Source organism: Sciurus carolinensis, chromosome 16, assembly GCF_902686445.1.
Source record: "Sciurus carolinensis chromosome 16, mSciCar1.2, whole genome shotgun sequence".
NCBI classification, from domain to species: Eukaryota; Metazoa; Chordata; class Mammalia; order Rodentia; family Sciuridae; genus Sciurus; species Sciurus carolinensis.
In genome coordinates this window covers 58,194,996-58,261,512 of record NC_062228.1, presented here as the reverse complement: position 1 = coordinate 58,261,512, position 66,517 = coordinate 58,194,996, and the positions used below count along the sequence as shown (strand labels likewise).

The 66,517-nt window shown below is 51.7% G+C and overlaps 6 protein-coding genes across 12 annotated transcripts in view; 3 read left to right on the top strand and 3 right to left on the bottom strand.

Moving 5' to 3' along the window:
- Positions 1-7,120, bottom strand: part of Aldh16a1 (aldehyde dehydrogenase 16 family member A1) — an 11,537-nt gene extending 4,417 nt beyond the window's left edge. Inside the window, exons 1-11 of one of the 2 annotated variants that reach the window (XR_007105404.1) lie at positions 6,921-7,120; positions 3,538-3,640; positions 3,101-3,227; positions 2,367-2,545; positions 2,192-2,269; positions 1,848-2,029; positions 1,611-1,763; positions 847-1,032; positions 597-692; positions 270-406; positions 17-122 (exon numbers count right to left, since the gene is read on the bottom strand). Coding sequence is in view for 1 of the 2 variants with exons in the window: in XM_047528439.1 (XP_047384395.1) it covers positions 17-122; positions 270-406; positions 597-692; positions 847-1,032; positions 1,611-1,763; positions 1,848-2,029; positions 2,192-2,269; positions 2,367-2,545; positions 3,101-3,227; positions 3,538-3,640; positions 6,921-7,010 (1,437 nt within the window). In the remaining variant the exon portion in view is untranslated. The remainder of the gene's footprint in view (positions 1-16; positions 123-269; positions 407-596; positions 693-846; positions 1,033-1,610; positions 1,764-1,847; positions 2,030-2,191; positions 2,270-2,366; positions 2,546-3,100; positions 3,228-3,537; positions 3,641-6,920) is intronic. The other variant, XM_047528439.1, reaches the window with a different exon arrangement.
- Positions 6,857-11,946, top strand: Pih1d1 (PIH1 domain containing 1). 5 transcript variants are annotated; one of them, XM_047528448.1, is made up of 10 exons: positions 6,857-7,075; positions 7,884-7,977; positions 8,506-8,572; positions 9,072-9,251; positions 10,261-10,322; positions 10,411-10,492; positions 10,828-10,957; positions 11,171-11,246; positions 11,563-11,706; positions 11,824-11,946. In XM_047528448.1, exons 2-10 carry the CDS (start codon positions 7,888-7,890, stop codon positions 11,863-11,865), a joined length of 873 nt encoding a protein of 290 aa, XP_047384404.1. In that variant the 5' UTR covers positions 6,857-7,075; positions 7,884-7,887; the 3' UTR covers positions 11,866-11,946. The 5 variants fall into 5 exon arrangements, with proteins under 5 accessions (XP_047384404.1, XP_047384408.1, XP_047384407.1 ...); XM_047528452.1 differs by lacking the exon at positions 6,857-7,075 and adding an exon at positions 7,089-7,307 and having other exon boundaries at positions 10,828-10,924; XM_047528451.1 differs by lacking the exon at positions 6,857-7,075 and adding an exon at positions 7,092-7,268.
- Positions 11,947-14,913: 2,967 nt separating this feature from the next.
- Slc17a7 (solute carrier family 17 member 7) lies at positions 14,914-25,697 on the top strand. Its single transcript, XM_047528696.1, has 12 exons — positions 14,914-15,084; positions 19,513-19,765; positions 20,745-20,863; positions 21,103-21,217; positions 21,307-21,394; positions 21,548-21,634; positions 21,726-21,868; positions 22,472-22,621; positions 22,765-22,897; positions 23,477-23,587; positions 23,981-24,108; positions 24,321-25,697. The coding sequence occupies exons 1-12, from the start codon at positions 15,023-15,025 to the stop codon at positions 24,612-24,614; spliced, it is 1,683 nt and encodes a 560-aa protein (XP_047384652.1). The 5' UTR covers positions 14,914-15,022; the 3' UTR covers positions 24,615-25,697.
- A 294-nt stretch (positions 25,698-25,991) lies between these two features.
- On the bottom strand, positions 25,992-31,929 carry Gfy (golgi associated olfactory signaling regulator). Its single transcript, XM_047529381.1, has 4 exons — positions 29,821-31,929; positions 27,496-28,687; positions 26,750-26,923; positions 25,992-26,312 (listed from the first exon to the last, which is right to left on the bottom strand). Exons 2-4 carry the CDS (start codon positions 28,664-28,666, stop codon positions 26,113-26,115), a joined length of 1,545 nt encoding a protein of 514 aa, XP_047385337.1. The 5' UTR covers positions 28,667-28,687; positions 29,821-31,929; the 3' UTR covers positions 25,992-26,112.
- Pth2 (parathyroid hormone 2) lies at positions 31,097-31,886 on the top strand. The gene is made up of 2 exons (XM_047529383.1): positions 31,097-31,221; positions 31,712-31,886. The coding sequence occupies exons 1-2, from the start codon at positions 31,100-31,102 to the stop codon at positions 31,884-31,886; spliced, it is 297 nt and encodes a 98-aa protein (XP_047385339.1). The 5' UTR covers positions 31,097-31,099.
- Positions 31,930-33,732: 1,803 nt separating the features above from the next.
- On the bottom strand, positions 33,733-58,612 carry Kash5 (KASH domain containing 5). 2 transcript variants are annotated; one of them, XM_047530124.1, is made up of 20 exons: positions 58,523-58,612; positions 56,167-56,304; positions 53,062-53,166; positions 52,409-52,595; positions 51,885-51,949; positions 50,713-50,779; positions 50,292-50,453; positions 49,599-49,716; positions 49,244-49,294; positions 43,960-44,037; positions 43,611-43,667; positions 43,257-43,316; positions 42,544-42,608; positions 42,295-42,382; positions 41,712-41,834; positions 40,029-40,087; positions 38,291-38,336; positions 36,784-36,848; positions 36,583-36,699; positions 33,733-36,481 (listed from the first exon to the last, which is right to left on the bottom strand). In XM_047530124.1, exons 1-20 carry the CDS (start codon positions 58,590-58,592, stop codon positions 36,340-36,342), a joined length of 1,863 nt encoding a protein of 620 aa, XP_047386080.1. In that variant the 5' UTR covers positions 58,593-58,612; the 3' UTR covers positions 33,733-36,339. The 2 variants fall into 2 exon arrangements, with proteins under 2 accessions (XP_047386080.1, XP_047386081.1); XM_047530125.1 differs by lacking the exon at positions 58,523-58,612 and adding an exon at positions 58,306-58,437 and having other exon boundaries at positions 36,583-36,726.
- Positions 58,613-66,517: the final 7,905 nt, after the last annotated feature.

Sequence of the window (66,517 nt, the reverse complement as noted above, 5' to 3'; positions counted from 1 at the left end):
GAGGACAGACACTCACATCCAGGCCCCCGTGCCAGGAGTGCCCACTCTCCTTGCAGCCACCTGTGGGCACTGCAGGGTCTCGAAGGCCATGGGCATTGATCCACACTGTGCCCACATGCAGCCTGCAGCAGAGATGGAGAGATCAGAAAAACAGGAAGTGGGGGTGGGAGGAAGAGGCCCAGATGGAAGGGAGATGGGAGATGAAGGAAAAGAGGAGCTGGGGCCACGCTCACAGGCTGCCCTTTGTGCCTCAGTGCACACTGACTGACCCGTAGCCCAGCTCCAGTGCTGGCCCCAGCCTCTCACTCCACACGCTGGCGCTGCCTCCCCGGGGCGTCCCATTGGCCATGGCCAGGGCCTCCTTGGTTGTGCGGAAAGCGGAGGCCATGACTAGAGGCCATGGCACCTGGAAGGGGTGTCAGGAAGCTCAGTGGCTAGGCGAGCACCTCCTTTTAATACCCCATCCATTAAGGGACAAGCCTAAGCAGCAGCCCTCAGACCTAGGTCACAGGTCACCACCCCAGGGTAGGGTGCTGCTGCCCATGACTGGCTGAGGACAGTGAATGGAATAGGACCTGTGGGACCCAGGGACTCACCTCTGCCTGGGCGCATGGGGATGCAGGGGGCAGGCCAGAGACCAAGGTTGGGGGACAAAATGGGCTATCTGAGGGCATATCACCAGCCTGGAACACCTAGGAGGGAAGAGAAATAGATCTTGAAGTTACCATAGGCCCTCCTCCCTCAGATGCAGGGGTCCAGGCCCCACATCTTTCTCCCTCAGACCCAGAAGTTGAACCTCCAGGCTCCTCCACCCTCAGCACCCACAGTCTATGTCACAGAGCTTACCTGGGCACCCTGCTTCTGGGCCTCACGCACATAGTGCTGGGCCAGGACATGTGCACTAGGCCCTTTGAGCCCCATGTCCACAGCCCCATCCAACCCGTGGCCACTCCGAAGCCGGCCCATGCGTACTTGGAGCCTCTTCATGGTTTCATCCCACACAGACTCCTGGACAAGGAGCCTGAGGCCCCCCTGTTAGGAAAAGGGCATCAGATGGGCAAAGTAGGGGCCAAGTGGGGAAAACAGGACCCCACAGAGGGCTGGGCCTGAGGGAGGAGGAAGGTCATGGAAAAGTGGCAAGGACCAAACTCAGAGCAAGAGTTATAGAAAATTGGTGAATTGAAGGGTGAAGTCAAGGATGGAAAAGTAGGAACATGGACACTCAGAAAATGAAGACAGTCCTAAAGAATGAGGGACACAGAGCCTCAGACTGTCCAAGACAAGGAAAGCTGGCTGTGGAGATTCGAAAATGATGTGAGGAGCCCTGGACCCACAATGCTACAGACAGCATTTAAAAAAAAAAATTTTTTTTTTTTTTAGATGTTGATAGACCTTTATTTTATTCATTTATTTCTATGTGGTGCTGAGAATCAAACCCAGTGCCTCACACAAGCTAGGCAGGCGCTCTACCACTGAGTCCCAGCCCCAGCCCCAGAGACAGCATTTTAAGACCCAAAGAACCAACCAAGTGAAGACAGACTGAAATCCCAAGGTCTACAGAGACACAGTGGTCCCCAAGGACGTTGGGGACATCAGTGTAGAGATCTCACCGGGCTGCGGTCAGACCAGGCTGCATCCACAACACCTTCCACAGCTGAGTCCACGTCTGCCGAGTCCGTCAGGAGCAGCAGTGACTCTGTGCCCAATGCCAGGCCTAGTTCAGCCCCCTCACCAGCCAGCATCCGCCGAAGGGCACGTCCTTCCTGAGGGACCCCTGCAGGCTTCAGCGAGGGCAGGACACTCCAGGCCCCAGTCCTGTCCCACCCCACTTCCAACCCTGAAGATACCTCAATAGCTCCACAGAAGGCTACCTTCTGGACTCCAGGCCAGGAGGCCAGAGCAGGCCCCAGGGACGCAGGGCCACTGATCACGTTGAGTATCCCTGGGAAAGGTCCTAGCTCCCCTGCCAGCTGGGCCAGGAGGAGGGGCGTTGGGGAAGCCAGGGGCACAAGGGCCACCACAGTGCAGCCTGAGGAAAGGGGATAACTCAAGGACACTGGCATCTAGCCCTCAGCCCTCCTCTCTCAATCCCAGGAGTCCAGGCCCCAGCCCTCCTTCCTCAGATCCAGGGGTCCAGACCCCCAATCTCCTCTCTCAGATCTAAGAGCCGAGACCCCGGCCCATCATTTACCCACAGCCAGGGCAGGGCAAATCCTCCACATCATCTCAAGGAAAGAGAACCTGGGTGGCAAGATGAGGCCAACAACGCCTGCAAGGAAAAAAAATAATAAGGGGACACTTATTACATGGTCTGGCACACTGTGTCATGTAGGAGAAGGGGACTGGCGCAGGGACCGGGTTCTCACCCACGGGCTCCCAGCCTGCCAGTGCCTCCTCCTGGGTGTACGCCTGGACTGCATGGAACTGCAGCAGCTGCTGGGCCAACGCCACATCCCCATCTCGAACCTCGCGAATGGCCCGCCCAGTCGCCAGGGACTCCAGGGTCCACAGCAGCCGTTGGTGCTTCTGCATCATCTTAGCCAGCCTATGGAGAAAGTAAGGGGAGGGTCCTTCCCCAGACAACATGGACTACCATCCCCATGAGTCTCTGGGGCATCCTCACAATTTACCAGAGGCAGAAGGCACCAAAGATTTGTGAGAAATGCAGTTGGGGAAATTCTCAAACCCTGAGAGTGCTGTGGAAGGGTCTTGGCCACCAGTGACCCCCCAAAACATATTGGGAAGTTGACAGTTTTTAATTTCAACTCTATTTTGGGAAATGGAATATTTGTCCTTAGTTGCCCCCAAAGCATGCTGGAAAATGGGGTTTGGAGTTACACTAACCCCAATGAACTGCTAAGAAATGGGGGCCTGATGAACCTGAAGTACTTCCTGTGAAATAGAGGCTTTCTGGCTACCAGTGAATGGTAGGAAAAAGATACTGTGGTCACTAAAGACCCAAATGCATGCTGGGAATATGAGACTTAGCTGCCAGTCAATTCAGTGGGAGACTGGGAAATGGAGTCGCCATTTTGTCTCCAGTGGATGCCGGAGGATGCAGTTTCTCCCCACCTGCGGGGCCACACCTCAACTGCATCACCTGGTTAGGTGCTGGGCACGTCCGGAACCAGGGAGTTTGCTCCAGCTCAGGAAGGAGTTCCTAGCTGCTTCCACTGCTGCAGCCACATCCTCTGTCTGGGCCTGGAGGCAAGTGGCCAAATTCTCTCCTGGGGAGAAAAGTGGGGGAACAGAGATAGGAGAGATGTGCAGAGCCCGTGTGAGAACTGGCAGGAGTTAAGGTTCCTGGAGCCTGTGAAGGTTTAGGGCAGTACAGCTAGTCCCCAGCCATCTGGGCTGTTCTGTCACTGGTCTTTGCTCTGATCACCTCCCATAGGCAAGGAAAGGATTTTAGTAGACAGCAACTTCAAAGAGTCTTTGTAGGGACTTGGAACCACCATTAGGAGGATTACCCTCAGGAAGAATCAGACACCAGCCCCTCCCTGCTCCTTCCCCTAATGACCAGGGGACACCTCATACCTGTGTTGGGATCCTGACATGGCACAGAATCCCTGTGCACAGGTTTTAACCACTTCCCATTTACATAGTGGCCCAAGCATCGATCCTGAGTGTCCAGCCAGGCCTGGGGGAAGAGAGTTTGGAAAAGGGCCTGTGAGGCTGCTGGGGCAGCTCAATCCCTACCAAGAGTCCTCAGGGAAGAGACACTTGTACCCCTGACCCCAACCATGCATCAGTTTCTTCTTGGGTTTTTTTTGGGGGGGTGCTGGGGACTGAACCCAGGGTCCCATGCTCTTCTACTGAGCTACACTCCCAGCCACACCCCACCCCTGTAATCTTTTTTTGTTTGCTTGTTTCCATGCTTAACTTAGTGCTGTTTTCCAAGCAAGTGCACCATTTTATATTCCCATCAGTGACACAGGATGGATGTCCTATGAAATTTATTGACATGGAGAATTTGAACAAAAAATAAAAATTCTCTCTTTTCCATGAAGAAATGACCTCAGGTTAACTTTGTTTCCCTAAAAACCTGACATAATTCAGCTGTGTTGCTAGGAAACATTGACTCCAGATTGGCCCACCACACCTGATCTAGGAAGACTAGAAATGTACCAAAAATATCTAGCAGGAAGCCAGAGCTCTGGGGCTTCCTGGAGTGATCTTGCAACTGGGCATATTCCTGCCCAGTACTCTAGAAGCAATGCTCATGAAACTATATCAATATTTCTCTTTGGGATGTGGGGTTTCTAAGCCAGGGGGCTCCTGCAGCCATCCATGCGATCTTATTCCTTCCCATCTCAGCTGTTCTCACCCAGAGGAGCAGTGAGGATTCCCACTGAAGACAGGTCTGACACTGACCTGCCATGGGCAGCCTATGTGGTTGTGAAGCATCTACCTGAGCACCAGGTGTGACACATATGTGTTGCCCAGGGGTAGCCTGTGGGGGAGCTCCTGGAGTTTGAATGCTTGCTCTGGTACTTCCTGATGTGTAACCTTAGCCAGGGGGTTATAACAATACTCTCTCCTCTGCTGAGCCCTGTGGAGGAGGGTGGATCGCCATCCCTTCCTCACAGGGCTGTGGTGAGGATCAAAGGAACCATGCAGGATTCATGTCCAGCAACAGTACTTTCACTGAATCTCACCCTCTACACGTTCCATGATGCTGATCCAACATACATTTCCTTTCTCCTACAAACTCTTTTTTTAGCATCCTCTTAGCACATTACCCTGCACCCAGAGTTCCAAACACTTGCCCACAGGGGAAAGAGGATTTTTGAAAGTCAGGGATATGTGAGCACGAACTAGGTATTAGATATTAAAGAATGTTAATGTTGTGAAATAGAACAATGACATGACAGTTATACAACAAAACCAGTCCTTATCTGTTAGAAATAAAGATTCAAAAATGTATGGTACCCAGGTTGGGTGGTGCACGCCTGTAATCCCAGCAGCTCGGGAGGCTGAGGCAGGAAGATCGTGAGTTCAAAGCCAGCCTCAGCAATGTGGAGGTGCTAAGCAACTCAGTGAGATCCTGTCTCTAAATAAAATACAAAAAGAGGTTGGGGATGTGCTCAGTGGTCAAGTGCCCTGGGTTCAACCCCTGGTACCCAAAAAGAAAAAAAAAAAAAAAAAAAAAGAAAGAAAGAAAGAAAAAGAAAAAAGAAAAGGAAAGAAAAGAAAAACGTATGGGAAAATAACATGACATCTGGGATTTGTTTAAAAAAAATAAATAAAGAGATAAAGGGAATCAACATTGGATGAAGTGTGGGTGACTGCTGAAGTGGAGTGAGGGGCCAGTGGAGTTCATAAGTACCAATTACTCTGTGGAAAATGGAAAATTTCCCCCCAAAAGAAAAAAAATCCAGAAGAATATCCACAAGGTCCTAACAGGTCAAGTACACAGAAGAGGGCCTGCTGCAGACTAACAGCTTACAACCTGTTTAATTTATGACAATGGCAATTGGTTCCAGATGACTTTTGTCAGGCAACTGGAGTCAAAGGTTGCAAATTTTGGAATTTTATTTTGAAGACAAGCTGGAATCCCGGATGTTTACATGGAATTAATTGTCCAGTAATGGACATTTTCAAAAAACAAAGCTCAGGCCAAAGAAAAAACATTTGTTGAGTCTGGCCCACAGCAAATGCTGCTGGGAGAGAAACCATGGGTTCAGAATCCAAGGGTTCAAGTTCAGATCTTCACTTCTTTTAAGCAAAATTTGTTATCTTTTCAACTCTCTGTGTGCTGTTACAAAAATTATGACAAGAATCTCTCAGTTGTTCTGGGGATTAAATGAGATCACGTTTTGCATAGAGGCTAGCACTTCAGAAAGCATCCAATAAATATCAGTTATTATCTCATTTTTGCTGCTTCAGGACATTCTATTTCTAACCAGCCTCCAAGTGGGGATTCTCTGTACTTTGTCCCAGATCTTGTTGAGTCTACATAGTGACACTTCTACTCATTCCTACAGTTCAATTATCTTTCTGTTCTGAAGTACCGGCCCAAGTAGCACTGGACTCCCGCACACTGCTTTGGAGGACTCCAGAGCTCTCACATGGCCTTTCCTTCAGTTCCGCTCCTTCTGGATTCACCACGCAGGGACAGTCACCCAGACATAGGGTTAGATGCCAAGACCAGCCCCTAATCTCTCAATCCTCCAAACCGTGTACCCCCAGGACCTGTCTCACCCATTCTCTCCCAGATTCAGAGCTGGCGCCAGACTCCTGCCCTCCTCCTTAAAGTCCGGCCTCCTCATGCCGTGGAGGACCCTGCGGGATCACGAGGACTCCATGAAGGAATTCTGCGGGACCCTCGGGATTACAGAAAATTCCAGGCGCTCTACCTATCCATGGGGAGCCCAAGAGGATCCCTGAGGGATCACGAGAGTCCTGGGAAGTTCTGAGGAAACCCAGGGGCTCACTGGCGCCTCAAGAGGAACTTAAGGGGCCCTGAAGAATTATGGGAACTTCTGGGGCATTTTGAGAGTCAGAGAGATCATGGGAGCCCCACGGAAGTCTGGGGCTGCAGGCAATTACAGGAAGTTCTAATTGTATCCTGAGGTCCCGAGTTCCCCCGAGCCCCATAAGCATTAAGGGGCCCCTGAGGAAGCCCAGAGGTGCCCCGCAGGTCCTGAAGGTCTCCGGGTGATCAAGCGAGTCTCACGGGGAGAATAAGGAAGGGCCCTGAGCAATCACCACAAGGCATTCAGGACCGTGGAGCACGAGAAACCCTAGGGACTCTACAGGGATAAAACAGCAGCCGGGTCCTAGCCAGTGGCGGGAATCCCGGGAGCCCAAAGGGGCGGAGCTGCGTGGCGGCCGCGGTGGATCACGGGAGTCCGCGCGGAAGAAGCGGCCGCGAGGCCTGTGGAAGGCAGTGGGCAGCGACGGCCAGAGGCCCTCACCAGTGCGCATGCGTAGCTCTCGGGCACCGGTCCGTATTCCAGCGTGGTGAAGATCTCTCGCGCGCGGAAATCTGCGCGCGTCGCAGCCATCTCCTGCCCGCACGGTTTTCCGCGAAGAACTGCGGGGCGCCCTGGCCAAAGGAAGGAATCTGGAGGTCCGAAGGGCGGTACCGCCCGCTCCAAGACCAACAGGGCGGGACTAAGGAGAAGGGGCGGGGCTACTGAAAGGGGCGTGTCCCCGCCCACTGCCTCCCTCCTTGGGGCCGGGTGACCCCGCCTACAGGCCGGCTCTGGGAAATGTAGTTTGGAACATGTGAGCTCACGCCAGGAGGCATGGAGACCGGAATTGTGGGTACACTGCTAACACAAGGGCTCCGCGTTTAGAAGGTTGGCTCGCAGTGATGTGTCTTCCCGCCCCTCTTTTGCATTGGAGATAGGAAGTGCAGCTTTTAGTTCGAAATACATTGTTAGGGATTCAGATCTAGTGTGTGGCAAGCTTTAAAGGCGCTGTAATCTGGTCAACAGAGGTTAAGATGGAAGGGTGGCATTTGGACATCCACCTGAGGACTTATTTTTGATTGGTTGTGGGGAGAGGCGTGGCTGCAGACTTGGAAAATGATTTAAAGGTTGCCTGCTTGGTGAATGAGTGTTGGGGTAGTCGGAAGTGTGGCTTACTCTTGTTCCTTGGTTACAAAGGGACCGGAAGTGTGGTTTTCGTTTACACTCTTGGCCAGTAGGACCGAGAGTGCGTTCTGGAATATTGGTTCCCAAAGGATTTCATGATGGTGTCTGGTTTAGAATGAAATTGTAGCCTCAGGCCAGATTCTTAGGTTTTCGAATAAAAAGTTAGTAGAATAGTGAGTAGGCAGGCGACTGAGGGCCGGGAAGCAGGCCCCAGGTTTCGGATCGCGGGAAGATTTCCCCACGTCGAGGGTGCTGAAAACACCTAGATCTTCTTCCTAGGGCCATGGCGGACTCGAAGCTGCTGGTGCCAGAGCTAAGCGAGGCAGAGACGATGGGTGATGAGACGGCGCGGTTCCAGGAGCTACTGCTGCAGGTGCGGACTGACTGGATTCCTGGGTCCCTGTGTACTGGAGGATGTTGCGGTGCTCAGAAATGGGAGTACAGCTCCCAGGATGCACTAGGGCGGCAACAGGCCTATGGGAATTGTAGTTATTTGGCTTAAAGTTTGCTAGGTTCTGAGAAAAGATAGGAATGGGTTTGGGGCTGTTCTTTGGGTACTTGAAGGAGGAAGAGGACCTGGAATGTCTAATTTTTTGTGCCATCTATAACTCTCATATATAAGAATGGCTTCAGGGCTGGGGATATAGCTCAGTTGGTAGAGTGCTTGCTTCACAAGCACAAGGCCCTGGGTTCAATCCCCAGCATCGCAAAAAAAAAAAAAAAAAAAGGAATTAAGCTCAGTGGTGGTAAGGTGTTTTGCCTAGCTTGTAAAAGGCCTTAAGTTCCATCCCCAGCACCAAAAAAAGAAAAAAAAAAAAAAAACCCTTCTGTAAATATTTAAAGACTAAATGAGCGGTCCAATTGCACAGACTCCAAACCTGAAGACTGTTTTTCTCCACAGGCTTCCAAGGAACTCCAGCAAGCCCAGACCACCAGATCAGGATCTACGCAGATCCAACCTCAGGCTGGTAAGAAAAACAATCCCAGAGAGGGAGAGGAGTAGTGTCTCATAGAGACACCGAGACCCAGAGAGAGCAAGTATAGATTCTGTGGCCAGGGGACACGGAGGAAGGAAGAAAGAATAGGTGGGGATGTAGCTTGAGTGGTCAAGTGCTTGCCTAGCATGTGTGAGGTCCGAGGTTCGATCCCTACCTAAACCAAAGGGTGGGGGGATAAAGAGCAAAAAGGAGCAAGACATTAAGGTATAAAGGCTTGATGTGTGTGTACTGACACCCAGGGAAATCACTAGGGCTAGTGATCCAGAGAGAGCTGATGGAGGTTGGAGAGCACAGTGGAAGAGAACAGAGACTCAGCAAGAGGATCAGGGGTCTTAGGAATGGAAAGGGGAAAAGATCCAGAAAGAAGAGGATAAAGAGCCCAAGTAGGAGGGGAAACAGACCCAGCAGAAGGTGGATGGAGACCGAGGCTGTGCAAAGACAGATGGTCAGGACAAACCCACTCCCACAGGTTTCTGCATAAAGACCAACTCTTCGGAAGGGAAGGTTTTCATCAACATCTGTCACTCTCCCTCCATCCCACCTCCTGCTGACGTGACTGAGGATGAGCTGCTTCAAATGCTGGAGGAGGACCAAGCTGGGTTTCGTATCCCCATGAGTCTGGGAGAGCCACATGCTGAACTGGATGCAAGTCAGTGCCCTCAGAGGACCTAGGAGTCTGGACTCTTAAGTCCCTTCTTCCCTAGAACCCAAGAACCAGGGCCCAGGATCCTTCTCCCTCAGGTCCTGGAAATCTGCTCCCCCATTAGTTCTTTTCCCTGTGGCATATCCCTAGTCTCCTGAGGAGATCTGATTCTGCCCACCTGAACAAGCTGGCACTCCTGCCTATCCAGGGAGGGGAAAGGTGGGCAGAGGGCTCATTCTCCTGGCCTTAGTGCTGGGCCAGCTTTCACTCTTTCATCTGTGGTTTCTCCTCTGCCCTTCTCCTTTATTTTCATCTCTGCCTTGTCCCTGTTTCTGCTTCCATATCTTTCTCTTCTATTTACGTGTGTCTCCAGAAGCCTGGGACTAAGCTTTGGGCAGTGCCAGAGGAACATATCCAGATCCCACCCTTGAGAAACTTCCAGTCATGGGTTCAGGCAGAGGCCTGGATGCGATTTCATTGTGGTGTGAATTGGGCTGCATTGGAGGGGACATAGCCCTGAGGGACTCTTCACTGACCCAGAGGGAGGCTTCCAGGAGGAAGCGCCAGATATAAGATTTGAAGGAACAGGATTTTAGAGGGGCTGAGGATACAGTGATTGTATTGAATTGGCCAGTAATCCAGAGTAATTGGAAGAAATTGAAAGGCTGAGGTTACTGGAGAGAAATAAGCTTCTCCCTAGAGGTTGGAGGGATACACCACACAGGGCCTGCCATGCAGAACCTGGCAGAGGGCCTCAGACCTTGGCTTGAAGGCTGTAAGCAGGGGAAGGGCAGGTTCCACCCTGGGGACATGAACTTTAGAACCAGAGATGAGAAACAAGAGCAGAGGACTCTGGTCTGAGTGTTGACTGCACTGAGTGTGTTGAACTGTCACTACCTGATGCCTCTGTCTTTGCTCCTTGTGGCTGCTATTCCTGTTGGTGTTTCTTTGCCTGTGCCTGGACTGTGGGGTTACTGTGGAGGGCTGGGGAATCTCACCCTCTTTCTCCCTGCAGAAGGCCAGGGCTGTACTGCTTACGACGTGGCTGTCAACAGTGACTTCTACTGGAGGATGCAGGTTGGGGTGGAACTGTGGGTAAGGCCTGGGGAGGGGCCTTTCCCTCCAACCCTCAGCCCTACCAAGACTTTTCTCTTTCTCAATGTAGAACAGTGATTTCTTGCGGGAGCTTGTGGTTACCATTGCCAGGGAGGGCCTTGAGGACAAATATGGCTTGCAGCTGAATCCAGGTGAGGGGCGTGGCCCAGGCTTTGGAAAGGAATGGATCAGAGATGCCACCCTTGGGAGAAATTAGCTTGGTTCTGAAGACTAGAGGTTCCAGGGAGTGGGTGGAGCATGCCCAGAGGCTTCAGGTGGGGGTGGGGCCTGGGGCATCTGGGGTGGGCTTTATTGGTGTTTGCCTGGGAGGGGTGGGTCTTCCTAGAGCAAAGATTCTGGTGTGATCTGAACCCAGACCTCCAGGGAGGGGGCGGAGCCTCTTGGCACTGCTCTCCTCTGGGCAGGACCTCCTGAAAGCAAAGGGACCCCTGATCCAGTGATCTTTCACTCTGCGATTCACCCTCAGAATGGCGCATGTTGAAGAATCGAACTTTCATGGGGTCCATCTCGCAGCAGAACATCCGCTCCCAGCAGCGCCCTCGGATTCAGGAGCTGGGGAACCTGTATGCGCCCAGCTCCCAGCCAGCTGAGGAAGGGTGGGCCTTCGCAGATATCCTAAAGACTCCCCTACACCTCCGAGCCCTTCTTTTGGTCCTCCTTCCCCACACTGGGCTCTGCCCTGGGGCTTTTGCCTGGGAATCCTGAGGCAGCAGGGCCTGGTGGGCAGAAAGGGAGCAGCAGCCAGGCCGAGGGAACTGTGCTGACAGGCCTGGCAGCTGTCCTCAGTTCTGGACCTGGCTCCTCCTCAGCCCTGAGAGACCTCACCTGAACCTTTGGCTGGAAGCGCCCGACCTCCTCTTGTGTGAAATTGACCTCCCCAAACTGGTGAGTGCACGCTGGGCCAGGACAGAGCTGCTCTGGAATGGTGGGGTGACGTGCCAGACCCATATGCTGTGTCAGGAGGCTTGCCTTCTGGTGCCGTCCTGAGGATGCCTGAGCGATTCCTTAATTACTATCTTTGGCCCTTTTTCTGGGCTGTCAGGCTTTTGTGTGTGTGCATGTGCTTGGAATTGAACCCAGGGTGTCAGACATGCTGTAGCCCTTTAAATGTAGTTTCCCAATATGTGAGGCTACTGTTTCACGGCCATGTTATTATTGTCCCGTTGCTGGAGAGGGTGGGCTGATTACACCGCATCTGCAGGATGGAGCCCTGGGGCTGTCGTTGGAGATCGGGGAGAACCGCCTGGTGATGGGGGACCCCCAGCAGCTGTATCATCTGGATACTTACATACCCCTGCGGATCAACTCCGAGGAGAGCAAGGCAGCCTTTCACGGGAAGAGAAAGGTACCTGGGGGAGGGGTTGGGGCTGGGACATAGGGGTGCCTAGGCCCTTGGGTCTGAGGGAGGAGGGGCTGGGGCTGAACTTCCAGGTCTGAATCCTCATTCTTTTTCCTCTTTCAGCAACTTATGGTGGCCATGCCCCTTCTGTCGGTGCCTTCCTGACCAGAATGTCTCCTTATGCTTCCAAATGTAGCGAAGAGGCTGATGACTTCTCTCGCTTAAAATAAAAGATTTTTGCCTTTGTTCTGTTTCTGGCTAGGGATCTGTGGGGTAGAGAATGGGAGAGTGACTTGGGAGGCCAAGGCAGGAGGATTGAGAGTTCAAAGCCAGTTTCAGCAACTTAGCCAGGCACTTAGCAACTCAGCATGACCCTGGCTCTAATAAAATATTAAAAAGGGGTTGGGGATGCGACTTAGTGGTTAAGCACCCCTGGGTTCAATCCCTAATACCCTCTCCCCCCCAAAAAAAAGACTAGGAGGGAAGAAGGACATTGGACTGTGGTCCCAGAGTCCTCACCCCAGTTCAGGCCTCATCCTGTTCCCATGAACTCTTTCCTAGCCTCCTCTGTCTTTCCCTTTATTTGTCCTGTTTCTTTCTGGTTCACAGCCCTCTGTCTCCCTGAAGCCCTCAGGAGAAGGTCCAGGCCCCTCAACTTAGCAATCGAGGCTCTGTGTGACCTGGCCCGCTTCCTGCCTCCAAATGATCTCTTCTTGTTGGGAACTGGTCACACCCATAGTGACCACACCATTTATTCCCACTTTCTCTTGGCTTCTGTGTCACTTCCACCTAGCATTCTCCACTACACCTACCAGTTTTGAATCCTCCTCAGCTCTTGCACTGTGGTTACCCTCTCAAGGGGGCACTTCCTGACCCCTTTGGATCCACACTGTCTCTAGCCCCTCCTGCCCCTCACCTGAGGGCTTCCCATTCCTTGAATGCTGCTCCATTTCACAATCACACCAAACTCTGGGGCGTCAGGCCACCAGGTTGTCGTCTGCTTCCTGACTTTGCAAATGCTGTTGGGGACGTACTCCCCACTTTACCCTTCCACAAACATCCATTGTCCCAGACCCCCCTTTCTTGATGCTGAAAATTGAACCCAGGGCCACTGCAACACTAAGCACACCCAGCTTCACTGAGCTACATCCTCGCCGCCCACATCCTTTTTCTGAAACATTACCTGAAGTTTTTTCACATCTTATACTTCGATCTTCCCTGGCTGAGTTGAATTCTGGGTGGGACAATGCCTGGTACCATAGTAGGAACTCAGTATTTGTTAAAGAATTACTACCAACACCCTCCTTCCATAGTTAGCACTAGGAGGATAAATAAGTGGAGGAACCTCACTGGTAAATGTTGGAAGAACAGAGGAGGCCAGGGTGATGGGAACCGAGCGAACTGGGTCTGGAGGGAGTAAATTGGTGAAGCCCTCTGATAGGTTTTTCTGGCCCCAGAGGGAATGAGCGAACGTGGCTGCTGTGTCCACCAGAGGGCGCAGCGCACCCTCATGAGTGTGGCTCCCAGAACTACATCTCCCAGGTGCACTTCCCAAGCAGAAATGGGGGAGGGATGAAACGCATTGTGCGGTTCAGCGACCTCTGGGACTTGTAGTTCGGATACGGACCCTCCCTCAGCAGCCAACGAACTCATTCCCACGTCTAGAAAAAGCGTGGAGCTAGGTCCTTTCCTCTTTCCTTGGTCTCCATGGTGATGGTTCCGGTGAGGGCCAAGATTTGGCAGCGGCCGGGCCCCCTTCCCACTCCCTCCTCTGCACCATCTGCTCCTCCCTCACACCTGGCCGCGAGCCGCGGCCGCCGCCTCCGCACCCAACCCGGGACTCTGCCGCCACAGGGTGGCGCGTGTGAATGCGTTCGCCCTTCTCCTCGGACCCACTGTCTGTCTTCTCCTCCCGGGGATCCGGGAGTTTGTCAAGCACAGACAAAACTGTGAGACCCAAAGACCGAGCCAGTCCATCCTGGAGGCCAGAGGACGCGGTGTTCGGTGGTTTCCCGGTTTCTCGGCGCCGCCCGCCTCGCCGTCTGCTCCTCTCACCCCTTCGCTGGCCGCATCATGAAAATTTAATCTCAAATGCATTTGCGGTCCGATGCGGGGAGGCGGTGGGGAAAGGAGCACCCAGCTGGAGCCTGGATCTGGAGGTGGACAGCCCAGGAGAAGGGCTGGTCTGGAGAACCTGTTAGGGACAGAGCTGAAATCCAGGAATGGAGGCAGAACTCAGAGGGCAGGGACAGTCCCCGGCCAAAGCAGACCCCAGGGGAGGGGACAGGCTCAGGGGACGGGGACAGATCCCTGAAGGCAAGGACAGAACTCAGAGGGCGGGTATATTTAGGGGGCGGGGACCCAGAGGTGGAGCCCGAACTCAACCCGTGAGGACACCACTCGACGAGCGGAACAGATCCCAGGGAGCTAGGACAGAGCTCAGAGCGCGGACTTCCCAGGGGAATGGGGAGAGAACTCCGAGTAGGGAGAGAACCACGGGGGTCGCATCCAGCTATGGAGGGGTAGATATAACAGTAGGGAATGAAATTCAGAGGGAGGAATGAAACTCAGGGATCGAAGGAACTGGGAGAAGGACAAATCCAGCGGCGAAGTAGAACTGACGGGGTGTGGGATTCAAGAGGGAAAGAATGGAACCCAAGGATGAAGAAATTGGGTAGGGTAAGAACTGGAGGGGACAAGGGGTGGATAGAAGAAGGGGCGGGAACTGAGGGGGAAAGAATTCCTAAAGGAGAGGAAAAAGAAGTCTGAGTGAGAACTCTGGTCCTGGAAATGGTGGAAGTGGACTACAAAAGTAGTAGGGATGGGACCTGGAGGATGGAACTGTAGGGGATGAAATCTCAGGAGGAAATTAGGGGGGACTGAAGTGGGGAACCAAATCTAGGATGAGGAAGAGAATTCAGAAGCGGAGAGAAAATCCGGGTGGGAGGACCTAGAGAGGTTGGAGCTATCTTGGGTCGATGTAATTCCAAGTGAGTTCAGAAACTGGAGGCGTAGTCTTGGGATGGACAGGCGGAGACAGAGGATGGGAGGGCTGGGAAAGGGGCGTGTCTAACGTGTAAGGGGCGGGATTTAGCGTGTTCTGAGGCGGGGCCTCTCCGCGCCCCGCCCCGCCCCGCCCCGCCCCGCCCCCGGTGCTGAGTCCTGTGACAGCCCCCAGGCAGTCGGCACTCGCAGCCTCCTTCCCCCCGAGCGGAGCTGCGGGGCCGGCCGGGCCGGGGCGGACCCCGGGAACCCGGACGCGGCCGCCCGGGCCCGCGGGCGGGGGGGATCGGCGGGGGGACGGGCGTCAGGGGCAGCCACCATGGAGTTCCGTCAGGAAGAGTTTCGGAAGCTAGCAGGTCGCGCCCTCGGGAAGCTGCACCGGTGAGCCTGGTGGAGGTCTTGGGAGGGGAAGAGTGTGAGGGTCCAAGGAAAATGCTCATTCCCACCTGGGAGCAGGACAGAAGGACAAGGCAATACCCTAGTATGGTGTGTGTGTGAGGTCCACCCATCTGTCCATTTTTCTCGCTCAGTCTCCAAAGGCGCCGTTCTCCCCGTCCAGTCTGTCCATTACCTCATTCATTTTTGTCTGCACCTCAGGGGCACAAAGGACTCTACTCTTTCTCTGGGACTGTACATTTCCCTTGCTCAGGGTCTCTGTCCCATTTCTCTGATCCCTGTACCACTCCCTCTTCACGTTTATCTCCGGGTTCCAGTCCCCTCTTTTTCTCTGGATCTCTGTCCCAGTGCTCACTTCTCCTGCTGCTCTCTGACCACTGCTATCAATAGATCTCTGTTAACTTCTGACTCTGGTCTTTTCTCTTCACTGAATCTGTGGTACCCCTTCTTTGGGATTCTGTCTCCCTCTATATCTGGGATCTCTGCCCCTTGTCTCTCTGAGTTGTGTTTCCCCACCCTGGGTCTCCCCATCTTTCTGTCTTTCTCACTTTCTGTCCCTCAGGGAGTTTAATCTGAAGCTAAAGCGGATTGGGGCCCACAGGTCCTTGTCCTTGAGGGGGGTTAAGCTGGGGGAAGAAGCCAGGGTATCCTGGGTCCCTGGGGGAGTGTTGCAGGCCAAAAAATTAGGCTCCTGGGGTAGGTCAGACTTTCCAAAAGATACTGGCTAGAGCTGAGAGGGACTTCCTTCTATCTGGAGTGATGACTCCAGTGACCTGGGTGCCCCTCAGGATAGTATGGACACTTTCCCTGCAGTCTCTTACCCCCAACCTCAGCTTTGGCTCTAAGTCAGAGAAATAACTCAGCTGCGGAAAAACCTAAAAATACCTGGCCACAGGGCGGGAAGGAGACAGCCTCCTTAACACTGTGCCCCTGCCCCCATGCCCTCAGACCCTGTCCCCTTGACCCACAGCCCTGAGGCCACCTTTAGTTGACCCTCAGTTCATCTCACTAGGCCATTCAAGTCCTTTTCTAAGACTAACATTAGTCCTGCTTGCTGCAGGATCACCTCCTAGCTCCAAAGTTACCCCACCTTTCAGTAACATGAGAGACAGGAATAAGGCTGGACAGAGGGAGGAGGCACGGGGATGGCGCAGTGTGGGGGGTAGAGGGGGGGCTGAGAGCACTTCACTCCTTTTTTTTCTCCCAGTTTTTCATCCCCTCCCCACCCTTTTTCTCGCCTCCTTTCACGAGTTTCTCAAAATACATCAGTGCGAAGTCAGGAGAGGGAGAGAGATGTGCTGAAGGAGGGGGCTGGGGGGGTGGCAACAGGAGAGATGTGCTCCTTAGGCCCCCTCCCTCAGTCTGGGCTTCTCAGTTTCTCAACCGTGTCTGGATTTCTCTCAGTCTATCTCTGCCTCATCCTCACCTCGCTGAGCTGCCTCCTGGGTCCCAGAGACCCCAGAGTTCAGAATTCGGGCCAGGACACTAAGCAGGGAGTTTGTGCAGAGAAGAGCATTTGCATCCAAAGCCCAGGGTTCCCTCTGATGGCTGGAGAAGGGGGAGAACGCCTGTATTGGACCTACCACAACATCCCATGTCATCCTCTAGATAAGGCTGGGGAAACAGGTTCAGTTTGGGAGTGGGGGTGTCAGTGACTGAGTACAAGACCCATCATCTGGACCCAGATGAGCCTAGTCTCCCTCCCCAACCTGGTACAGAAGCTGCAGATTTTCCTCTAGATGAGTGACGCTAGAGTGGGTGGAGGACTCTTGGACCAGGAAACAGACAGTACCCAGGGAGACATGGGACAAGGACATGGGAGGAAGGGGAAAGCAGGGAGATGGAAGTCATAATACCTCCTTTGAGCAAAACTGAGGGCCAAGAAGGACCAGGCCCCAGTGCTGTTTTTTTTTTTTGTTTGTTTGTTTTTTGTTTTTGTTTTTATACTTGGGATTGAACCCAAAGGTGCCTAAGCACAAAGTCACATCCCATCCCCCCATTACTATTGCTATTCTTCTGCATGACCTTGATTCTGCTTCCTGAACCTCACTTTCCTTAGTTGTGCAAGGGGAAGATAAAAACAAAAGACCATAAGGAGAAAGAGAGTGGGTGTTCCTAAGAGAGGGCAATTGAGACCTCCTCTCCATTTTGGTCAACTACTTCTTAAACGTGGCTTCTCCTCATCACTGAGTCCCCAGGTCTGAGGTCCAGGCATCTCTCCAAAGAGGGGAGGGGGATCTCCACCCAGGCTGTCCTCTCTCTGTTCTGTTGTCTGTATTGCTGGTCTACTAGAACGATTACCATCACCTCAACATTTCCTCTGTCAGAACTTGCTAATCTTGCCCCTATTTTATTTTTATTTTTATTTTTATATTTTTTATTTTTTTGTGGTGCTGGGATTGAACCCAGGGCCTTGTGCTTGTGAGGCAAGTACTCCACCAACTGAGCTATATCCCCAGCCCTTATTTTTATTTTTTAAAGATTTTTTTTTAGTTATAGATGGACACAATACCTTTATTTGACGTATTTATTTATGTGGTGCTGAGGATTGAACCAGTGCCTCACACATGCTAGGCTAGCACTCTATTACTGAGCTACAACCCCAGTCCCTCACCCCCATTTTATAGATGTGGAATACTGAGACCACCATTTAAAAAGTCTTGGCTTGAGATCTGACATCACACAATATAAACCGTGATTATCACATTTCAGGGGCTGCAATCACATTTTGAGCTTCAGGGTCAAATATCTGATATCAAGATGGGTCAAGACCTAATCTCATTGGGTGACATGTTCTGACAGGGGGTACCTGAGGGAAATCCCTGCCATACTGTACTATTCACTCTGCGGGCTCGAGTTCCACCTGTCTCAGGCTCTCTGAACCCTCACCCTGGGTCTCAGTCCTCATTCCCCTGAGTTCTGTCCACTCCTCCCTCTTTCTAACCCCCCCATTTCTTAACATCCCTTCCCCACCTCCTTAAGTTCCAGGATGGGAGCGTGGCTGTGTTTTCTCATCTCTTCCACTTCCCTCCCCCCAGACCGTCTGGCTGTTCTTTCCTCCCCCGTCCCAGTCTCCCTCGCCTCCATCTGTTCTAGCCCCTTCCTGGGATCCAGCCCGATACCCTGGTTGCTTACCCGCCTCAGAGAGGGGCCACACCTCACACATCAGTCCCCGGCCTGCCTCACCTTTGTCTCCTAGTCTATCCATCTTTCAACATCCGGGGTATCTGTTCTCCTCCCTCTGCATCTATGTCCTCTGTCCTGGGTTTTGGGTCTTACCTCTCCTTGGGTCTCTGCCTCCCTCTCTGGATCTCCGTCCTGCTCCCTCTCTGTTTATCATCCCTCCTCTCTCTGGCTCTCTGCCTCCTCTCTCTGGGCCTCTGTCCCACTCTCTCTGGGTTTCTGTGCCCTTTCTCTGGGTGTCTGTCCCCCACCCTCTCCCCTCTCTGCCCCTTCTGTATTTCTAGCCCTGGCTCTCTGGGTGCCTATGCGGCTCCCCTTTATCTGTTCCCCTCATCTCCAGTCTTTCCCCACCTGTCTCCAGGCATCTCTTTTTTTCCTGCAGTCTCTCTCTGGGTTTGAGGCGGCCCTCCAAGTGCCCTATCCATCATCACAGACTCAATCCTGGATCCAGAATGGGCGGGGGCGAGAATCACGCTGGGGAATGAGCCAATCTCTCTACCAGGGCCATCTGTCCCCTGCCAGGACACCACCCGCCACTCCCCCCTCCCTGCCCCCTAGGCTGACAGCCTGAACTCAAGCTTCCTCAGGGATGCTCAGGCTGGGTTGCTGGATTCCTGGGCTTGGCTGGCCCTCTCCCCACCTTCTTGTTCCCGGGAATGGGGTTCTGGTGGCTGTGGTGGAGTCAGCTGGATGTCAGCCCCACACCTGGGCCTGAAAGCAGGGAAGGGCATGTGGGGGGGGGGCGGTGGTGTATAGCTGGGAAGCATCTGTTCTTTTGACACCTTTGCTGAGGTCTCTCCTTAGCACCTTTTGCTTCCTCAAATAGACTGAGATCTAGGATAGGAGGCTGGGGAGAGTATTTGGGCCTTGGAGTGGGTGATGGGGACATAGTCTCTTGGATCTCAAAGAAGTCTTTGGTCTAGAAGTCCCGAGTTGAGAGAGATGAGAAAGTTGAGGGATAAGGGGGCTGAGAACCTTCACGCCTGAGCCTGAGGGCGGGGAGGATTGGGGACGCGATTTCCTGGTTCAAGAGACATAGAAATGGGACCAGACTCCTTGATCGTGGGGAGATAAGAGATCCAGGGACCTGGACTCCTAGCAAAGAAGCGGGTGAGGGCTTAGAATTCTGGGTCTCGAAAAGCAGGAGCTTTTGCATTGGACTCCCGTGTCACAGGGAGTTGGGATCTGGGGGTACGGACTTCTGAGACTTTAACTCTTGTTGCCCTGAAGACTTCTGGAGAAGCGGCAGGAAGGTGCAGAGACCCTGGAGCTGAGTGCTGACGGGCGCCCGGTGACAACGCAGACCCGGGACCCGCCAGTTGTGGACTGCACCTGTTTTGGCCTCCCTCGCCGCTACATTATCGCCATCATGAGCGGTCTGGGCTTTTGCATCAGCTTTGGCATCCGCTGCAACCTGGGCGTGGCCATCGTCTCCATGGTCAACAACAGCACAACCCACCGCGGGGGCCACGTGGTGGTGCAGGTAGCTCAGGGCAGGAGTCCTGGCGCAGCAGTCGGGTGCTAATCTTGCCCACGTCCCTGATGACGTCACGTTCGCCTACAAGCGATCCAGACCACGCCCCTCCCAACCACAGCCCTAGTGCCCGGGTCCAGCTGTATCACTCCTTAGCTCTAACTACCCCCTCAGGGCTCTCCACTTCCTAAGCCCCACCCAGATCGAAATGAAGCCCCGCCCCCTTTTCTGGTCCCTGATTGCAAAAAGTAGACTCTGTTCCAGCATTAGGTCCCCTATGTGTTACCTCTTTTCCATTTTGTACCTACCAACAATTTTGTTCACTCCTGTGCCCCAAGCTCATGTTCCTGGCTCACATCTACTCAATTCCAGTCCTATCTCAAGTTCCTCCCTAAACTTGATCCTGTATTATCTGAAGTCCCGCTGCCGCCTAAGTTTTGTCGGATGTACTCTGGCTGTCTTAAAACCCGGCCCCATCTCAGATTTTCCGATATTTTAAGTTCAGTACTGTAGAGACCATGCCCCTGCCTCTGCGGGGAAAAATCCTGGTTTGGACTGTGGACTACCAGAGGCATTCCTTTTGTTCCTTTCCGATCAGGACCACCCCTAATTTAGCAGTTCCTTGTCCCTGCCCAGACCTTATCCAGGTCATCCCACAAACAGGTTATAAGATGGATAGAAGTAGAGACACCCCCATGCTATGGGCCCTGGGACATTGAGAGAGGGGTATTAAAGTAGGAAAGCAGGCAGAAGGAAGCTACTAGGCAGCAATGTGTCCTGTTGTTAAGGCGGTAGTACTCCTCCTAGCAACTTGAAGAGTGGTTTATCAACTGACAGGAGATGGCCTGATATCTGATTGGCAGGTGTTTGGGCGGTGGGAGGGTATCCTTGCTGCTGAATGGCCAAGGGGCTAATTCTCTGGCCGCTGATTGGTGGAGGGCAGGGCCTGGGGCTGGGTGGCTGGTTTGATGTGCCTTTTGGCCCACAGAAAGCCCAGTTCAGCTGGGATCCAGAGACTGTCGGCCTCATACACGGCTCCTTTTTCTGGGGCTACATTGTCACTCAGATTCCTGGAGGATTTATCTGCCAAAAATTCGCAGCCAACAGGTATGGTGGTGGGGCCTCAAGGTGGTTAGACCTACAGTTGAGTGGAGTTAGTGTATCTTAAACTTGGGGATCTGCCTCCCGGGAAATGGGAAGAGCCTGAGTTTGGGGCGGGGCTTGTGATTGTGGAAGGTGGGAATCACGGATTTGGTGGGACTAGGAATTCTGGGGAACATAGGGCCTAGCCTGGTGTGGGCGGGGAGGGCATCCTAGGAATCTTTTTCTCCCACCCTTCCCATCAGGGTTTTCGGTTTTGCCATTGTGGCTACCTCCACTCTAAACATGCTGATCCCTTCAGCTGCCCGAGTCCACTATGGCTGTGTCATCTTCGTGAGGATCCTGCAGGGGTTGGTAGAGGTAAAGCCCAGCCAATATGATCCCGCCCCCTATCTGATCCCGCCTCTTCTCATTAACTTTTTTTTTTTTTTTTTTTTTTTCGTATTTAGGGGGTCACATACCCCGCCTGCCACGGGATCTGGAGCAAATGGGCCCCACCCTTAGAACGGAGTCGCCTGGCGACGACAGCCTTTTGCGGTAAGAGAAAGGAGCTGAGGACCCAACTCCTGCATCTGAGGGAGGAAGGGTGTGGTCTTTACTTCAGTGTCCTAGAAAGGTGAGGTCTGAGGGTCCATATTCCTGAGATCTGGGAGGATGGACTTGTTCTCTATCCAGAATCCTCTTCCTTAGGTTCCTATGCTGGGGCAGTGGTCGCGATGCCCCTCGCTGGGGTCCTGGTGCAGTATTCGGGATGGAGCTCTGTTTTCTACGTCTACGGTGAGGGACCCCGACGCCTGGTTCCAGGTGGCTCTGGGGCGGAGTGGGGCCCGTCGTCACCCCGTTTCCATGCCCTCCTGACCCCCCTCAGGCAGCTTCGGGATCTTCTGGTATCTGTTCTGGTTGCTTGTCTCCTATGAGTCCCCTGCACTGCATCCCAGCATCTCCGAGGAGGAGCGCAAATACATTGAGGACGCCATCGGCGAGAGCGCCAAACTCATGAACCCCGTTACGGTCTGGGCAAAAGCTGGGGTGGGGCGGGGAGGGATGTCTGGGTTTGAACATGCACAGGCTGTAGATCCTGCCGGGTTCCTGTAGATTCTGAGGAGACAGGACCGGACCACAAAAACAGCGGGGCTAGAATCTAGGAGCCGGTTATGCTCGGTGGAGCACGGGATTAGCAGGTGCAGGGGGCGGGGTTAGGTCGCGAGGTGGGTGGGATTAGAACTACCAATGAGGCGTGGTTCAAAGCAACCGGATTAGAATGTGGGGTTTTTGGTAGTCCTTGGGGTGGATGAAGTTAGATTTAGGGGGTGTGGGGAACAGAGACTCCTGGGCTCAATATATGAGTCATCGCGAGGCTGACACCTGAGAAACTGAGAGGCCACTGAAGAGCCAGGATCCACCCCTTCATCCCTGAAATGTCGCAGCGATTCCAACCTCTTAGGTCCCCATGGGGAAACAGCTTGGCCAGTGCCCTTAGATTCCCTAGAGACTTCAGTAAGGTCGGGATTCATGGATCTTTGGGAGACTACAGTGGGGTCACTGAAGGGGCATGTAGAAGCACCTATCTCTGGTGTCCATCTTAGCGGCCTCTCCCATCCCCTCCCTCCCCAGAAATTTAACACACCCTGGAGGCGATTCTTCACATCTATGCCAGTCTATGCCATCATCGTGGCCAACTTCTGCCGCAGTTGGACATTCTACCTGCTCCTCATCTCCCAACCTGCATACTTTGAAGAAGTATTTGGCTTTGAGATCAGCAAGGTAGGTCCTGGAGGAAGGAGCGCGGCGCGGGTGAGAGAGGGATCCCTAGGCAGGGAGAAGCCGGTGGAGCATCCACAGGCAGAGACAGCAAATCAGCAATCTCTGATGGCACCCCACCCCCACCCACACACCTGCTCCTGCAGGTGGGCCTGGTGTCAGCGCTGCCCCATCTGGTCATGACAATTATCGTGCCCATCGGGGGTCAGATTGCGGACTTCCTGCGGAGCCGTCGCATTATGTCCACCACCAACGTGCGCAAGTTAATGAACTGCGGGGGTGAGTGGCCTAGGGACCTCCTCCTTGGAGCAGAGAGAGGTGGGGCGAATCCAATGGATGGGCCCTGGGATGGGCGTGGCCTAAAGGCGTGGTTAATAGGACAGGGCGAGGATTGAAGGCAGGCCTGCGTGGAACAGATTCTCATGCATCGGTCTCAGAGGCCACGCGTGGAAGGGCAAGGCTAATGTGGGAGACGAAGCTGGGCACGAAAGGGCGGGCCTTCAAGTGACTTGGCAGAGCAGGACACTAGGGTCTATGAGTGGGGGGTCCTGGAAAGGGCATGCTGCCTATTGAGTGGGGGCGGGGTGACAGAGGGAGAGCACTGAAATGCACAAATGTGGTTCAGATTCTGCAGCTTCAGGATGTGGCCTAGTTAGGGGGCCATGACAAAGTCTGGTCTTGGGAAAACAGGGTACTGCTCCTGGGTCTGGAGGAATGGGAGAAAAGACCTGGGCCCATTACAGAGGTGACCCATCCGGGACCAAGAGGAAGATTGGGATAGGAACAGGTCTGGAAAGGGGATCTGGGGCAGCCTGCGCCCCACCTTGGCGGGCACTCAGGAGACACGGCCCTCCTTAGGCTTTGGCATGGAAGCCACGCTGCTGTTGGTGGTCGGCTACTCCCACTCCAAAGGTGTGGCCATCTCCTTCCTGGTCCTTGCAGTGGGCTTCAGCGGCTTCGCCATCTCTGGTGAGAACGGCAGATGCGCAGCTTGTGGAATGTTGGTCAGTTGTATAGGGAGCTTTCTGACTCAGAAATGGGTCTTCCTGCCTTGCAAAAGGTGGACTAAAAAGTGGTGGTGGAGGGAGGCCTTCAGCTGCTCCAGAGGCTGAGGCGGGAGGATCACAAGTTCAGTCAGCCTCAGCAACTTAATAAGGCCCTAAGCAACTTACCGAGACCTTATCCCAGAATAAAACCATGAAATGGGCTGGGTGTGTGGCTCAGTGATTAAGGGCCCCTGGGTTCAATCCCTGGTACCCACCCCATAAAAAAGAGGGGAGTTGATGTGGGGATCCGGAACATCCTGGTGGGATCCCTGGAGTGCGATTTGAGTGTAAAGCCTCCTGGCTTCCTCCATGCCAGGGTTCAACGTGAACCACCTGGACATCGCTCCGCGCTATGCCAGCATCCTCATGGGCATTTCCAACGGCGTGGGCACGTTGTCCGGCATGGTGTGCCCTATCATCGTGGGCGCCATGACTAAGCACAAGGTCGGTGTTCAGACCCTGCCTCTCTTGCCCTCCAAATGTATGCCTGGTTGCTTCTTGACCACGTTCTGTCCATTGCCCTTTCTGGTCTCTTTCCTCTCTCTGAACCTCAGCATCCCTTTCTCTGATTATTCATGCCCCCCTGCCTTGTTCACTCTCCACCCCTGTTTATCTGTCCTCTTACTTGACCTCATCCTTTGTTGTCCCCCATACAGACTCGGGAGGAGTGGCAGTATGTGTTCCTAATTGCCTCCCTGGTGCACTATGGGGGTGTCATCTTCTATGGGGTCTTTGCCTCTGGAGAGAAGCAGCCATGGGCGGAGCCTGAGGAGATGAGCGAAGAGAAGTGTGGGTTCGTTAGCCATGACCAGCTGGCTGGCAGTGACGAAAGTGAAATGGAGGATGAAGCTGAGCCCCCCGGAGCACCCCCTGCTCCCCCTCCTTCCTATGGGGCAACACACAGCACGGTTCAACCCCCCAGGCCCCCACCCCCTGTCCGGGACTACTGACCATGTGCCTCCCATCAAATGGCAGTTTCCAGGACCTCCACTTCATACATCTCTGGCCTGAGTGGCAGTGTCAAGGAACCCCACTCCTCTCTGTCTTACCAGGCCTAAAAAGCACTTTCCCTTGTTCCCAGTGCTGTCAAAATCTCCTCCCTTCCCAACTGCCTCTCAGGGGTAGTGGAGCTGCAGACTGGCAGTTTCAAGAATACCCACATGCCCCTTGAAGTTTTCCTTCTCCACTCCTTCTGCCTCAGTGGTTTCAGATCTCTCCTTTCAGGGCTTTATTTGAATGGACAGTTCAACCTCTTACTCTCTCTTGTGGTTTTGAGGCACCTCCTCCTTTCCTTTAACCCCAGAGACTCTCAGGTTAACCCCTGAGATTCCTCAGTCCCCCTCCCCAGAAAAGTTCAAGGTCCTCCTCTAGAATTTCCAAATCTCTCCTAACTCCTCTGCATTTTCTAGGTTGGTTTCCCAATTCCCCATCCCCGCCATTCCAGGGATTCATTCTCACCAGCGTTTCTGAGGGAAAAATGGCGGTTTCAACCACCCCCTTCACCCCTACCACCAGCAGATTCTGCTGAAGCACCAAATTCACCAACCTTCTCCCTAGCTTTGCACAACCTCCAGGGAAACAACCAAAATGGCAGTTTTAACAACTTGCCTCTCCACCCCTGTGCACTTTTTCTGATACAGTTTTCAGGTTTAAATAGTGGCTGCTCTAGTCTATTTATTCAATGGTTTGAAGCCACCACCACTGAATTTCCCCATGGTGGTTTCAAGATGCCCTTTGCCCCCCAATTCCTTGCACTTTATTCTCCTGGGTGGTATCAGACTACCCTCAGTTTCTCAGTGGCCATTTGTTGTGTCCCTCAGGGGCTAAATGACTTAAAATCTGGGATCCTTCCCCTCTCAGACACCCCTCTTTCAGTTTAGAATTTGGGGAACATATGTAGGAGAAGTCACAGAATCCCAGGAAAGGGAATGGGGCTGGGGGAAAGGAGTTTTTCCTGGGGCAGGGTTGTGTCTTGGTGTCTGTCTCTGTGATTGTAAATCCTGCCCTGCCCCACTCCAATAAAATGCTTTGGTGTACAGACTCAGTTGTCCTGGGTTGTGGGGTCACAGGAATCCTGATCCCCCCCTCCTCCCTCAGGCCCAGGGGCCCAGGTCCAGCCCTCCTGTTTCCTCAGGCCCAGGGGTTTGGGCCCCAGTGCCTTCCTCTCTCAGATCCAGGAGACCAGCCTCTAACCTGCTCCATTCCCCCTCAGTCACAGCCAACTCAGAACTCAGTCCCTGTGGCCCAAAACTCAGGTCGGAGGTCTCAAGCTGTGGGAACACGATTTATTCGGCCTCAGACTGTGTTCTCAGATTAGCGAAAGCGATTCTCTTTGTCGGACCCTCTACCGAGGAACTCCACTAAGCAGCCAAGCCTGCCAGGAGGACAGGACCTCTGGGTTCTCCCTCCGTCTAGCAATGCACAGGTCCTGCTGGACCCCAAAGGGGCTCACACGAAGTTGTTGGGGAGGGTGGCTGGGGACAGCGACTCCAGGCGCTGGGGCCGACCCCCGCGTGGCGGCGGGGGCAGCTTGGGTGGTAGTGGGGGTGTGGGAGGGGGCTGCTTGGTGGCGATGTGTGAAGGGACCCAGGCATCCGGCGCATAAAAGTAGAGGTCGTAGGGGTCCTTCGGGGCGTCCAAATGCAAAACTGAGGAAGCAAAGGGGCGGGGTCATCCCCAGGACCTGTCGGTCTCCTGACCTCTGGCCTGTGAGGAGGCCCGAGAGATTCCAACTATCCATTTAAACTGGGTGTTCAAAGGATACGTTGAGGGCACCTGAATAAACGTAGAGGTGTGGTTCCGGGAAGGGGCGGGGCTTTATGGGGCGGGGCCCACCGGGAGGGGGCGGGGAAATCAGAGCCGCAGCAAAGCTCCGGGAGGGGCAATTTCCAACTGAGTTAGAGGAAGACCTGGAAGTGTGCGTGTGAAATTTCAGATAATTAAGGGACAGGACATGGCCTTGGAGCGGTCAGGGCTTTTACTGGTCTTGAATGGGGTCCTGTATTTTTGGGCAGGGCGCCCTAAAGGGCCCAGAAGGTTAAGGAAATTCAGCGAATTCAGGCATTCAGGGAAAGCAGGCACTCACCGGGCTCATCCCCGCTGTCCGGGAGCCTGTGGTGTGCGAAGGGCCGGTGTTGGGCCGCCCGGCGGTAGAGACACCACAGCAGGAGGAAGATGCCTATCAACAGCCCAGTCCCCGCAAAGAACAGGCACAGGGCCCCTCCCGTAGCGCCGCGCGGGCGCCCCACCAGAGTCACACCTGGAGCAGGAGAGGGGCAATCCAACCCAGCTTCTTCATCCTTCAGACCCAGGGGTCCAGGCCCAGCCTCCTCCCTCAGACCCAGGGGTCCAGGCCCAGCCTCCTCCCTCAGACCCAGGGGTCCAGGCCCAGCCTCCTCCCTCAGACCCAGGGGTCCAGGCCCAGCCCTCCTCCCTCAGACCCAGGGGTCCAGGCCCAGCCTCCTCCCTCAGACCCAGGGGTCCAGGCCCAGCCCTCCTCCCTCAGACCCAGGGGTCCAGGCCCAGCCTCCTCCCTCAGACCCAGGGGTCCAGGCCCAGCCTCCTCCCTCAGACCCAGGGGTCCAGGCCCAGCCTCCTCCCTCAGACCCAGGGGTCCAGGCCCAGCCTCCTCCCTCAGACCCAGGGGTCCAGGCCCAGCCTCCTCCCTCAGACCCAGGGGTCCAGGCCCAGCCTCCTCCCTCAGACCCAGGGGTCCAGGCCCAGCCTCCTCCCTCAGACCCAGGGGTCCAGGCCCAGCCCTCCTCCCTCAGACCCAGGAGTCCAGGCCCAGCCTCCTCCCTCAGACCCAGGAGTCCAGGCCCAGCCCCTCACCGGTCTCTTTCACTCGCTCCACCACGATGATAGTATTGACTCTGTCTCCTCTGCTGCGCCGCTGCGGGGGCCGGGGTGTTGCAGGGGCCTGCTTATTGGGGAGCTCTTGAGAAGCAGGGAGACCTGCAATCCGGGCTGAGGGAGGAGGAGTGTCTGACCCTTTAGGGCCAGAGTTCTGGGGGTCCTTGAGTTCAGTGGTCCCTGGAGAATCTGAGGTGGGCAATTTAGAGAGGTCGGACTGCGTGGCCGTATGGGTTTCTGGTGGGGGGTTCAGGTGCAGTTCATTTAAGGCAGTGACTTCATTCTTGAAGGTCATAAGCATTTCTAGGTCAAGACTAGTGGAGATTTCAGGCTCAGAGGTCATGGACACCTCTGTTGCATCTTGGTGGTGGGGGGGAGGGAACTGTGTGTGAGGGATTTCAGTAGGGCTGGTGTAGGTCACATGGGACTCTGGGTGGGGGGTTTCAGTAGCATCAGGATGGATTGTTTGGGGGAATTCAGACTTTGGGACCTCAGTGGTGTCAGGGTCGTGGGTTTCTAGAGATTTGGAATCAAGGGTCTTGGCGGGGTCAGGATTTGGGGTCTTGGGGGTTTTGGCATGTGGGACATCAGTGGTGTTAAGTTGGGGAGTCTCTGGCAATTCTTGGTGTGTGGTCTGTATAGGGTCAGTGTTTGGGATCTCAGGAAATTCTGGATGTGAAATTTCTGAGAGATTAGGTTTGGAGGTCTCAGGGGATCCTGGGTGTGGATTTCCAGTTGGGTCAGATTTGGGGGTCTCAGAAGTTTCTGTCACTTTGAAGGGGTTAGTTTTGGGGGTGTCTAGGAGATCTGATACTGAGGTCATGAGTAAGTCAGGCTTAGAGGTCTCAGGGGACATAGGCTGTGGGGTTTCTTGGAGGTGAAGGCTGAGAGTTTCAGTGAAGTTGAGGGGGGAGGTCTCAGGAGAAACTGCAAGAGTGCTCTCAGAGGGCTCAGGATAAACAGTCCCAGGGAATTCTGGGTTAGACCAATCTCTGGTAGAATTTTTAGAAGCACCAGGGGAGGTCTCAGAGGCATGGTCCATCCCCTGAAAGTTGGAGGCCAGAGATGGAGAGGCTGAGGGAGCAGCCTTGGAACCCAGCTGGGTGAGGAAGAAGACGAGGAGGAAGAGGATAGGGCTGAAGAATTTCATAGCTCTGGGAGATGCCTGTAGCTGTTGGAGGAGCAGGGATGAAGAGGTTAAGGTCAAAGCCTCCTGAGCCCCTCCCAATCCCCAGAGGCCACTCCTACTGACTCCCAAGTGGACTAGGGGGTTTAGGGCCCTGTTTGGGCACCAGGGAAAGGAACAGAACCCCACTGCAGCTCCCCAAAGGCTGTAGGGCTGTAGGCGCTGTTGCTAAGGAAGTCACAGGCACTGGGCTTCTTGGCAATGGTAGTTAATTTTCTTATCTGTTTCTCCAAGAGGTCCCAGGAAATTGGGAAAAAATGACACCTCTCTAAGCCCTCATAAATCCTGGGCTTTAACTTTGGCGGGTGTCAGGTCTCCCAGGGGACACGGTTCACCCTTCCTGAGCCTTCAGAACTCTGTGACTCAACAGTTGTTTACACAAAACTCAGAAGGAACAGCTTGGGGCTGGACTCTGGGGTCTGAGAGAGAAGGGAGACACTTGGGTTCTGGGCCAGAAGGTTGCTGGGGCTTCAGGATCCTGGGTACCACAGGGTGAGGGGGCTAAGGTCTAAATCCCTGGCTCATTCCACAGATTAGAAGACTGGAAGTTCAAATCCGGCATGGTGGTGCACACCTGTAATCCCAGAAATTTGGGAGGCTGAGGCAGGAGGATTGCAGGTTCAAAACCAGCCTCAGCAATTAGGGAGACCCTAAGTGACCTAGTGAGACCCTGCCTCAAAAGAAAAAGAAAAAGAAAAATGGGATGGGGATGTGGCTCAGTGGTTAAGCGCACCTGGGTTCAATCCCTGGTACCAGAAAATTAAAATAAAATAAAAAAAAGGATGTTCAGATGCCTAGACTTTTGAGGGAGTAAGGTTTGCAGGGCTGGAGAACAGGGGAGAAGGGACACAGGGGTCTGGAACTCTTGGACCCAGTTAGAAGGAATTTGGGAGCCCTGAGTCCTGGGTCTTCCAGAAATAGACTCTGGAGGACTGGGTTTCTTAGCTGAGTTGGGGAGAGCTTTGGGGCAGGACTCTTAAGCTCCCTGTTTATTGAGGATGGAGCTAGGATCTCCACATTTCAGGGGATGGTCTGAATAGAGATGCATTGGTCTGTGGTCAGGTGCAGGTGGAGGTAGCAGATGCCTGAATGGGACAGGGTCACTTGGGGTATCTTACCTGTTCAATAGGTGTCCAAGATAACAGCAGGTGAGCAGAGTTAGATGCAAAGACCTGTTAGTGCTGCAGAATGACTCTGGGTGGGGCAGCAGGAGCTAGGGTCCCAGAGGTGCACAGGTGACGCATCTGACCCCCTCCCCAGGGATCCTGGGAACTTAGCAACAGCTAAGGCTCTTAAAGGGACAGAGATAAATGACATTGTCTCTGGAGTGGAGAAGGGAGTTAGTGACTGAGTGATGTGGGGAGGATGTGACCCAAACTATCTTCCCTCTTAAACCAAAGGTCCTGACCCTCTGCCCCCAAAGCCAAGGATCTAGGTCCCTGGTACCTTCATTCTTGAACCGACTAAGTCAAGGTCTCCAGCTCCTTCCAGTCAGACCCAGGAATTCAGACTTCCAGCTCTCTCCTTCCCCAGATTCAGGAATTCAGGTCCTCAGCAATTCCTTCCCCAAAGTCAGGAAATTGGGTCCCTGTCCCATCCAGCCTTAGCCCTAGGAGTCCAAGCTCTGTATACATCCTCTCTGGGGAACTGGGAATCCAGGAGCTCATGTCCCAGGTGCAGCCCTTTAGTACTCCAGCCTCTGCCCGCCTCCCTGCTGTGTGGGGCCTGCTCTCTCTGATCTCTCCCTTCAGGATTTTCTCTGGGCATGTCCCTCTCTCTGCTATCTTTCCTTTCCTTCTCTCTGAGAGCCTTTTCCCTCCATCTTCCATCTCAACCTGGCTCTGACTCTTTCTCGCTTCCTTCCTCTCCTTCCCTTGCTTGGTCCCCTCTGTCTTTGTCCTTCCCTCCTGTGGCATTTTCTCCCAGGCGTGTCCCTTCCTCCTCCTCTCTGTTTTCCTCATCTCTTTCTATGTCTCTGACTTCTACTGGATGGTCCCTCTGCAGTCTCTATTTTTATCCCTCTGACACACCCACCCTGTGCCCACCTCTGTGTCTCTGTCTCTCCCCCTTCCTCTTCTCAGGTCTCAGCTCCTGGTCCCAATTAGTTGGTGGCCGCCAAGGAAGCGGCAAGGCCCCCACCCTGGACTCCTCATTATCGCGGCTGGCTCCTAATGAGCCCGTGGGGGGAATTGACCCAGCGCCCCCAGCCCGGCCTGCGTCACTAGAGCCGGGGGCTGGGGAGAAGATATAAGGGGGCTACGGCATCGCTGCCCAAGCCCACTGAGCGGTAGGGGCCCCGCAGGAGGTTGCTGGGTGGAGGGAGGGTGAAGGGAGGGTGGAGCCCGGGGCTCTGGTCCGGATTGAACTTTAGGAGCTCTTCTCTCTCCTCCACAGGTGATGGAGACCCGACAGGTGACCAGAAGCCCCCGGGTGCGGCTGCTGCTGCTGCTGTTGCTGCTTGTGCCCTGGGGCACCCGCACTGCCTCAGGTGTTGCCCTGCCTCCTGCCGGGGTCTTCAGGTAGGTGCGAGGTCTGGGAAGGGGTGGGAACCCAGAGACGTGCGGAGAGACCCAAAGAGGAGGCGAAGAAACCCAGAGGACAGAGACTAGCCTGGGCGCGCGGGAGGCGGGATGTGAAGAGGAGGGTGGACCGAGAATCAGCACGAGAAAGAGATCCAAGAGACAGATTCCGGGAAAGGTGTTCGACTCGGTGCCGAAATGGACTCATTCTTTGAGCAACGTTTACTGCCTGCTACTTTGCCAGGCAGTGCGCTGAGCGCTGGGGCCCGACAAGTGCGGGGGACTCCGTGTGGATACTAAGAGAGCTTCCGACCTGGGGAGCGAAGGGGAGAGAGAGAAAGGGAGACAGGCAGACAGACACGCAGAGGACAGAGGAGAGGAGACGAGGCGGGGCGGGGAGACCACGGTGCAGTAATGGAGCTTCCAGTTAGACCTCAGGAAGGACCACCTGCAATGGGAGGGGGCAACGGGTCCATCCGTCTCCCTACAGCCTTCGCACCCCGGCCCGGGCCTCGTCGGGTCCAGTCACCCCACTGTCGCGGCGGAGCTTGGCGCTGGCGGACGACGCTGCCTTCCGAGAGCGCGCGCGGCTCTTGGCCGCCCTCGAGCGCCGCCACTGGCTGAACTCGTACATGCACAAGCTGCTGCTGCTGGACGCGCCCTGAGCGCCCCGCCCACCCCGCATTAATAAAGATACTGCGGCGAGCTCGCGACTGCGCCTTCTTCCAGCGCCGTGTGTGTGTGTGTGTGTGTGTGTGTGTGTGTGTGTGTACACAACACAACGGGGCGAGGCCTGTGTGGGCCACTTTGGTGTCTAGCCTCAATCACCCCCACCTTAATCTTTCCTTGCACCCCATTCCTGCTTTTCTCTCTTGGAAGCTGGCTTCCCTCCCCTCTCTGGATCCCGTCCTACCCCAGCTTTGTTCCTTCTTCTCACCTCGGACCTCTGGTCCGCCTCTCTCTGCCTCTGCTCGCAACCCTCATCTCTGCCCTTTTCTCAGGCACTCTAACCTCCGAGGTCTCTGTCCCCTCAGTTTCTGCCCCCTTCTCTGGGCCTCTTTCCTCTCCGGTTGTCTGTTCCCTCTCTCTTCTCACCTTTCTGTATTCCCATCCTTGTGCAGATCTCTGCCTCTTCTACTCTTCTGCCTCTAAAACTCATCTTCCCTTCTTAATCACCTCCCTTCTTTGTCTCTGCTCTACTCTTTCATGACTTTCTTTTGGGTCTCCATTTCTCTCCTTCAGCTCCTCTCTCTCAATTTCGCTGTTCCCCCTCTGGTCACTTGCCCCTGGGTGGAGAGGAAAGAACGCCGGCTCTGGCGTGAGAAACCCTCTGACATCCGAGCCCAGGATCCCCCAACCTAGCTTTGTGATATTGGGAAGGGCTTAACCTCTATGCGCACCCTTTTCCTCATCTGTAATTTGGATCAAATTAGATAACACCCAAGAGACTTCAACCCAGCCCGACACAGAAAAACGCTTTCATTAGAAAAAGCCTTTCTGCCTCTTGCAGCAGCCTCCAGTAGTTTCTTCTGGATTTCTGAACTGCGACCTTCTCGGGGAAACTATCCGGGTGCCAGGAGAGAGGGGACTAGCAGTTACCGGGCGGGATGGAGAGGGGTTGGGGAAGGGTCACAGGTGAAGCGAGGAAACAATCAAATCCACCTGACCCGCTAGGGGTCTGACCGTCGTTCAGTTCCGCCCTTGAATGGTGTCCCAATGACTCACTCCGGGCAGCAAGCAGAGCTCACTGAACCCGCCTGGGTACTGGGAGGAGCTGGGGCAGCTCTTGCGGACAGGTCTCTGATTGGCCTAAAGTGGGCGGAGCTGAGAGCGTGCAGGAAGAGGGGCGTGGCTGGCCGACTCCTGGAAACCTGCCTTTCCGGAGGCTGAGTCCTAATTGGCCAGTAGGTTGTGAGGGGCGGGACTATTTATCAGGGGCAACCGAAAAACCAAGGAATAATCGTAATCCTACCAACCATCCGGAGATCCCCCCACTCCCATGCTGTGTATTGAACCCAGGGCTCTGCGCCTTCTAGACAAGCGCTGTATCACTGAGCTACACCCGCCTCCAGCCTAAGTTGGTCTAATTTTACAAATAAACAAAGACTGAAAGGTGCAATTTCCCCTGTGATGGGTTGACAGATCTGGTTCCATGAGAAAGTTAAAGGCCAGACTCTAAGGGAAATGACTAAACAGACTCCATTTTGCTCTGAGACTCCATGTTATGTAGGAAACACTTCTCCCATGGGAACACCCTGCCTCTGTCCCCATCATCAGTTACTTAGTGTGACATGTTTAGCAATACAAAAAACAATTCTTATGAAATGAAAAATTTCTCTTTTGATTCCTATTGCTCTTAAACAATGTACCATGTGAACAGTGATTGTGTGGATGTAAGTTACCATTCTTTAGTTTGTACCTAGGTAATGGTCATTTTGACCCACTTCCCCCTCTGTTGATAATCTCATGTTAGTTTGTAATTTCGAAACATAACAACAGACACTTATGACTGATGTGATTTTTTGATATAAGAACCCCTGCAACCCTATGGCCTGGGCTGTTCTCCCAATAGCCACTTTTTGGGCATTGTGTGAGACAGTTAGCAGGCAGGCTTAATAAAGACTGACACATTTGGACTTCTCAGTGGTGATCTATCTGTTCTTAAGCTGCGCCCCATAACATCCCAAGCTGTCAGAACTAGTAAGAGACAGAAGGATAACTGGAATCTAAACTGTGTGATTATTAGTCTAGACTTTCCTTCTACTCTCAGGAAGAAACGGGTTAAAATGTAGATCTGCAGTTGCTGCATGCCAGGCATTCCCCCACTCCCCATTTACTGAAAACCAAACCCAGGACCCTCCAGGGCTCTACCACCGAGCTACATCTCCAGCGCTTCCAAAATGCTGAGGAGAAATTACCAGGGCTGACCTTGACCTTGGGGATTCTGCCTCAGTCTCCCCTCCCTGGGATTACAGGTGTGCCCCACAGGATGCCAGGCAGTGTTCTCAGTGCTGCACCTATATTTGTCCTTTTAATCTCACAACCTGGTAAGAAACCTGTTTGCTGGAGGGCCTGGCCATTGGGTACTGGCCTGGGTTCTTACCATGCTCTACTTTCTCCCAGATCCCTTGCCTGGCAATAGAATCTTTTTCACAAAATAGTACCTGGAACTCCTTTCCTCTCCACCCCCCGCCCCAACTCCCAGGAAAACTCAGTAATCCCCAATTTTGATTACTATCCACAGATGACAACCTTTGGACCCCTTCTCCAGACCAGAAGCTCAGGACTAAGGGCTCAAGGGTCTAGGAACCAAATGAGCTCTTTCCCCAAACCCACTGCTCCTCAAGGGTTCCCCTATTTTGGGAATGACTCAGCTGTCCACCAGGCCTGGACCAGACCCCAGGTGCTGTCCTTAGCCCTTCTCTCTTCACTCTCCTTCACAGCCTGTCAGTTTCCAGCACCACAACTCCTGCCCTGCCTCCCTCTGCTCTTCCCCTCCTCTCCATCCACCTGCCCAGCCAGCTCAGGCCTCATTCTCTCCTTCAGCCCACACCTCAACTCCTTCCATCTCCCTGCCTCTGCCAAACCCCTTCATTCACCCCCTCTCCAGGCCCAGTAGATACTTTTCCAGAGGGGGCTCTGCCTTCCCGTGCTCACTGCCCTTTCACAGACACTTGGGAGTGAATTTCAGGCTGGAGTTCAAAGCCCTCCATGAGCTCTTGTCTACTTCCTTATTTCCCACCACACTGCAGCTTCAAATCCTTCCCTAGCTGCAAATATTTTTCCTTTCCTTTTCTTTTTTTTTAAATCCCAGCAACTAGGTGCTGCCTTGCCTCTCTCCACACACACTGGTCTCTCTTCTACCACCTGGTCTTTACATAGACTATTTCCTCTGCATGACACTCTCCCCTGATCACTGTAACTAATCAGTACCTATTTTCAAGAATAAATGCAGATGTCACTTATCTGGGAAGAATAACTTCAGTACCATGGACTGTGTGCTGGACATAGAGTAGGTGTCCAGCGGTGTATTTTGCGGCGAGGAGGGTCAGTCTCCATCTACTCCCCTCCTCCCCCCAAATTATGTCTCTGGACACCTACTCTGTGTCCAGCACTCAGTTCATGGTACTGAAGTGAGAAGGGGCTTGTAGCATTATAATGTATCAAAACTGAGCCATGAAGATGGTAAATAGCAACAAGGGTGAGAGGTGCTGTGGGAGACAGAAGATTGCCCATTACTGACCTAGGATGCAGTTAGAACTTGGCCAACCCAGGCTCCTCCTACCCATGGGGTGGTAGCAGAAAAGAGTCAGAACTCTGGTGTTGGGACAATGCAGGAAGGAAAAAAGGATCAGGGAGGTGTCCAGGAGCCCCTTTCAAAGCAGTCTGGCAATGCTTGGGGGCTGAAACCTCAGAGGCTACAAACTAGAAGTCTAAAGGTGACCACTAAGCCTATTTTATGGTCCATATTGTTTTCAGTAATCTGAATGAGTTGCTCTGGCAGGCATTTATCTGCTTTCCCCATATGTACCCTTACTAACAGATTATGTTTGGGCAGCAACATGTCCAGCCCCAGGAGAGATGCTCAGAGTCCCAGGTCTCCCGTCCTGCCTTGTAGCTAGGGATGGTCCTGCAAACAGGCTGGCAAATGAGACTTCAGCACAAGACCATGGGTAGCTCTGGAGAGGCTGTCGCTTCTGTTATGAAAAGGAAGGTCATATCCCCTGCCCGCTGCAGATGTGATGTAGGAAGCTACAACTGCCATCTCCTGAGCATGAGGGAAGGGCCAAGAGAATCCCAGAGACCCTGGTTCCTGGGGCTGCTGTGATTCAGCTACGAGCCCGCGGCGGCCTGCCTTCCTCCAAACTAATAATTCTTAGTACTGAAACTGTTGTTGGGTGTGCTTTGCTATTGTTAAGAAACAGAGTCACCAACAGTAGAAAATCAGGAGACTTCACATAAGAACTCAAGGTGGGGATGTGGATCCTTGTGTACCGGCTATGGGGTGAGCCCAAATAACAGTGGCATAACAATGGAAGGTAACAGGAGGAAGCTGCCTGAGAAGCAATCCAAGGAGGCATGGCTCCCTGGGGAAGGAAAAGCCGCATCAGCTCTGCCTCACACTGGTGGGGGCTGCAGGTAGCAGAGCTGCAGGTGGGGCCAGGTGGGGGTTGGGGACTGGCCCAGCAGCAGGACTGAGAGCAGCAGCAGCAGCAGCAGGCCCAGGATCGGGGCTGGGACCAGCGGATGCTGAGTGACCCTGGTAGGGAGGCAAGAAAGGGCTTAGAGTGGGTCCTAGGGGAGCCACATCTTCGCGGTGTCTGACCACCGCCCCACTCTGGAAATGTCTTAAGGGCACACCTGAGTCGCTGGCAGTGCCGGGAGTGTAGGCAGCATTGGCCCCAGGGCCTCCTGGCTGGGACCAGCTCTTTCACCACAGGCACCAGGGCTTGCTGGAGCTCTGGCTCAGCAGAGCTGCTGGGGAGACAAAAGGGAAGGGAATCACTGAGGAGCTTTTTTGTTCGTCGCCAGTTCCTTTCCTGTCACTGTGGGTCCCATTACCTCTCAGGAGGGCTTCCTGGGATGTCTTCAGGGTGAGGGTCTCCAAGAGGGATTGGGGTAACAGTCTGGGAGGATAAAGGAGACAAAGCTGAGACACTGGGTCCTTGAGTGGGAGAGGCCCCGGGTCAGTCCACTGGCCTGTGACCATGCAGTGGTGGAGACAGGAGCTAGTGCAGCTGCTTCTCTGCGACACCCTGCCTGGTTGGGTTCCCAGTTGCACCAGCCTCTGACTGTGTGTCCCTTGGCAAGTCACCATACCTCTCCATGCTTTGCTTTCCCCACCTGCTGGTTAGGGATGATGACAGCCCCCATATCACAGGCTTAACATGGAGATTAAATGAGTGAATGCAGGGAAAAAAATGGGGCGGGGCTGGTCCAGAGAGCGCTGGACAACCGCGGGAGTCATTCGATATTGACTTCTCCCACCTGATTTTGGAAGTTTCTAAGGCCCCTGGGGGCAGAGGTCCTCTATAAGTGTCTGCCTCTGCTGGGTCAATAACAGTGTGGACACTCCTTGGAGGGACAGTCTTCTGGCTGATGCCAGAATCAGCAGATGCTGTAGAATTAAAGCCCTCAAAGACTCCTCCAGGGGCCAGGTTCGGCCCACTCTGCTACCTTATCCCCCATGTCTTTCTGGAAGGGCCCCTACCTCTTTGCTTCACAGATGATGATGAGGATGATAACAATAATAAACCAATAAAAAGAGAATACTAATCCCAATTACTATCTTCACTGCTACCAGTTACTGTGCCGGGCATGGAGCTGGGCCCTTTACCGTGTGATCCTTAACTCTAGGGGCTGGGTGAAGGTCATTGCTGCGTTATCTGTGGGATGCTGAGGTGGAGCTGGGGCCTGCCTCTGGGGAGGCATGGAGAAGGTGGGTTTTGGGGCCAGGCTTCTCAGAGCTAAGTTTCCTCAAGGGCGGTCACTGTGGCCCATCTGGACCCTGGAGTCCCAAGTATCCTGACAGGGCCAGACATTTGACCAAACAAACTAGTTCAGCTCCGGATTCCTGTGTGGGCTGTGCCCGCCTTACCTCCTCTCACCATTTCTTTCCTTTCCTTTGCCTGAGTCTGGCTTGTAACTTCACCTTGCCCTGCCACTGTGAGGAGTGAAGGAGCCAGAGTGTGCGGCTCTGACCAGGGAGCAACGGGGTGCTGTGCTCCTGAGGGCGTTCTGAGGCAGGCTGGGGGGGCCTCAGTGTGTGGGTGCATGTGTGTATGTGCATTTATGCAATCTGGGGGTGTAGCCACCACATCTGTGAGGCCATTGGTGTGGTGGCTGCAGCCCTGTGCCTGTGGTTGAGGGATCTCCTGGGAACATTCTGGCCGCCCACTAGGCTCCCGGTCTCCCTCATCCGCTCTCATTAGCTACAGTGAGGACCTTGTTATTTCTTGGCCAAACGATTTTTCTTTGTGCTCCTGAGGAGTCGGGGTGTGGGGTGGGGGCTGGGGAGAAGTTGGTAAGTCAGCCTCTGGGGGCTGGGAGGGGTGCTGGGACTGCCTACCGTGACCAGGCTCTCCACTTCCTCCTCTTCCTCTCTTCTGGACAACCTGAGGGTCAACAAAGTTACTGCAAACACCCTTCCTGTCTGCCTGCTGTGGGTCTAGGAGGTAGCTTTTAAAGCAGGGTCTTAAAACAGACCAGTCCATGAATGGCCCTGGAGGTGCCCTGCGTTAAGTACTCTGCAGAGGAATTTTCACCAAATCTTTTGTGACCCCCAAAACGTAAGGGGGCCTCTTCATCTCAGATTAGCTGTCTCAGCTGCTACTTTCCCATTTTTCTCCCAGCCAGGAGCTAAAGCTGGGCTCTCTCAGACCCAGGGCACATGCAGATGCCCTCCTGATTCCTGCCCAGTGGCTTGTGCCATTTCCAAAGGAAGCCTGGGTATTCCTGGGTCTCTGAGGACTGTGACTCCGGTTCAGCTCTCCCTGCCCCTAGAATTCAACTATTTGAGCTCTTCCCCACCCCAGATCAATTCTCCTAGGGTGTGCAAACTCCCAGCCTCTGCTCCTCCTTGGGTCATGGGTATCTGAGTCCTTGAAATGCTTCTTTGGGGACTCAGGTCTCAAGCTGCCCAGGCTGATTGCTCCACAGAGACCTTGCTCCCCAGATGTCCACACCACCTATCACTATGTTCACTGAGGACCAGGGATCCATCCCTACAGTCCTCATTATCACTAAAATTCTCAGGATTACACCTGTTTCCTCAACCCCCACCCAATACAGGATCTAAGCTTATAGACCTCAGTCCTGCCCCATCAGATGTAGCTCTGATCTTCTACTGAGACCCAGGCAGTTTAATCTCCATCTCCTCTTGGAGTCAAGTCCTCAACCCTGGCTACCTTTGGGGTCACAGTATTTACTACCTCCCCCACTCCCAGCTTCCCAATCTGTGGTCACAAAGCTCCCCGACTCCGGAAATGCGGATGGCATCAGCACCCCCCTCCCCCGCCCCACCGCTCAGCCCCTTCTTCTCTCTATTCCTGATGACGCAGGTAGAGGTCACAGCTCCAGAGCCCCTAGCCCGCCCAATCTCAGCTCTTCCCAGACAAGTCCAATTAGAGGCCATGGCAGGCAGTCTCATTAGTTGCTGCAGCAGGAACCTGAAAGAGGGGAGGGGTAAGGGGGAGGCACCACAAGAAACCAGAGGCTTCAGGTTCAGACATCCAGTGCTTTCTTCATGCTCAAGGCCTGTACTCACAGGACTGGGAATTCAGGAATACAGCTGGAAACTCATACCAGCCCTATGTGATTCCAGAACACTGCAGGATCTTCCAACTCACTGGGAACTCTCCAAGGGCCTGATCTGGGACTCATTCATCCCAGGGTTCCCTGGAGGCCACGTGAAAGGTGTGTTCAGTGAGACAGTGACTGAGACACTGAGCTGTCCCATCTGTCTGACAATTGTGTCTTCTTGTCTAAATGTCTCCTGTACTAACTAATCCAGTCCTATAGGGCCCACTCAGGCATCACCTCCTTCAGAAGCCCCCGTCTGGCAGAGCCAGGTGCGAATCTCCTGGAACTGTCTGGGTCAGGGTCTGTCTTCCCCAGACCCAAAGGCACTGAGGTCTGACTCATCTCTAGTCCACAGGCCTCAGGGTCCCCTCAGCAAAGACGTGAATGAGTGAGTGAGTGGAGTGGCACATGACTCCCTCAGGAAACTTCCAGTCCCTGCACTGTGAACATCCATAAACGGGATGTCAGAGGCAGAGGAAAGGCTCAGTAGGAAACAAGCTTCTTACCCCCTTGATGGCACCTTTGTTCCTTCTTCAAGGTGTGCTGGCTCTCCCTCGGAGTTGCTCTGTGGAAACAAAAAGGTCAGCTCTCCCCTGACTCTTCTCACTCAGACCACTATCCCTGAGGCTCAGTCACGCCCACCCCTGCCATGCCCACTCTCCCCCCCAAGTCCAGACTCCATATACAATGGCTCTCCTGGATGCAAGCTGTCCATGAGTTGACCACTGTCTTCTAAATTCTCTTTTCCCCACTACTTAGAGATGACTCTATCATCCCTCTATGGGCAGAAGCCCAAAATGCCATTTTTCTTGATTCTGCTAAGTCTCCTTTTGCTGTAGGACTCAATAAACTAGGTCCTCTAAACCCTTGGGATACCCCCCAAATCTCTCACGCTCACCTGGGCCCAGGAATTCAGCATTTCCAACCCCCTTCTCCTCTCAGTTTCAGTGTTGGGCTGGCCCCATTGGCTCTCCTCAGGACCCAGGGACCTGTTTTCTCCAGAGACATCTCACTGTTGCCTATGACCTCCACCACCAGCTTGACACTGTTTTCTAAATACATTGCCTATGGCTTTTTATGCCCAACTGCCTCTGGTAGCCCCCTGTTGTCCCTCAGGATGTCACTTCATGGTCATAAGATAAACTCAATGTCTTTCCTTCCCTTTTCTCATCATCACTCCCTCCCTACAGCCCATCTGTCCCCAGCCCTGTCCCTCCACCCTAATTCTCTGTCCCTTTTTCTCTGTCTCTACAGTCCTGGTCTGGAGCAGGCTTCATCCCCTTTGCCTCGACCTTTTCTCTGGACTTACTGCCTCCAGTTGGTACCAGATGGATCTTTTTATGCTCAGAGCTGATCTGGTACCTCCTTGCTCACAGCTATTTTGTGGTTTTATGGAAAAAGTCCAATCTTGTAGCTTGGTAGGGTTCCTAATTTGCCCAGCCTCATCCCTTGCGGTCACCCCCGGATACCCTATACTGCCCAAGTGTAGTATGTGGGTTTATGCCCCAAGGCCTTGCACAGGTTTCCTGGAAGGCCTCATTCCTTGAACCACCTAGCATCTTTTTATTTCTCAAAATAAATTCATGTCAGTTTCACTTTGATTCCCTATTCGCCCATCTCCAGTCACTTTTTCTCTGAGTGCCACCGTCCTGCATTGGAGTGGCCCACCTGTGCGCTCCATCAGGCCTTCAGCATTGAAGGGCCTGGACCTGACGGACCCAGTTCTGTATTCCCTGGGCCAGCCTGGGTGGCATTCTGAGGCCTGGGATCAGCCTTCCTCACAGGCCTCTCACTCAGGAGCACCTGAGAGCTCAAAACAGAAGCCCAGTCTAACTTTCATTTTCTCTGAAGGACGTGGCTCTGCCCCAAGAGGCTGAGAGTGGACCTGTGATTTTCTTTGAACCTTGGTTTTTCACTAGTAGTAGGATGACGCATGAGAATGCCCACCTCACAGAGATACAGGAGAATTATGTGAGAAGCACTGGTATAAAGAGAGATGCCCTGGCCTCTCAACCCAGGGAAAAAGGGACCAGAGGAACAAGTTTCTCCTTAAGGATAATGAGGCTCTGAAGTGGTATAGTTTTCAAGAAAATACAATATTTTTTATAGAGCTGTGAATGGCCCATGGAGTTGTTCTCCCTTTCCCAGCTCTGAGACTTTTGTGGTCTCAGATACCATCCCCTGCTCACCTGTGCCCCAGTTGGGACTTCAGATGGAAATTCAGTTTCCTCATGGGGCTCACTGATGACCTCCTCCCACTGCCATACTCCACACAGAGGACTGGAGAGCTCAGAACCTGCCATTTCCTGTTTCTGTGAGGAAGTTGTTTCTGAGACAGGGAGGGTCACACTAATGCAGAAAAGGTTAGAGATGGAGCTGCAGATGGGCTTAGTGTGGGGCTGGGACTAGGATGGGAGGTGAAAAAGGGCTGGTATGAAGCTGAGGTTGGGAGGGCATGGAAGGAAGAACAGGAAAGGGTTTGGTGCCAGGACCAGGGATTGGGTTAGAGATAGTTAAGGAATAGACGGTTCTGGGGGCAGACAGGATAGAGATGGCCAGGGCTGGGTCAGAGTTGGGCCTGGCACTGGCAATGGCTTTGGGGCTGGGATCTGAGATACTGAGAAAGTTAGAGAAGCTTGGGAGCCTCTTTGGCAGCCAATTTCCCAGGGCTCTGAGGCCATGGGTTGGGCCAGGTGTGAGAGTCAGAGCTGGGTGACATTTGGAGTTTCTGTCTTGGTGGCCCCCAGGATATTTCAAGGGTAGTAGGCTCACCTGACAAATGGCCTCAATCTCCAAGCCCAGTGATGTGGGCAGCAGCGTGGTCCAGCCCACTCTTCTTGCCTGGGCCCCTTCCAGTAACCTGGTCACACAGACAAGCACGGGAAGGCCATCTCCCAGCCTGCCTGCAACTGCCAGTAAGCCTGCTTGGGGTCCCTGTCCTGCCCACCCTCAGTTGGAGGCCAGGGTGTCCCTGACCTTGGGCTCCCTTCTGCCTCCTCCCACTTCCAACATGCCACTCACTCTTCTGGCCCCCCACTGGTCTGATTCAGCTGCTCCTCCAGGTGTGAGATTTCCCGTCTCAGTTCCTATGAGGGAGGTGGAACATGGTGACACGTAGCTCTCCACTCTGACCCCCCCAACACACACACACACACACACACACTGGGCTCCTCTTCTGTGTCCCCTTCACTTCCCCAGACAAATATCACCACGAGGCCCGGGGAAGCAGAGAGAGAAACCTAAGAGTTCAGAGAGAGGCAGAAGGCAAGAGGAACCCAGAAGGTACAACAGCCAGGAAGATGAAGAAAAGGAAGGCAGAAGCAGAGACATGGAAAAGTGGGAGACTGATGGTGCAAGACTCAGAGAAGCACAGGGTCTGAGACCAGAACCCAGAGCTGCCCAGAGACAGACAGCCTTGACCCAGAGGCAAAGACAAGAACTCTAGTGAGCCTAGTAGACACAGAGATGAGGGGAGATGCGGGGGGGAAGACACCACCAAGAGAATGAAATTGAGAGATAGAGTGAGGGAGGAAGGAAGGAATAGAGAAAAAGTGAAAAGAAAAAGAGATGGAAGGAGAAGAGAGCCAGTCACACAGCAGGGATAAAAGAAACCAGATGTGCAGGCTTGAAAAAAAGATCCATGGAGACAGAGAGAGGCATGGGGAGGAGAGGCAGCAAAATTTCAGAAATGACCAAAGTGGAGAGGGCTGAGGCGGGCAGAAGGCGGTTGCTACCTGCGTGGTCATTCTGTACTCCTCCAAGGTCTTGGCCAGGCTCTCTGTGTGGCGAGTACGCTGGGAAAGCCCAAAGCTGACTGAGACTGGGCCCAGCTCCCCAGACACAGGGGCTACTGGTGGTGGGGTCTGGCTAGGGTTCAGGGGGAGAGCTAGGGCCTGAGTAGAACACTAGAGAAAAGGACTTCCAGATCCTGTGGAATCACACTTGTGACCTGGGGAAACCCTTGGACCCCTCTGGTCTGTTTGTCCAGAAATCAGATCCAGGTGGGCTTTCCTTGTCAGACTAGGGGCAGAGAATACATGGCAGGTATACATGGAAGGCAAGTCCATTTCCCTCCCCAGTCCCCTCACCTCGGACAGGATGGTGTCTCGTTGGCAAATGAGGCGTTCATACTCACAGAGCTGCCGCTGCCAAGGAAGGAGCCTGTCCATCTCTCTGGCCTCCCCGTTTCCCCCTTGGCATTCCCTCCCTCTGGCCTGCCCCACTCTCCCAGGGCTCTCTCCTCAAACACCCAATTCCTGGTCATCAGCTACACTGAAGGGAATTTCAGTCCAGCTGTCTGGGTAGCCCTGGGAGCCTGAGAGCTTGATCCTGATGGAAGATCCCTGCTCTGAGCAGGTCTCAGTGGTTCAAACTGGTGATCATAAAAATGGTCCCAGGGATGGTGGGAGGTTGCCAGGCACTAGGGAGGGGCCTCACCTTCAAAGCATCCTTCTCTGTGGCCAGCTCCTCATTCCTCCTCTTCACTCCATCCCGCTCAGCCAGTAGCTTCCCATTCTGGAGGAAGAGCCCACCAATCACATTCATACTACTAACAGCTGACATTGGATGAACACGTGATGTGCACCAGGACTCATCCTATGCACTTTATAAGTTTTAGACCCTTTAATTCCTTCAACCATCCTACTGGGACCTCAGCTTTACTTTCTCTGTGTGTGGCTTCCCATCAATAAAAGGGAGATAAAATAGGACCTACTTTGTGGGACTGCTATGAGGGTTAAATGAGTTAATAATAATAATTTTATAATTAATTTTATAATTTTAATAATAATAATAGCACTTTGCATATGTTAATGCATTTCCTATCTTGTTTTAAAGACAAAGGCAACTTGGGCACAAAGGGATCAAGCAACTTACCCCAGGTCACACAGATACAAATACATGTTGATAAATATTGGTGAGAACAAAGCATTTAGAATAGTGTTATGAGTGCCTGGCATGTGCCAAATGCCTTGATAAATGTTAACATTTAATATTGGTTTATTAAACAATATTTACCAGGTATTATATATCATGTGATATATACACATTTAACTTGTTACTATATTGTTTTGGTGGAGGATTGAATCTAGGGTCTTACTCTTGCTACACAAGTACTCTATCACTGAACTACATTCCCAGCCCTTTAAAAATTTTGTTTTACTCTTGAGACAGTGTCTCTCACCAAGTTGCCTGGCTTGCCTTGAACTTGATCCTGCTGCTTCAGCCTCCCGAGTTTGTTACAGGCACATGCTACTTGCCTGGCACAATTTTTTAAACATACACACAAGAAGTGTAACAAAGCACCATTATCCATATTTTTTATCACCCAGTTCCAATTATTATATGAATTTCCCTTGTTTTATTTCTTCTCTTAAACTGTATTTAAAGCAAGCTCCAGGCATCATATTATTATACCACAGCTACTCTAGCATTTATCTCTTACTTGAGGACTTATTTCCTTTAGCAAAATCACAATGCCAGTATTACCCTCCCTCAGATGAACAGTGATTCTTAGTATCATCTCATTCTGTGTGCTGTTTTCATTTTGGTCATCTCACAACTGTCTGTACCTTTAGTTTGTTTGAATGAGGATCCAAATAAGGCCTGCCATTGACTGAAACATTTCATTTCTTTTAATGTAACAATAATCTCTGCCTGGTACTTTTTAGGCCCTTCATCTGTGGAAGAAACCAGGTCATCTGCCCTATAGAGTTGGTACATTTGCATTTGGCCAACTTTATTCTTGCTGTCTGTGGTGAGCCAAGCAGGGACACTTAACCACTGAGCCACATCTCAGTCCTTTTTGTGTTTTATTTAAAGACAAGATCTCACTAAGTTGATGAGCCTGGCTTTGAATTTGAGATCCTCCTGCCTCACTCTTCTGGCCTCTGGGGACAGGTGTGTACCAACTCGCTGGCTGGGCTTTTCCAGACTCTTGTTCTGTGCTTTCATAAGAACACTTCACAGGTGGCGCTGCACAAATCACATGTACCCCTCAGGAGAAATGCCATGTCTGGTTGTCCTAACTATTCCTTCTTCTATGGAGGACATGGGAGGTAGAGACCCTGAAACTTGGCCAAGGTCATATAGGGGAAAAGTGGACTCCAACCCCAATCTGTGTGACTCTAAATTTTGGGTTTATTGTCCTCAGACTGCTCTGAGTCAGATGGAGCTCTGAGGGAGAATGGGGCACAGAGTGCATCAGTTTCACCTTGGCCTTAAGGAGCTCAGAGTAGATGATGCTAATGCACCAGGGGCTCTGAAGAGGCTCAGGGCCAGAGGCCCTCCTGAGGCAGCGTTGTTGGACTGTCCTCAAGGGCGATGGGAGTTATCTGGGAAGAAACTAAGGCCAGGCGAGGGCAGCCCACTCCAGACCTCAGAACTAAAGAGCCCAAATTTCAGTCTTAAGTCTTTGGGCACCAAAAGTCTCACAAACTGCACTGAGATGAGTATCAGGTGGGTCAGAGGCAGTCCAGAATTCCCCTTCACCCAAAGCACTCCTCCTGGTGCCCCAGGGGAGACAGGCCAGTTCCTCTGTCTCTCTAGCCAGCTGGGCTCCAAGTCTTCCATCAGCCACCCTCACTCAGCCTCAGCAGGCCTGGGCTGCCAGGTGAAGGACAGAGGAAGGACGGGCCAGGAGTGCTGTGTCAACATCTGTCCACCTGGTGGGGATTTGCAGGCCGGATCCTGGGCCACTCTGCAGGGCTCCTGGTTACTCAGCTGCTCCTGCCTCCTCCTACAGTAATCTAAGCCAGCTCTGTAGGTCCTCCAAAGGAAGGCTGCCCAGACCTTCAGAGCCGAAGTGTCTTGTTACTCCAGCATTATCCTCTGTAACTTGAGAACTCAATCTATAGATGCTCGCTAGGCGGCTGTGGGCAAGGGGAGGGAACCAAGAATAGCTCTAGTTTATCGAGCGAGCACCTAGGATGTCCCCAGCACTGCTCAGGCACTTGATCCGGCAGTGGGCCTTGTGGTGGGGGTGGGGTTCTGGGGGTAGGGGGTTAGGGACCACTGGCTGCATTCACCCTTCTTGTTCCTTTTACTTTTATCAAGGATCCACTCTGGCAAGTACGAGTGCCAGCCTCAGACTTGAGGATGAAGAAGGAAATCTTGGCAGACTTGGGGACAGACTTGGGGGACATGGCTGGTTGTCAAACCCAGTAGCCATACTCGTCCTTTCTTGCTTGTTTGCCTCCTAGTCTAGCTAGAAGCTGAGGATTCTCCCACCCTGCTGTGATCCAGTTCCAGTCGGTGAGATAAGATAAGCATGCTGGGGGTGAGGAGTGGGGAAAGGAACAAGGGGCTTCTGGAAAAGCTTTTCCTTTTGATGAACAGCCATCAGAGGTGTATTTGCTGGCACCTCCTGGTCCTGCTTGAAATGAGAACAAGGGGTTGGGAGCTCTTGCAGTCATTTGTGATAATGAAGCCATAGGCAGACAAAAAGTCCAGTGAGTCACCAAACCAACCTAGAGACCACCTCCTTAAGACCCCCCCCTCCACTCCCATAGAGGGTGGGTTTGAACCCAAGGCATCACACACAGTAGGTAAGTACTCCACCACTGAGCTGCACCCCCAGCCCCTTTATTTTATTTTGAGATAGGATCTCATTAAGTTGTCCAGGCTGGCCTCGAACTTGTGATCCTCCTGTCTTGGCCTCCCAAGTAGCTGGGATTACCATGCCCAGCCAGAATCTCTTGTTAAAAAAATGAATGTCCTTCAAACTGAAGTTGCAGTTTCCTTGATATTCTCTTCATTGGAGCTGAAAGTGCTCTGAACCCATCAGTGGCCACGTTACTCACATCAGGGAGCTGTTTGGCTAAAATTGTTGGATGCCAATGAACTGTGAGGATGAGGTTCTTCCAGGGAAAACTTCTTCCTCATTCTTAAAAAAATGTTCTGGAAGAACTCATCATATCCTGTCTGCACCCGTGCCTCACACTGTTGCAGCCATGCTGTTGTGAGATTCTCACTGCTCCAGGGGAAGAGATATTTCATGGAAGAGCCACAGAATACCAGAAAAATTTTGGATTTCAATGTAAAAGTCATAGACCAGATGTTGGACAAAGATTTAGGGGAAATACATGATATGCTCAGACTAGACAGAGATCCTTAGAGAGTAGGAGAGTCAGAAAATATAGTAGACTGAAATGGGCCCAGAGCCATTCCAAAGCCCTGAGTTAGCTGTGACGATGAGTGCAGTAGACCACAGAACCCCTGGAGAGCTGGAGGTCTGAGACGCCCTGCAACCCCCTTCTCAGTTCAGTCTTAGAATCACAGAGGAGTAAGAATAATAGAGTAGAGATGACTGTCGGGAATGGAGGAGGCCCCCCTGAAATCCCATGTTGGCTTTCACAGGAAAGTGGCCAAAGCTTCCCTGTGGCCATGAAAAAGTATAGAAATGGATAAATGAGAGCCACAGCCCAGATGAGGGTCCTGCCAGGAGATGCAGCGAGGACCAGTAAGTCCAGAGATCTGAAGGCCATGCAGGCTTCCCCATGAATGTAGTGGTGACAAAGGCTGAGAACCAGATGGAATGAAGATCATCAAGCTTGTGAATAACTGAGGGGACAGATGTTGAGGACCTTCTGCTTCCTGGAGCAGTAGGACCCTGTGTGGCAAATTAGATGCCACCTTGGTCAGGGGAGCAGGGGCAGTAGTGATGAGTTTCATCAATTGATGAATGTCAGTTTCAACCTAAGAGCACTAGATAGGCCCACAATGAACTAAGATGATGTTTCCTGTTTTAGATGAAATGGAGCTTGAATTAGACTGAATTTCATATGATGTGGTAAGACAATGGGCAAAATGCTGTCATTTAATCATTTCAAACAGACTACTGAACAGATAACCCTCCTCCTTGGTCTTGGAGAATAAAATTAAGGCTTGGGAGCTGGGGTCTAGTTCAGTGATAAAGAGTTTGGCTAGCTTGCATGAGGCCCTGGGTCCAATCCTAGTACTGCAAAAACAAAAGCAAAAACAAAAACTGAAGTTTAGAAAGGAGAAGTCACAGATTTAAAGTCTGTCCCTGGTGTAATTGGTAGAGATGGGTCTAAATTCAGGATTGACTTCAAAACCTTTCAAAGTCTATGTTCTTTTTTTTTTTTTTTTCTCCTTAGTTCTGGGGATGGAATCCAGAACCTAGTGCTCTACCACTGAGCCACATCCCCAGCCTTTTACATTTTATTTTGAGATAGGGTCTTGCTTAGTTGCCCTGGCTGAGCTTGAACTTGTGATCCTCCTGTCTTAGCTTTCGGAGTAGCTAGGATTACAGGTATGCAGCACCACACCTGGCAAAGTCTATGTTCTTTTTACCATAAACAAATGCTAACATACTAACTCTTAGGGAGCACATCCTGTGTGTCCTGACCTTGTTTGAGGCTCTCCAAATTATCTTCTGGTTTAAATCTCACACAACCTGAAGGAGATGCCATTGTTTTACTCATTGTATGGGCAAGGACAGTGAGGTGACAAGAGGAGAAGGAAGGGCACATGCTTGTGTATGTGGCCTTACTGGGAACCCAGGCACTAGCCCTGTGCTTCATACTCTTGTCATCAATGCAGTTCCCACTCTGTGACCTCAGGGACTTCCACATCCTATCGGGATGCGGAGGTCTCCCCCTGCAGGCTTTAGTTTGAATGTAGGCTACTGGAGGAAGCAGGGATAGAGCCAGGAAGCCCCTGTGGATGGGGGAAGAATGGGTGGGCATGGGCCTCAGCTTACCTCCTCCTGCAGAGTCTCCACCTCCGCCACCAGGTGCTGCTGCTCCTTTTCCTGACCAGAGAGAGGATGAGGGCGTCAGATGCAGCCTCCTTGCTCTCACAGCACCCTTCTCCCAACCAGGGAACACACCAGGGCCTGGGCCACTGAAGAACAGGGCTAGGGGAACGGCTGCAAATGCCCCGTTACCACGAGAATGGTGGTAGGCAGGTGTGGGAATGTCTGGGGCAAGTAGGACCTGGAGTGAAAGAGGAAACCACGTGACCTCAGCCCTTCCCACCTCACAGCCAGGCTCTGTTGCTCTCACTCCAGGGAGGGAAGAGGCAGGGCATCTTTGTTTGCCAGGGCCAGCACCCACCGTCTGCCGGGCCTGGGCCAGAAGTCTGCGATTCTTCTCTTCCAGGCTCTTGGCCAGAGACTTCAGGTCCTCCAGCTCTTCATCCACGGCCTTGGCAAACTGCAGAGCCTGCTGGGAACTGAGCAGCATAGGGGCAGAGGAGCCATATGAAGGGCAGGAAGGCAGAAATGCAGAGTTAGATCTGCTCAGAGAGACACAGGGAAATCTCAGGCTGGAGTAGGGAGTGCAGAGACCTAGAGGTGGGGAAGCTGAAATACAGAGAGAAAAGGGGGAGCAGAGACAGAGGGAGGAGGACAAAGATTCAGAAAGAAAAGAGAGACAGAGACCAAGAGATAGGGGTGGGACAGAGACCCCAGTTTCAACCTAAAAGACTCAAGTGGGGGGACTACAGAGAGTGGGAGACTAAAACAGTGGGACTGTGATAGACATAAGGCACGAGGAGCACAGAGAAAGGAAAAAGTCAAAGATATGGAGAATCAGAGAGAGCTGGAGAGGAACAGAGAGGTCTGAACTCAGAGGGAAAGGCAGGCAGACCAAAACTGACAGGTTGAGACATGAGCCAGAGAGAAACGAGAGAGAAGATAAAGATGGGGGAGGAAGAAATGGACAGGTACAGAGTCAAAGCCACTCAGCAGAAGCAGAGAGCAAGACTGGGGTTGTAGAAAGACAGAAGCAGAGCTGGGGCACAGCCACCTGCGAAGCTGCCTGCGCAGGGCCAAGATCTCCTCTGTGAGGCGCGCTGACCCCTCCTCGGCCGTCTCCACGCTGCGCTGCAGTTTGGCATTCTCCCCGGCCAGACGCCGGTTACTGAGCTCCAGGTCCTCCAGGCTGCTCAGAAGGTCAGCTGTGGCAGGCCTGGGGGTAGCAAAGGGGCTGTGGTCACTGTCAAGAGTCCTGCCTCCTTTCCCAGGTCAGTGTAGGTTCTGGTGGTGGGGAGGGCTCTTCTGTAGAAACAGAAACAGGAGTGAGACTCCTCTGCTCTTTCCAAGCTATTAACAAGGCCTGTGTGCCTGGCCCACATCCCCAAAGGACCCCAAGCCCCACACCAGCCTGGGCAGGCAGGAGAAAACAGGGCTGGGGTGGGAGAGGCTGGGTGGGGTCTGAGGATAGGTACATCTCGGGTCTGGTGTCTTCGCCTCCAAAGCTCTCCAGGTTGGCTGGCTCCTCAGCTTCTGGGCATCCTGGAGGGAGATAAGAGGGTACTGGTGACCTTAAATGTCAATGTGCCCCAGGGCTCCAGGCTCGCCCTTCCTCTGACCTCCATGACTCCCTTCACTCTAGGTGATCTCCTGGGCTCCCAGGGCTTCAGTTACTCCCATCATAAAGACCTCCTGCTCATCATCTACCCTGAGCTCAGACTGGATCTTCTGAACAACCCCACTTTCCTATTCTTTAATGCCCAACACTGGGCAGCACCTCAACGTCCCCAAACCTATTTCTCTTCCCAGTTTCCATGCTGTCCATCATCCACTAGGCTCACCTGGCTCCCTCTTCCTCCTCAACCTGAGCCCAGGCCCATCCCTGTACCCTGATTCTCTGGCTCCACTCCTACTTTGTCCCCATGGTGCCCCCTGCCCTGGTTCAAGCCTTGCCCTCTCCCCTGGACCTTCACCACATTCTCCTCCCCAATCTCCTGGCCTCTGGTCTCCCATTCCTGTCCTTCCCCTACTTGGCCCAGAGTTCACCTGCCTCTTCTCAGCTCACAGCCTTTCCATGGCTCCCAGGCTGATGAAGGAGGTTTGAGATAATATCAAGAAAGCTGCATTTTTGGGGGCAGAAATATCACATGACCACTTTTTAGCAGACAACTGCCTAGTTGTGAGGTCCTGGACACAGGATAGTGAGCAAACCAACCAATCAACAACGAGGCAGAGGCCTAACCAGCTGAGCAGAACAGGCTAGGAGGGAAAGACCTGCAGGTTTGGGAGCTAGTGGAGAGCCAGGGAAGTGGGCCTGGGGCCTTCCCTGGCTTCCCAAGGTCAGAGGGCCTTTGGGGACCAGAGGGTTTTAAGGAGGTAGGCAGGGCCTTGTAGGCCTCTACAATAGGCCTGGTTTTGGGAGAGGGGTTAGAAAGAGGGAGGAAAAAAAAAAAAAAAAAAAAAACCAAAAGTTTAAGTGAGGATGGGGTGGGTAGTCACGGAGACACCTAGAAAGCCAAACTCACAGCTCCAGGCTAGAGCAAAGGTCCTTGCTTGGTTGTACCTTATCTTTGCTCTGCCCCATGGGAAGTCCCCCCACTGGCTGACCCTGGACCTGCCTGCTTCATTCTATATATAGTAATCTCACCAGATGGCAGCTGCTGGGAGGTCAGGGCTCCCTCCAGGGCGGTCTCCTCTCCGAGCTCTAATCCCCTGTATCAAAGGGATGAGGCTTAGGGCCCCCCTGCAGCCAACCCACAATCCTGACCTGTCACTACAGGGGGATTGTGGGTGGGAGGAGGGGACAGGTCAGGTGAGAGAGGCACTGTGGGAAGGAAGGTGAGGCCAGATGGTGACTACCCAGGGCCAGATGGAAAAGCAGGAGGGGCAGGGACTGGGTTTGGTGAAGAGATGGGGAGGGACCTCTGTCAGCCCCCAAAGCATTCCCCATATCTCCAGTCCCCTTTTATTTCTGTCTCCTGGAAGCCCTGTGCCTCCACATCCAAGGCATTTTGTCCTCAAGCTCCCCACCCCTATCTCTTCACTTCTTCTCAGTCCTATTCCAACCACAGTAGGTCCCTGGGTCTCACAGATGCTAGCTGTGTAAACAGGTATAATGTTGGCTTTTAGAAGGGCTTCTCAGAGGGGGAGGATGGAGAAACAGGGACTCACCCATGCAGCTGACAGGCAGCAATCCAGTCCCGCATGACGACCAGGAAGGTGTCCAAGTCCACAGTGGCCCCAGGGCCCTTCCCTTTGGGGTCCAGGCTTCGGGCCAATGTTTGGAGGCGTGTATCCTGGGGGCCCTGGCCTGTCACAGCCTCCAGGTATGCCAGCACGTGGGTCACTGCCACAGTGCCTGAGACAGAGCACACCATAATGCAGGTTGGGCTTGGGAGCAGGATGTCACTGGTTAGGTTGGTGGCATCCCTGTTCCACAGCTTGGCAGAGACACCTTGGGCAAGTCCCTTCCTCTCCTCTGACTCAAATTTTCCACTTGGAAATGGAACCCAGTCATCCCACCTCACAAAGTGGACCAACAAAGATAGAGTTGAAGGGTAGCACCTGTGTGCCCCACCAGGCATTATGGCTGCCTCCTTCCCCTCCCAGACACCAAAAGCCCCACCACCTTCGGTCAAGGTTCCCTAGTTCTCCTCATCCTGAAAGGCATCCATTCCTTTATTCATTTCTTTCCTAGAGCTTCTCACAATCATCCATTTGCTCCTCCAAGAAGATATAGCCCAGTCCTCTCTCTGTGACTCCCCGGTTCCCAGCCCCACCATCCTTTCCCTCTGTTCCCCAGACCCCCAACCTGCCCCTCCCACCTGTCCTCTGAGGGTCACAAGCTTCAAACGTCGAGTTGAGTATCTGCTCTTCTAAGCTGAGCAGTGGTCCTGGGCTCACCTCCTCAGGTTGCTCCCAGAGATACACTGAGGAGATAAGAGGGCCCAGCCCACCAGTCAGAGGAGCAAAGGAAAGAGGGTGACACCAGGTCCCAGGTCCCTGGGCTCCACAGAAGGGAGGGAATTCACTGGGAGCTACCTGGGGTTGGGGCTGGCGAAGAATATCAGGAAACTCTGGGTGGGGAGACAACGTGAGGGTCTTGGAGTAACTCCCCCAACCCCTGCCATGTGGGCCCTATCTTTCAGGCCGGAATTCCTTTGTGTCCAATGTGCTCAGGAGACCAGATAAGGAGCTGAGATCACCCTTGCCTCCTCTTTTCTCCACCCTCCCAGGCTGGGCTCAGAGAGGAAGAGGCAGGAGGACAAAGAGAGGATTCTGGGTGTGTGAAGGGGCCCAGGAGCCAGGAACAATCCAATAAAGCGCGGGCAGCCTGCATCGATTCTGCCTGCTACATCTCCGGTCTCCCAGTCTGCCCCAGGGACAATGTCTCTCTCCTCAAGGCATCCCCAGGCAAGGCTGGCATCACTGGAGCCCATGAACAGGGTTCTAAGATGTGGAGGGGTGGGGCAGTTCAAGCAGGGTGGGCAGTGACAGGGTGGTTAGGACTTGGATAAGGTGTCAGACCAACCTGGGCTCAGAGCCCAGCTGCACGTCTGTGGGCAAGAGGCTTCTCCTTTTGCAGCCTCAGTCACCACACTGGTAAAACAGGGGATGGGTCGAGCAACCCCCTTTACCAGGGCTAAGAGAGTTAGGTCTGTGTATGTGAAGGACACGTGTATGTCTGCTTGCCAGGGTCTGTTTGCCCACTACTGTATTCACCATGACAGCACACAGCAGGAACGCAAAATAAGCTCCACAACACAGGCGGATATTCTCTTCTCCAGGAGCCACTGCACTGGCTCAGCCTCTCTCTCAGGACTGGAAGTAACTTTTCAGGTTGCTGCTCTGGCCTTGGACAGCTGGAGTCAGCAGCTCACTGAACATAGGTTGCAGGGTTGGGTAACCTAGGCTCAGGCTTGATTAGGGTAAGGGTCTCTGAGCCTCAGTTGCTTCCTCTGGAAAAAGGGGGTGGAATTACCTCCCTCCAAGAGAAAAGTGAGGTAAAATCTCAACAGGCCCTGCCTGGCAGAGGTGCTGACATGTGACAGAGACTCAAAAATAGAACTGATTATCTATTGAACATTTAGTAGGTTCCAGGCCTACTAAACCATGGGAGGTTGCTATTTTAGCCCCACTTTACAGATGAGGAGACTGAGGCAAAGAGAACTTAGAAACTTGCCCAAGGTCACCTGTCCAACATAGGAATCACCTTTCTCATTCCTCTTAACTTTTCTTTGTTGTGAGAAAAATTTGCTCCCTTCTGGCTTGAACCCATTCTTCTGGGTTTGGCCCTTGGAAAGGAGAACGGGGACCCAGGGCTAAAGGAGGCAAGGTTTTGACTGCAGTCTGGTTTCTTCCTTAGTGTCCTCCCCATGTTATAGAGAAGGACTCTGTGGCCCAGTGAGTTCACCTGCCCAAGGCTGCTGCCCAGGGAAATCCGAGCTGGGTAGATTGTACTGGCTCTGAGGATCAGCACATCTGCAGTCCCTCTCCAGGGCACCAAAGGAATATTCACTATTTCTGTTCTGTTCTCTTTCCTTTATTTCCTTCCTCAGTGTCTCTACCTCTGTATCCCTGCCTCTTCTCTAGTTTTCTATCTTTTCCCCCATCTCTCTTACCAGTGTGCCTCTTTGTCTCCATGTCCCTTGCCCCCGTTTTCCTTCCTATCTTCCTATCTCTGTATTTCTCTTCCCATGACTTGGGTGACTCTGTTCCCTGAATCTTCTCTTTACTTCCTCTGTTGTACCTGTTTCCTCCCCCACCTGCTTTCTCCATCTCCATCTCTGGGTGTGTCCCTCCTTTTCCTTCCAGAGCCTCCCAGAGCTGGCTCAGCCCTTGCCCATGGTTCCTGGTGGCCGCACGCCCTCTGCTGGTACAGGTGAAGTTTGGACTGTGGTCACTAAGCCATTAGCCTGCCCTCTGGTTCCCTCACCCTGGTGTCTGCTTTTGACCCTCCTATCTGGAAAGTCTCGTGGGGCCAGGTTCTAGTCCTGGGTCTTTGAAAAAAGCTGCAGGTTGTGCTCTGGAATGCCTGGGAACCTCTAAGAAAGGGACCCTGCTTCTACCGTCAGACTGGGCTCTCCTGGTTAGCAGAGGAAATTTCTGAGGTGACCCAGCGGCTTCCTTCCAGGCAGGCTATTACACCCACGTGTCTGCATCCACTTGGCAACAGTAACTGAGTTCCTACCATGCTTCAGGCATTACTCTAGGCCAACTGATAGGGCAGCCACTTGCTACATGTGGCTCTTGAGCACTTGAACTGGGTTTTGGAGTAAAGTATACATTAGATCTGAAGACTTAATACCTCAGTACATATTAATACTGGTTACATGTAGAAAAGATACTAGTTTGGATATATAAGGTGAAATAAAATCTACTATTACCATTCATTCACTTGTTTCCCTTCCTTTTAAAATAACTAAAATTTACATAGTACTGGCATGATACTGCTGTGAGCTAGGCTCTCTAGGGATTGGGAATACCAAAGTGAATAAAACAGACGCTGCCTTGTGGAGCTCATGCTCTAGGGATGAGACAGAGACTAAACAGGTGACAAACAGATGCCAGTGCTATGAAGACAAGTGAAGCAGGGAAGGGGAAAGAGCGTGACAGAGCAGTTGCTTTGCCTAAAGTTAAGAGGTGCCACCCTGGCATCAACCTGAGCATGTAGGTAACTAGGGAAGGGTGTTCCTGGTGAGTGGCACAGCATGTGCAAAGATCTCTGCTCTTGCACAGCTCAGTCTTCCCAGAGCAGAGGAGATAGGTGGGTGAGTACATAGTAGGTATTTAATTCACCACTGCTCCCTCCTGCCCAGCCTGCTCAGCTACCTGAGCCACCTCTTCCAAGAGTTCAAATCGCAGCCTGATGCCCATTTGCCCCAGCTCCCTCCCCTTCCTCCAGGGCAAACAGAGGCCCAAACACCTACTTTCTGCAGCTGAGCCACCAGCCCGGCCCTCTGGTAGGTCCATTGGCCACTCTCGCCGTTCCATAGCCGATAATGAAGCTACCAGCCTCCCTCCATCACTGCAAGGGATGGGAAAGGGACCAGCTGCCCAGAGAGCTCCTGGAAGGACAAGAAGGGAAATGGTTTTCTCAGATTAACCACCCTTAGGTGGGGACCTACCCGCCCACTCGTGCCCCAGGCCCTCTGGGCTCTCAGAACCTGTTTCCACCCGCACCTCAACTCGACAGCTCCCACTCTGATCTGTTTTATGAACTGGAAGTGTGGGCTGGCAAAGGGGACCTGAGGAGAGGGTAGCAGAGATCAAAGTGGGGGCAATGGATGGGAGTCACTGCTCCACCTAGGAAGATAGAGTGGACTCCCCTCCTCCCCATAGCTTGTCAAGTTCCTAGCCCCATCCCCTTTTTAATGAATCTCCTTTCCCACCCCTGCCTCAGGCCTGCACTGTCTTCTCCCTGGACTCTTGTCCCAGCCTCCAGTCTATCCCCATAGGGTCCCAGAGGAGACCTGCCCTCTTCCCTGCTCAGTGTCCATAGCTTCCTAGCACCCCAGGGATATTGCCTGGTTGGATGTGGCAACAAAGGCCTTGCATGGCCTGGGAAGCTGTTTCAATTCCTCAAATCACTTGATTTCCTAGCAACTCTGAACTATGTACTACTACCCACCAAACTGAACTGGCTGTTCCCACCTCTGGTCTTGCCTGGGTCCCCCTTCTTGTCTTCCTATCTCTGCTCCTCTGGCTGAATGAGGTGCTCTCTCTGGGCTCCCAGACAGCCCAGCAGCTGACATTCTTGCAATTTTATTCTGTATTTGGACCACTGTCCTTTCTTGCCAGTTTGACCTTGTCTTTCTCCTGCTCCTAGACCTTCATTGATACTTAGTGCCCCTGGACTAAGTCCCAGCCCTTCAGGCTGGAATAACACACAGAGGTCCCTGAAGCTCCTTGCCTCTTTCTGTCACTTTTCTTTCCACCAGCCCACCCCAGGTCCCTTGCCCTCCATGGCCCGAGGGAGCTCAGCATTGTTCTCCAAACCTGCTGCTCTCCATGTTCCAGTTTAGTATGGACCCTGGTCCCCCTAGGCTCTGCCCCATCCCACACTTCTCCTTGTTCAAATCCAACTCTGCCTCACAGGACCCTGAGGAACTTTCAGAGGTCCCTGGAGAGCTAGGGACTCCGTCCCCTGTGCCCCAAAGTGCTGTTTCTCCTCCATTATAACCAGGTTGACCACACCTGCTAGTCTGAACTCCAGGACACTTTGGGGAGAGAAAGGGACATTATTAGAAGTTAAACCAGACCATGAGTCCCTGGGGCCCAAGGGGACACTCTGGGCCAGGGCCAAAGAGGGTGGCAGGGGGGGCCTGTGTCCTTTCCCAAGCTGCTCCGCCCTTTTCTCCTCACCAAATGCTCCCAACACCCTGCTCTCCCTGCTCCAGACAGGATCCGACACTGCACACTTCTCCGAAGCTTTTAGAAGATTCTAGAAAATGAGAGCTCTTTACAGAGACCTCACCAGGAATCCTGGAGGGGGCAGAAGTGGCAAGGGCTGCCTCCCTGTAAGGGTGCCAACAGGCCCTGGAGCTCAACAAGACCCCACAGGGCCTGAGACAAGCCCCCGATGGAGCAGGGAGGCCCTTCCTCCAGATACTGGAAGCTTGGGACTTGGGCGTGGAGGGTGGCAGGAGGTCCTGGGAGGCATTCTGGGGAGGGGAGCCTGGGCTGGAATTCACGGGGTCTCTGACTGGATCTTTTGGGGGGCTCGGGATTTCTGGGAAGTCCTTGCATTTGCAAGTTTTACTGGACTTCTGAGGGGTTGCGACAGAATCTCTGCTAGGGTCTTGGGAGGGAATCTGCAGGATTTCACAAGTCTGCCAGAATTTCTAGAAGATTCTGACAGGATTTCAGGGGTCACCAGGCAAGATTTTCTAGAGGGTTCCTTTTAGCATTCCAGGAATTTGGTCAAGCTTTCAAGAGATCTTTTAACAGGATTTGGAAGGTGCTGGTGTTGGGGAGCCTCTCCTTCGCTTTGGGGGGACCTAGCCGGGATTTCCTGGGCAGACTATGACAGGGCTACTCTGGGTAACCTTGCTACACGCAGGGCGTACCTGGAGTCGTGTCCCCGTCTCGGGACACGGCCGAGGGCCAAGAACCACGAACGGCAGTTGCGCGTGGAGGGGAAAAGTGCGCGTGCGGCTTTCCCGCCAGAAACGTAAAGGGCGGTGCGGTTCCGAGGAGGCTTGGCGTCTAAGCCCCGCCCCGCCTGGACTCCTCCCAAGACGCAGGCGCACACCGGGGCCGGCGCCGGCTGCTCTTGTCCGTTACCTGTAACGCCGCGGGCGCGCATGCGTAAGGCCGTCCGGGCCCGGCTCTGGGCCCTGTGCAGGGCGTGCATGCGCGCTGGTCTGTGGCCGGTGGCGGGAAGGTGAGGCTGCACTGCTGTGCCCTCTTCCGCACTGGGCGTCGGTGAAATAGGGCCGAGCAAGGGAGAGGCGGCCTGAGGGATTCCGTGTCCATCCCCCACTTCTTATCAGCCAGCAAGCCGTGCCCTTTTTGTCCTGTATTCCGTGCCAGGTCGCCTGGCACCGTCACAATGATGTCTAGCCTCACCTTAGTCCAGTCTATTCCGGGGCCCTTTTATGACTCCTGTCACGCTGTTTTAATAGATCCCTGAAGGCTTCTTTCTCAAACCATTTCATTTATTCCTTTTCAGAGAGAGGGGGACAAAACTAACAAAAAACAACAAATGTTAGATTTTTATGAGTAGACAGAGGAGGAGAGTTACCTCCAAAATTGACTCCCAATAAGAATATTTGGGCTGGAGTTGTAGCTCAGTGGTAGAGCGCTTGCCTAGCATGTGTGAGGCACTGGGTTCAATCCTCAGCACTGCATCTAAATAAATGAATAAAATAAAGGTTAAAAAAATATTTGGGACAAAGATGTTCCATCCAAGGACTGGGTATGTTGTTCAGTGGTGGAGTGCTTGCCTACCACGTGTGAAGCCCTGGAATCTATACACACACACACACACACACACACACACACACACACACATAGAGTCCCATCCACTCTGCCCCTTTGCTAGGTCAGACTCGGAGAAAGAATCCTCTTGTTCATCCAACCGTCAGACCAGCTGTCACTTCAGAAAGCCCTTTCCCTGCTGCACTGTCCACTTACTCTGTTTTCGTGGTCCTCCTGACATGTTTCATCTATTTGTGTTTTATCTGTTATCCCAGATCCTACTCCCCTAATTCTGTTCTATGCATGAGGAGACTGGGTACTATAGCAGGCCTGGCCTATTGTAGGTGTTCAAAAAGTTTTGTTGAATGAAGGAATGAATGAATGGAATTCATGCCTCTTAACTACTGGGCAGTGTAAAGTGATGATAAGGCAGTGGGCCTGAAGTCAGATATTCTTGGGATTGAATTTTGGCTCTATCGATTCCCAACTGTGACCTTGACACAATGGTTTACCCTCTCTGAGTTTGAGTTTTCCTACCATAAATGGAGATCATGATGACTTCTTAAGGTGCTAATCAAAGGCTTATAGAATATCCTTGTTAATTTGTAGTTATTATTTGAGTATCAGATAGTGCCTTGTTATAAGGCCTGGAAAGGAACCTGTTTGGGCAGGTGGTGTGTCCAGTGGTTAAAAAGATGAGATGATAGGCAGGCAGGGTGATGCACGCCTGTAATCCTAGCAGCTAGGGAGGCTGAGGCAGGAGGACTGGAGTTCAAAGCCAGCCTCAGCAAAAGTGAGGCGCTAAGCAACTCAGTGAGACCCTGCCTCTAAATAAAATACAAAATAGGGCTGGGGATGTGTCTCAGTGGCTGAGTACCACTGAGTTCAATCCCTAGTGGCCCCCTCCAAAAAAAGGTGAGATGATGAATCAGGCAAACCTCGTGCCATTGCTGTGTGACCTTGGCACATTACCTTTCTGAACCTCAGCTTCTCTAAATTGGACAAATATCCACCTCATGAGGTCTTATGAGAGTTCAATAAGAATATATGTCAAGTGGTTCCTCAGCATAGGCCGAAAGTAGTGAACCCCCTTAGCTTTATTAGTATTCAGGTTTATTCCTTCAGTTTTTCTTGTCCTTTCCTTCTGTTTTGAGATCTGGATAATTTTGTAATACCTGAAAAAATGTTTTTAGAATAGTTGTAACATACATAAAGGGACAAATCTTAAGTTATGACTCAATGAAATTTTTATGCAGTAATATATTAATGAAATACTACATGTACACATGGACACACACACACAGTATTGTCCATAGCCCAGAAGCTTTCTCCTAATCATTACTCTCCAAAGGTAACAACTTTTGATTATGACTTCTTTTGCTCAACATTGTGAACTCATCATGTAGCACAGCGGATCATTCTTTTCACTGTTGTATAATATTCCAAAGTATGAATAGGCCGCTATTTAATGATTTTACTCACAGTGGACATTAGGTTGTTTCTGATTTTTGGCTATTATAAATACTATTGCCATGAGTTATTTATTTAGATCCTTTAAATTTATCTCAGGAATGTCTCATAGTTTTCTGTTATAGATTGAGCACATTTTTTGTTAATTTAATCCTAAGCATTTTATCTTTTTTGCTAATGTGACTTTTTTAAAAAAAGATTAGCTTTTTTGTTCAGGGACATAATTGATTTTTTTGGTATGTTGATCTCATATACAAAAATCTTCCTAAATTTACTTAATTCTAATAATTTATTTGTAATTTCATTTTGGATTTTCCATATATACAATCATGCCTCTTAAGTAAATGCTTTTTTCTCTTTCTTCCTTTCTTCTCTTCTCTTCTCTCTTCTCTTTTCTTCTTCTTCTTCTTCTTCTTCTTCTTCTTCTTCTTCTTCTTCTTCTTCTCTCTCTCTCTCTCTTTCTCTCTCTCTCTCTCTCTCTCTCTCAGTACTGGATTGTACCCAGAGACATTCTATCACTAAGCTACATCCTCAGTGCTTTATATGTATGTTTTTTACATTTTGATACAGGATCTCTCTGAAGTTGACCTTGAACTAGCAAACCTCCTGCCTTGGCCTCCTGAGTAGTTGGGATTATGGGCATGTGCCATGTACCTGACTTGGATAATATTTTTGTTTATGTTTTCCGCTTTCTGATTGGATGATATTTTTGATGAGTAAATAAGTTTGTATTACTTCCTTAATTGTAACACTTAGATTGCTTCCCTCTGCAAGCAGAACAACATAAAAACTCAATATCATCCTAAAGCTCCATATGATTTGCCCTCTTCTGTCCCATCTCTACTTTTATGATCTTTTCTTCCACCAATAGCTGTGCTCTGTCCATCCTGCCCTCCTTGTTTTTGATCAAGCCAAATCATTTCCAACCTCAGGGTCTTTGTGTTTGCTGTTTCCTCTGCCTGAAAGTCTCGTCCTCCAGATTTTCCCTAGATAGAATTTGCCCTGTTACCTTGTTTCAGTCTTGCTGATATTGTCAGAGTGCCCTTCTTGACCATCCTTTCTGTAAAGACCTTACCCTTCAATTTCCTTTTTGCCCCACACTTTTTGCTGCGAATTTCACAGCATTCATCCTCACCCAGTACGTATTTAACGTCTGTCTCCTCTACTAAATCCACTGAAGCTGGACATTGTTGTGTTTACAGCTTAATCTTCAGTGCCTAGAACAGTGTTGGGAGTTCAATAAATATTTGTTGAATAAATAAATGCTGGGCTGGGGTTGTGGCTCTGTGGTAGAGCAATTGCCTGTCACATGTGAGGCACAGGACATCATCCTCAGCACCACATAAAAAAGTAAATAAATAAAGCAAAGGTATTGTGTCTATCTACAACTAAAACATATTAAAAAATAAACGCTATGTCATGAACACCTTCTTTTCTAAAAACGAACGAACAAAACAACAACAACAACAATAAAAACCAGGATGGACACTAGGAAACACCAGTCCTGGGTAACCAAGTAGATGTTGGGGCTCTCTCTTGAAGCCACTGAGAGGAAGACTTTGAGATCAGTCTTCGAGGTAGTGATTTTGCCATCCTGTGGGATTTTCTTGGAGGACTTGAAGTTCAAGAGGGATGAGTATTCCATTTTTCAATCTTTCTTCCTTTCCTCCTCTAGTTGGTCTAGAGGACCCAGTTATGCCTTTAAAGATCTGAGCACTCAGGGTCGGGGATTTAGCTCAGTGGCAGAGTTCGGACCTCAGCCCTGGAAAAAAAAAAAAAAAAGATCTGAGCACTAAAAGAACTATGGTTGCCCTATTCCTGTGCCCCCTGCCGCAAGAGAACCTAATAAAACTGCGGTTGTGGTCCAGTGGCAGAGCATTTGCCTAGCATGTGTAAGGCACTGGGTTTGATCCTCAGCACCACATAAAAATAAAAAAATAATAAAGGTCTAAAAAATTAAAAAAAAAAGAAAATGTAGGGAATTTGCTATGGTTTGAACATGTACCCTAAAATTCATGTGCTGGAAGCTTATCCCCAATGAACAGTGTTGAGAAATGGAAACTTTAAGAGTTCATTAGGTCAGCCCCACCCCGCCCCCTGGATTAAGGTCACTATCAGGGGTGGGTTAGTTATAAAAGCCCAGGTGGAGGTGGGAATGGAGCAGCCTCTTCTCCCAGTCTCATACACTCACTTCCACTTCTGCCATGTTATGATGCAGCACTAAGGCCCGGGCCAGATGCTGGTGCCAAGCTGTTGACTTCACAGCCTCCTGTGAGACCAATAAATTTCCTTTTCCCCACTCTTTTTATTGGTGCATTATAGTTGTACAAGAGCCCAATAAACTTCTATTATTTATTCATCACCCAGTCTGTGATATTCTGTAATATAGCGGAAAATGGTCTAAGAAGAGAATATTAAGAACTTCTTTTAGAAATCTGAAAAAGATGAACCATAGTTAAAAAAAATGATACTTTGATTGCATTACTTCTGCAAAGGAATGGCAGAAGATATTGGTGATGCCTGCAATTGACAAGGAGTCAGTGAGAAAAAGATAGCAACTCCAACCAAAATATATGGCAAAAAGAAAAAAACCACACACTGGCAATTTTCAGAAGAGGACATTCAAAAGATTAACAAATATGTGACAAGGAGCTCAAGAGCTTAGTAACCAGAGGAATTCTAGTGAAAGGAACAGGAAACTACCCTTATTAGATTGACATACATCAACAAACTCAATAATGCAGAACAATTAATTAATCTTAACAGCTTTCTGGAGTTATAACCCACACACCACACAAGTCACCTAATTAAAGTGTATAATTAAATGGTTTTCAGTGTCTTCACAGTTTTATGACCAGCACCACAATTAATTTTAGAACATTTCATCACTCCAAAATAGTCCTTTGGTCATTATTATTATTATTATTTTTTTGGTATCAGGGATGAACACAGGAGCCCTTAACCACTGAACCACATTCCCAGAACTTTTTATATTTTATTTTGAGACAGGGTCTCACTAAGTTACTTAGGGCCTCTCACCGACTTTGAACTCAGTCCTCCTGCCTCAGCCTCCTGAGTGGCTGGGATTACAAGCATGTAATCCACCGTGCCTGGTCATTGATCATCATTCTCACCTCAATCCTCTTTTCCCACAAATCCTAGGGTTATCTACTTCATATCTTAGATTGCCTATTTTGGATATTTCGTATAAGTAGGATTGTCCAATATGTGGTCCTTTGTGAGTAGCTTCTCTCACACCATTTTCAAGGTGGTCTGATGAATTTCTTGTGTGGATTAGACATGGTGTAATTACAGGAGCTGATTGAGCACATCTATGTAAATACTGTCCTTATGTCTAGTGCTGGGCGGGCAGTGAGGGAAAGTAAGTCGTGAAGTTGGGGAGCTCATGGACAGCCTGAACTCTGAAGATGAGCCGGAACCCATCGCAACGAATTAACACCCATGCCAGGCTCTCTCTGCCTACAAGCTGTCCCTTTTAACAATGTAGATGATCCGTAGAAAAGCTGGGGCTGGGGCTGGGTTCAGAGGCAGAGCACCTGGCACTGTGTGGAAGAGTGCTGGCACGTGTGCGGCACTGGGTTTGATCCTTAGCACCACATAAAAATAAACATAAAATAAAGGCATGTCGTCCACCTATAACTACAACAAAATAAAAAATAATAAAAAAGCTAGAATACTTTGCTATGGAGCTATGCCCCCAAAAGACTAGGATTTTTTTTTTTTTTTCTTTTTGCGGTGCTGGGGATTGAATCTACAAGGCAAGCACGAAGACTAGGATTTTGAGGAGTCAGAAAGATTTGTGGGTCAGGACCTTCTACCTCATCAAGGTAGGTGAATGCAAACCTTACAACCCAATAAAGTGTTATCGCTGAGAGGGTGGAGATGTCAAATGTGGCAAAGATTAGTCACAGAGTCTCATGAAGCCATGGATTGGATGGATAATGTGCCAATGCTCCATAAATGATTTTTTTTTTTTTCGGTACCAGGGATTGAACCCAGGGGCACTTAACCACTGAACCACATCCTCAGCCCTGATTTGTTTTTAAATAATGCTAGAAATCAAATTCAGAGTCTTATGCATAATAGGCAAACACTTTGCCACTGAGGTACATCCCCACCCCCATGGATGAATCTTGAAGATGGTGCTGGGAAAAAAAAAAACCCGTCAAATATGTAATACCACCAATGTGAATTAAATATACACACATAAGCAGGAACAAGGGCTAGGGATATAGCTCAGCTGGTAGAGTGCTTGCCTTGCAAACACAAGGCCCTGGGATCAATCCCCAGCACCACAAAAACAAAACAAAACAAAACCAACTTTGAGGTCTGATGACACATAAGAAGGAACAAACACAAACTGCAAGAGTATTTGCTGTTGTGAATTTTATTGTGGGCCCCCTAAAATTCATGTGTTAAAAGCCCTAACTTCAGAATGTGACTGTATTTAGAAATAAGTTTTTTAAAGGATAATTAAAATAAAACAATGTTCCTAGTGTGAACCCTGATACAATCTAATTAGTGTCCCTCTATGAAGTGGAAATTTGGACACAGGCATGTATGCACATGTGAAAGAGACCATAAGAGGACAGAGCAAGAGCACAGCCATCTGTAAGCCAAGTAGAGAGGACTCAGAAGCAACCAAATCTTGAATTTGGTTCTCTAGGTCACAACAGAACATAAATGTCTGTTGTTTAGGACACCCAGTCCACGGGTTTGCTATGTCAGCCCTCGTATACAAACACACTTTCCAAAGACACATTAACATAATACAGATTTGTTGATGGCAGAGATGATCAGGGAAAGCACATCAAGTCTCATCAAGTTCTGATGTTCCCCATGAGGACCATATTGATAGGTTTTTTTGGAATTACCAAAAATATAATTTTTTTCCCAGAAAAGTTCACTTTTATTTATACCTGTGCATTCCTGGGTTCTTGAATATGCATGCCTGTCTCTGGAGTGATTCAATCCTAAAACGGGGCTTCAAGAGAGAGAATACATGCTGTATCTGGGTCCCCTGTGGGACTCAGCACTTGGGAGACCCAGATCTGCCTTCTTCATGGTGGGTCATAAAGGGGTCTCAGAGGGTCCAGCAGATGTTCTGGGGAAGGACAAAGTGGGCAAGTCTCCAGAAACAGGGTCCGATGGCTCTTAGGTTTGACTGAGGCATCAGGCATAGCAGAGATGGGGTCTGAGTTAGTTATTATATTAGTCCATTTTCCATGGCCCCAACAAAATACCCAAGTCTAGGTACTTAATAAAGAAAAGTTTGTTTAACTCATAGTTTGGGAGGCTAAAAGTCCAATTTGCATGGTTCTGGTTCTGGTAAGGGCCCTTTCACTGCATCACATCATGGCCAGAATGCATTTGAAAGGGAGATATCACATGATAAGAAACCAGAGAGTAAAAAGAGGCCAGGCTTACTGTTTCAAAACTCGGTCTTGCAGAACTAAAAGGGTCCATGAGAACTACCTAATCTCTTCCAAGGGCAGTGGCCCCCAATCACACAATCATCTTCCATTAGGCCCCATCTCTCAAAGGTCCCACTACCTCTTTATACAGCTACATTGGGAACCAATGTGAACTATTAAAAAATTTTTTTTTTAGTTGTTGATAGACCTTAATTTTCTTTATTTATATGCAGTACTGAGAATTGAACCCAGTGTCTCACACATGCTAGGCAAGCTCTCTACCATTGAGCTACAACCCCAGCCCTCCAATGTGAATTCTTGGGGGAAAAATCATATCCAAACCATAGCAGTCAGGGAGGACCAGACACAGTGACACAGAGAAACAAGAAGTTAGAGATGAGTTGGTATGTAATTGAAAGTTAGGGAATGAGAAGAAAGAGATGAATGCTAACAC

Coding starts and splice junctions, on each gene's coding strand:
- Pih1d1 (XM_047528448.1), top strand. CDS start 7,888: ATGGCGGACTCGAAGCTGCTGGTGCCAGAGCTAAGCGAGGCAGAGACG. Junction 7,978..8,505: donor TCCAGGAGCTACTGCTGCAG/GTGCGGACTGAC, acceptor TTTTCTCCACAG/GCTTCCAAGGAACTCCAGCA. Junction 10,958..11,170: donor TCCCAGCCAGCTGAGGAAGG/GTGGGCCTTCGC, acceptor GCTCCTCCTCAG/CCCTGAGAGACCTCACCTGA.
- Slc17a7 (XM_047528696.1), top strand. CDS start 15,023: ATGGAGTTCCGTCAGGAAGAGTTTCGGAAGCTAGCAGGTCGCGCCCTC. Junction 23,588..23,980: donor CAGCGGCTTCGCCATCTCTG/GTGAGAACGGCA, acceptor CCTCCATGCCAG/GGTTCAACGTGAACCACCTG. Junction 24,109..24,320: donor GCGCCATGACTAAGCACAAG/GTCGGTGTTCAG, acceptor TCCCCCATACAG/ACTCGGGAGGAGTGGCAGTA.
- Gfy (XM_047529381.1), bottom strand. CDS start 28,666: ATGAAATTCTTCAGCCCTATCCTCTTCCTCCTCGTCTTCTTCCTCACC. Junction 26,924..27,495: donor GGAGCGAGTGAAAGAGACCG/GTGAGGGGCTGG, acceptor CTCCTGCTCCAG/GTGTGACTCTGGTGGGGCGC. Junction 26,313..26,749: donor GGACAGCGGGGATGAGCCCG/GTGAGTGCCTGC, acceptor TTGCTTCCTCAG/TTTTGCATTTGGACGCCCCG.
- Pth2 (XM_047529383.1), top strand. CDS start 31,100: ATGGAGACCCGACAGGTGACCAGAAGCCCCCGGGTGCGGCTGCTGCTG. Junction 31,222..31,711: donor CCTCCTGCCGGGGTCTTCAG/GTAGGTGCGAGG, acceptor GTCTCCCTACAG/CCTTCGCACCCCGGCCCGGG.
- Kash5 (XM_047530124.1), bottom strand. CDS start 58,592: ATGCACGCCCTGCACAGGGCCCAGAGCCGGGCCCGGACGGCCTTACGC. Junction 44,038..49,243: donor TGGAGACTCTGCAGGAGGAG/GTAAGCTGAGGC, acceptor CTCTTCCTCCAG/AATGGGAAGCTACTGGCTGA. Junction 42,383..42,543: donor ACCAGTGGGGGGCCAGAAGA/GTGAGTGGCATG, acceptor CTGTGTGACCAG/GTTACTGGAAGGGGCCCAGG.